Genomic DNA, 71,471 nt, shown 5'->3' on the forward strand with positions numbered 1-71,471 from the left:
TTTCAGGTTCTCGCTCGGCAGTTCAGCCAAAGCCCTGTTTAAAATCTCGAAGAGTTTTTTTTTTTTTTTTTTTCCCCAAGGCTAAGAGGCACAGTTCAAAAGAACAGTTCTTAAATGTGTTTAAAAGACCCTTGGCTACGTTCTCTGATGGTTTCATCAGCAGTTCGCGCTGATACGCTCTCCATTGTTATCACAACTGAACCGTATCACAGGGAGTTGTACCAGCAAGACCATCAAGTTTTCTCAAAAAGCTATAAAGCTTTGATGTTTTCTGGCCTATTTCTTACTGTGCTCTTAAACTGTTTAGCTTCAGCTGAGCCAAATGTGTACTTGCAAAGGCTAACACAGTGAAAAGACTCTTGAAGCATCCTGGCTACTGCTGCAATATCGAGATGTTCAGCGGGAGGATGAGTCTCTGCTAGGATGAGGCTGGGGGCGGGGGATGGTGTGGTGCAGTTCTTTGTGCTATGCACTGGGAATGACTAATATTGACCTTCAGCTGAGCGTTGGCCCATCAGTGCTAGGGTCTAGCCGTGGGCCCACATGAAGAAGCTGCTTTTCTGACCAGCGCTTCTTCCATACCCCAAAGTGATTCCATCATGGCGTCCGTGTTTGAATCAAAGAGAAATCAAAGACATCAGTTGTAGCCGTTACTCCTCCACAGATGGAGGCATTTAGAAGCATGGGGTTTTCAAGGGGTTTCTTTGACTTAAAAAAAAAAAAAACTAAATAATTTTTCCCTTTTTTGAATGACACTTGACTCTCAAGAAAAGAATATTTCTGCATGTGAAATGTCAGCTCTGTCTAATAATAACCCACTTAAAATGTGCCACCAAAAAATCACTAATGGAATTTCCCACCATTTTATGAAATGAAATTCTTCCCTCTGTGCTGCGGCCGGGCTTGTAGAGGCTTCTAGAATGACAGCTATTGCAAACACAACAGGTTTCGCAAAAATGAAATCGCACTCTCAGGTGTGAACTCGCTATCTCACCTGTTACCAACGTGTGCCCGTTTGTGCTGTGACAGGAGACTAGCCAGTGGGTAACTAGGCAGACAGGTGACTAAGGCTTTTGAGAAAAACACTCCACTGAGTTCCTCCGGGAGCCACAGACAGGAAAACCGCGTGCGAGTGGGAGCTAGGATAACAGGTATCCTCGTATTGTAAAGACATTCTTGGCTTTCAGCAGCCAGACTTAATTTTTAGCTATCAGTCTCTCAGCAAAAACAGCCACATTCTCCTCCAGTCCTGGAGGGTGGACTACTGCATGCTCTCGTTTCTTTAGATCACAGGGTGTTTTTATGTGGGTGACAAGGAGTAGTTATTATCTAAAAGTAATGTTAGTTTTGCAGTTCAACAAGGCTGTACACGTGCGTGCATGCGTACCGGGATTTCCGTGGCTCTTAGGAGCTGTGACGGGTGTTGGATGATTATGGAAGTTTCTTCTTTAGAGAGATACAGGGAGATAGATGTACATGCAGTTTCTCATCTGGGTCTTGTTCCAGAAACAAATACAGAAACCTTTTTTTTTTCCCCTGAGCTGCACAGGAATCCAGTAGGACAACTTTCTCTCTCAATTATTTTTATGTATTCCTTTTTCCTGAGACAAGAGCCTTTCTGTGTAACCTAGGCTGCCTTTAAATGAACTAAATAGCCCAGGGTGGTTTTGAACTCATGATTTCCCTGTCTCAGCCAAATTATAGGTGTGCGCCATCACAGTTACAATGTGTGAGGTCCTATATATCTTATTCTTTGTGTCTGGTTTATTTTATATATGTCCCCTCCCCTCCAGTGAAGTCGGCCTGTTAGTTGGCTATGTTGCTAAGGAAAAGCAAGAATGAATGGAACAGGGAGAGCCCTGAGCTACTGCTTGGATAGTCAGAAGGGGCTTTGTTAAGGCAGTCTCCAAGTAATCCTGGTCCCTTTGAGGACAGGGCTCTCATCGTTGTCTTTTTTTTTTTTTAAGATTTATTTCTTATTTTTATATGTAAGCACACTGTAGCTGTCTTCAGACACACCAGGAGAGGGTGTCAGATGTTATTAAGGATGGTTGTAAGCCACCATGTGGTTGCTGGGATTTGAACTCAGGACCTTCGGAAGAGCTGTCAGTGCTCTTAACCGCTGAGCCATCTCTCCAGCCCCCTCTCGTCGTTGTCTTACACTGCTACTTAATCATTAATATTTTACACTCATAGCTTTTTTCCTTAGGCAAAGACAGAGGGCAAAGGTGGATTTGACTTCCTGTTCCTGTCACGTGGTGCGGGACATAGGGGGCGGTTTGTTAATTCATAGATTCTACGAGAGTGTGGTGGGAGGGGGAAAAAAAATCTCAGCAGATCATTTATGTGGACTGGAGCAAGCCCAGCAGTCTTCCAGGGCCAGTATTTCCTCATCTGTAAAAGAAGGGGCTGGACTCGATGATTGCCAAGGTCACTTCCAGCTCTGTAAATTCTAGGCCTTTAAAACATGCTTTGCTTCTGAACGGGGAACACGGTCGGTTTCCAGACAATGGAGCCCAGGGTGTATTTATGTTTGACCTCCTACCACATTCTGACTTTCTCCTCTAATGAATCTGGGTTTATTCTTCACTGAAATGGCTCAGCTCCAGGAGCCGTTGGTGTGATTCTAACACTGTGTAGATATTGATTTTTCTCGCAGGATAGTGGTTACTGTAACCACCAAACTATTAAATTTCACTCCTTTTCGTGGGGATGATCCCACAAGTGCCTTGCCACTGCCTTAGGTTGATATTTAACTCTCCAATCCAGGGCTCATTTGAAGACAGAGTTCTGGGATGATAGGTTCTTAAAAAGCTTCGCGGCTGACAGCTTTTCGCCTCTCCATCTTCTTAGGGTTGTCTATCAGACACTGTAGCAGTCAGAGGTGACCACACACAGGACCTGGCCTTTGCTGGCTCCTGTGTCAAAGCATAGCGCCTCTTAACCATAAATAGGATAAGCAGTTATTCAAATAGGACAGACTCCCTTTATTATTTTGTTCATGTATTCTCTCTCTCTCTCTCTCTCTCTCTCTCTCACACACACACACACACACACACACACACACACACACACACATACACGTTACCTATTGTTGTCAGGGCAGGATCACAAATGTCCCTCTCAACACACACCTCTATGGGGCGTTTATGACACTCAAAATATTGATTTGACTCCTGCTTTTTTATTTGGGACATTTACCCCCAGTGAGTTCTCTCCAGTGACTTAAGGAAAGGCACAGTGTGGCGAGAGGCGACCCTGGCCATTAACTTCTAAATACAATTTAACAGGGCTTTCATCTACAACAGTTTTTAGGCCCCTCCCTTTTGTTATTCCAGCTAAAACACACACCACTCACCTCGGCCTGTGGTGAGTGCCCTGTCCATAAGGAATTTTACATCCAGGACTCTAACACCTTGGCTATGACCCCTCAGGCGCTTCCATGGTGACCCCAGAGTAGAGGTTGTGTTTAATGATATCGTTACTATTTCTATAAAACCAGCCATCTGATCAATTCTCTTCAGGTAGGCACTTCCACAGACCTGGCATACGTGACTGTTCCATCATCTTGTCTTGTACAGCACTGAGAGCTTACATGCTGCTTGACAAACCCGAATTTTAAAAAGTGGAATGATTGACACTTGGGTAACTGACGCAGAAGTAGAAAGTGCTACGAGAAAATTGCCCGTTTCTTTCAGATTTACATTCTATGTATTTTTTTTCCCCTTTTAAGAAGTGATAAGACATGTAATTTCCATCAGCTTCAACTGGTTGTGTATGAAAGAGGCTACAAGTTCAAGTCTGCGGAGGAAAAGCAAGCCACAGGCAGAATCAGCGCAACCCAAGAAGGCAGACAACTGTCACTGCCTCCTTCAGTGCTGGGTACAAAGAGACAGTTTGGGGCCAAGAGCAAAACTTTGGAGTTGGATTTTTTTTTGGTCCTGAAAACAATTCTGTTTCCCCTTTGTTGCTTGACCCACTAGCCCAAGGTCTCACCCCCTGAATGAATGCCCCTCCAGATGCCAAACTGTTTAAACTCAGAAAAAGGAGGCAGAGAGAGGGGAATGATGAAGGCTTGCAAAGTTTTCTGTCATGTGTTGGGAACTACAAATGATTTGGCATAAAGCAATTCTTTTCTACTGGTTTATCTAGTCAGCCAATATTTAATGATGATACCTTTACAGATACACACACACACACACACACACACACACACATACACACGAAGGCAGACGCCTAAAACCTTGTAAATAGAAGCCCCTTTAAATTGTATTTAGAAGCTAATGGCTAGGGTCGCCTGTTGCCACATTGTGCCTTTCTTTAACTTACTAGAGACTTTTCACTAGGGTATATCATGTCCCATATGTGTGTGTATGTGCATATGCATATGTCTATATGTATATACATACATATATATATTGTCTTAGTTGGGGTTTTACTACTATGAATAGACACCATGACCAAGGCAACTCTTATAAGGACATTTAATTGGGGCTGGTTTACAGGTTCAGAGGTTCAATCCATTATCATCAAGGCAGGAGCATAGCAGTTCTATGTCTTCATCTGAAGGCTGTTAGCAGCAGACTAGCTTCCAGGCAGTTAGGATGAGGGTCTTATAGCCCATACCCACAATGACACACCTACCCCAACAGGGCCACACCTTCTAATAGTGCCACTCCCTGGGCCAAGCATATATAAACCATCACATTCCACTCCCTGGACCCCATAGGCTTATCCAAACATATGAGTCTATGGGGGCCATACCTAAACATAGCATAATGCAAAATACATTTAGTCCAACTTCAAAAATCCCCATAGTCTATAGCAGTCTCAACAATGTTAAAAGTCCAAAGTTCAAAGTCTCTTGAGATTCATCCAATCACTCAATTATAATTTCCAAATCAAGACAGGAAATGAGCTAGGCAAACTCCAAATTCTCCATCTCCATATCTGATGTCAAAGCGGTCTTCAGATCTCCAACTCCTTTTTTATCTTTGTTGACTGCAACAAACTTCTTTTTCCTGGACTGGTTCCACTCCCTGCCAGCAGCTTTCCTCAGCAGATAGCCCATGGTTCTGGCATCTCTAACATCTTGGGGTCTCAAAGGCAACTTCAATGATTTTTTTTTCTGTTTTTATCTGGGATCCACACATGATCTTCTGGACTCCTCTAAAGGGCTGGTGTGACTTCACCAGCTCTGCCCTCTGTAGCACTCTACGCTTAGGTTGATCCACTCCACTGATGCTGCTGTTCTGGGTGATCATCTTTAATACACTGGGATCTTCTGCTATAACTAGGCTTTACCAATAGCCTCTCATAGGCTCTCTTCATGATGCCAAGCCCCAACTCCTTTGCATAACCCCTTCAGTCCTGGGTTGTCAACTACAACTGAGACTGCATCTTCACCAATGGCCTTCCATGGACTCTCACAGTGACAAGCTTCAGCTGCTCGTCATAACCCCTTCATGCCTTCAAAACCAGTACCATCTGGATGACTCCTACACATTACCAAGTACAGCTGCAGCCCAAGGTACAACCTTGGCTATCTCTGTAACACAGCTTCTTTGTGCCCTCAGAAAACACTTCCCAGAAGATTTCACATCAGTGATGCTGGTCTCTTCTTAATCACCACTAATTTCTTACCTCCAGCATCAATTGTCCCAGTAATCCCTTCTATTCTGGACTCTAAAGCCACAGCCACATAGCCAAAGCTGCTGAGTTCTGCTGCTTGCTGGGGCTGGAACAGGCCCCCCTTGTTCTATTACTTTATTACCAGCTTTTGTAGAATCCAAAATAAATTCAAGACCACTTAGCCCCTTCCTCTCTGAAGGGACTTTCAGAAACATAGTGGTCAAAATGACTAGGTCTGCAGCTGCCAAAACAAAATGAGCTGTTCTCAGAAAAATAACCATAACAAGATAGCAGTTCCCAGAGAAATTCCCCTACCCTGCCCCACACTGAATTCTGACAAAAACCACAAACTGCCCTGACCTTGTTGATAGCTGTGACGTTAATAGTTGACCCATAAGTTCAAAATGTACTGCTGCTTTGCTGACCAAATCATAATAACCCACCATGGGGGCAGGCAAAGTGAGTCACTAGGCCAAAGGTTTACTTAGTCACTATGCAAACCAACCAATGCCTGAAAAGGTTACTTGCTACACCAATTAGAATAAGCCAGCTACCCTGTTGCCTAAATATATCCCTTACAGGTATAAAAGGTGTGTTCTTTGTTTGTTCTGGGTCTCTTCTCTAGCCTGCATGCTGAAAGGAGGGTCTCCAACATGTTGGATCAATTAAAAAAAAAATCCTTTTGCGGTTTGCAGCAATGGTGGTCTCTGTGGTCTTTGTGAGTAGGGGTCTTTTGACTAACTCCAACACTTTCTGCTTTCCAACTCCTTCACTGCTTAAGCTTGGCTGTCCTGGAACTTGCTCTGCAGACTGACTTTGAACTCAGAGATCTGCATGTCTGTCTCCTAAACACTGGGATTAAAGGTGTGGTCCACCAAGCCTGGATTTAAGTTTTTCTTCATCTAAGACTTGCTCTGTTCTAGGCTGGACTTGAACTCTTGTTCTGCTTGTCTTTGTCTCCTGGGATTAAAGGTGTGTGCCACTGCGCCTGGATCTAAATTTTGCTGGGTAGGATCTTGCCCCTTAAATCTGCTATTTCCTAGAACATGGGATTTGGTTCCCTTTACACTTCCTGATGCCTCTTTAATATTCAAACCATATATTTTATATTTTTCCTTTCTCAGCTTGCTACACTTGTTTAAAATGCTCTTCATGAGACTTAACCAGAAAACAATGTCTATGATGGGCGTTTCTGAGACTTTCTTTGTCAGTGCAATTTATCTGAATCTCTTCACCTTAGCTTGAGGTAGACTTTTCAGACAAGGGCAAAATGTAACCACATTCTTCACCAAAATATCACAAAATCAGTTTCTAGGTCACATATTGGAATTCTCCACTGAAACCTCTTGGACCAGGTCTACATAGTTCAAATTACACTCAGCGGTTAAATCTTCCATATTCCTACTAGGATAGCCCATTAAGCCCCATTCCACTGCTTTCCAAGTCCAAAGTCCCCAAATCCACATTCTTCCAAATAAGAGCATGGTCAGGCCTGTCACAGCAATACCCTAGACCCTGGTATTGAAAGAACCTAGTGGGCAAACCCCCACTCAACTCCCGATTCAGTGTGCACCCAAGAATCACGAACAGAACAGAACAGAACGCCTTGATGTAAAAACATGAGGTAGTTTAATGGCGGAGCTCCTGGTCGAAATGTATCTCACGCAGGAGACAGTGGATTCCACCACAAGGCTTGGAAGCTAGGGGTTTTTCTAGAAAGGGAGCTGGAACTGGGGGAGGAATTGGCGCAGTTTCACATGATTGGTTCATTTAAACATCAGCAGCCTGTTTAACATTTAACTTAGGTCAGAAGGGCAGGAGGTAGGGAGGCGTGGGGCTAGTCCGGACATGTCATTCTCTTTATCTTTATGGCCAAGCAGCCTCAGGAATGTCTTAATGACGGGCCTACTCAGGCGTGTCCTGGCCTGTTGTGCTATGTTCTCAGCCCCAGGTTTCAAAGCTCACAAGCAACTCTTTGGGCTATTTGACATAAATTACATGAATCACAGGCCTCAAGTTTTATTTTCTTTCAGTATCAACTTCTGTCTTAGGGTTTTACTGCTGTGAACAGACACCATGACCAAGGCATGTTGCAGTAAACCTCCAACCCAAATATGCCTCGGCAATGACAACACAACTCAGTTAATATGAATACATGCTGTGCACCTAGATTGGGCAGATCTACCGCTACACTACCATCTTTCCCATCTTATGAGACCCCTTAGAACTTGGGGCTTCTCCAGGCCAGGTGCTTCTGCTCAGATTTTCATCTTCCTCCTCCTCTGTGTCCTCTCTTTCATTTTCTCCCTCTACTCTCCCCTCACCTTCCACCTTCCTTTTTATCTGCCCAATCATCAGCTTTCCTTTATTTTACAAATTAAGGTGGGAAGCAGGTTTACAGGAAATCACCTGAGTGCTGACTCATTCCTAGATTTCGACCACTCACAGGAGAATGAAATTAACATCAAATATAATTAGCCCCAGGGCTATGCACAACAAAGGTAGCTCTTCTAAGGACAACATTTCATTGGGGCTGGCTTACAGGTTCAAAGGCTCCATTATCATCAAGGCGGGAGCTTGGCAGCATCCAGGCAGGCATGGTACAGGCAGAGCTGAGAGTTCTACATCTTCATCTGAAGGCTGCTAGCAGAATACTGACTTCCTGGCAGCTAGGATGAGGGTCTTGAAGCCCATGCCCACAGTGATACACCTACTCCAACCGGGCCACAGCTTCTAATAGTGCCACCCCCTTGGCCAAGCATATACAAACCAGCACATGTATGTATGTATAGGGACAAAGAGCAAAGAATCTGCACTTGACATAAACCAAGATAACCTTCTCTACTGGCTGTCACTATAATTATGAAATAACAAAGGTTACTGACAACTTTTGAATTCATAACAATCTATTTAAGAGTCCTGATTTTTATTTCTGACAGAAATATTCTGTGTGTCAGTTTGTGTTTTGTATAACTCTCATTGAACACATACATACAACAGATCTCATGCTTGAAAACACACACACACACACACACACACACACACACACAAGATCACATACTGAATTTCTTTTCTACATTACTATCAACCTTTTTGTCACGCCTTTTTGTCACACCTTTTTGTCACGAAGGAGATAATACAGTCTTCCCTTGTTTAAACGAGCTATTCTAGTTTGGAGTTGCAGCATGGAGACATAAAATAACCAATCCCTTAAAAATAGTAACGCTGGTATTTCTAGCCACAACTGTTGAGTTATAAGAATGAACATGGGCTGGAGAGATGGCTCAGTGGTTAAGAGCACTGACTGCTCTTCCAGAAGTCCTGAGTTCAATTCCCAGCAACCACATGGTGGCTCACAACCATTTGTAATGGAATCCAGTACCCTCTTCTGGTGTGTCTGAAGACAGCAACAATGTACTCACATATGTATAAATCAATTAATTAATCTCAAAAAGTGAATGAATGCTGCTGTGGTGCGAATGTAATTCAGTTGGTGGAGTGCTTACATGATTGCACACTTGTACTCCCAGAACTGGGAAGGGTAGAGGCAGGGAGATCAGAGTTCAAAGTCATCTCAGCTATAGCCTGGATACCCAAGACCCTAACCCTAATCCTCTGAATAAATATATAAGAGCTAGATGCTTGGATAGAGAGTTTAGATAGGTAGGTAAGTAGATGGACAGACAGACTCTAGTACAATCAAGGATATTTCAACAGGCTACTTAGAAACAGCATTTATACATTAAATGGGCCAGCAGTAAAGTTCATTTATTCTTCATGTACTGGGTAGGAAGAAGAACTGGTTTGTTTATTATGACTTTTTGTTTGTTTGTTTGTTTGTTTGTTTTGGTTTTTCGAGACAGGGTTTTTCTGTGTAGTCCTGGCTGTCCTGGAACTCACTTTGTATACCAGGCTGGCCTCGAACTCAGAAATCTGCCTGCCTCTGCCTCCCAAGTGCTGGGATTAAAGGTGTGCCTGGCTAAACACACCTTCTTGAGGTATGAAGACACACTTTTAATCGGAGCCACACCTTCTGCTATAGAAGCCTATACAAGGACATGGAAGGAAGGTATTCCTCCTTACCTGATTGTCCTCACCTTGCTAGCAAGTCCAATCCTTCAACTGGCGTCGGAGCCTACTTCTTTGGGAGAAGACCAGTGGAGACACCCAGCCGTGTGGAATTGAGCAACTCCTCTAGACTCTTAGACTTTCTGTTCACAGTTAGCCATTGTTGAATTAGCTGAACTGCAGACTGAGTCATTTTAGTAAGTTCTCTTTTATATGTGTGTGTGTGTATGTATGGGTATAATATATATTTATATTGTGTATTATATATGTACACACACAATGTACATATACACTGTATATGATATATTTATATTATATATTTATATATTATATATTTATATACATATATGTGTATATACATATATACATTATATATATTATATAGGAATTTTACATCGACTGGCCTCTTTAATCTGCCCCCCTCTCTGAGCTACTGAAATACATTCTAATAATGTAATACACATAGATAAGCCTAAGTTCTGTAAGCAGGGGAGTGAGCCCAAGCCTGAGTAGAACCTTTGCAAACACGTTAATGCTGTCTACTCCTTGAGACGGCCCCTCCCTCACCTTGCCTAGGGTGGTAAAATCTAGATATGTCTGTAAGTTCAGCAAGCCCCGTCTGTGTTGTAGGTGAAGCAGGAGCCTCCATTGTGAGCCAAAAGGAAAGGTATTAGCGGGAGATTTAACACGTACTCTCACACTTGGGCTTACAAGGTGGGAATGAGCAGGACATGGGAAGGCCTGCATCTTTTTCTCACTTGGCTGTCTCATTTTACTGTTGGTGCAGAATCTGAAACCTCTGGCTGTGAAACCATGAATCAGGAGAGTTTCCTGTCTTGTGAACAATGCCATCCTTACCTAGAGGAGCTTTCAGTGAAATTCAGGGACAGGGAGGGCAACTGTGTGCAGCAGGCAGGGTCCTGGATTTACTGCAGAGGGGAGTGTGTGAGCTGACCAGAATGGAGAACGATGAGAAGTAACTAAATTATGTTCGACACTCTTTCCACAGCAAAGGAAGAAAGCTTAATGATGTTGTGGCTGAAGGACCAGCAGCAACCGGTGATATATTAGCTGTAGGTTAGTGAGCAGAGAAATGAATCCAACAAGACCCAAGGACTATAGATGAGGGTGACAAAGACCAAGCAGAGGGTGGGGGAGAGAAACTACTTGCTCAGGACATAATGAATTTTAGTGGCGACAAGATAGTCAACTAAAGTGACTAACTTGACATTGAAAATCATCACTTTGATCTATGTGGCTCTTTGAAGCCTGGGTCTTATCAAGGCAAAGAAAAAAAAATCTATAGTTAACAATGAAATATTTTCATCCTTTGCGTTCCTGGCATCCACTAAGAGCAGCACATAATTTAATTACGGAATCCACAGGCTGGACCACGGACATGAAGAATGGTGTGTCTTTGCTAGTGAGAAATTAGCTAGAACCAACTGTTTATTTTCATCCTTCTTCCTCGGCGGGCCTAAATTAATACAGTTAACAAGCTTTTGTTTGGATTAGCCGCTGAGACCGGGGATGTGCAGATTTGAAGTCATGATCATTACAGGAGCTTTTATTTATGGGGCAATGGGACGGAGTACGGGGGCGTAGCCACAAGTGTGGATAAAACAAACGGGATAAGACAAAACTTGTCATTTTGCGATGGAATTTCCTCCCGATTTAGGGGTCAAACATCTGAGTCTAGGAAACGATGTTGAAGAAAATCAGATGTAGTTCCTTGGGGCATATGACCGCTACAAACTTTACCAGGGGACTGTCAAGTGAGCAACTGTCCACCTTGAGTGGCTGGGGAAGGCACTGGCATGCATCTCAGGGTCTTTCACAGGTTTGGAGAGTTAACTCTAAACCAGGTCAAACAAAAAACCAATGCAGATAAAGTTTCGAAGGAGGGGGCCTCGGGGCACAAAGGCTCCACCCACACCCTTCTAGTATGAAGCCAAGAAGCAGTTGCAGGCTAGGTGATTCTAGAGATAGCTAGGACACAGTCTGCAGGCTTATTATAGAGGCCAGTACCAGGTCCCTTCATTCCCTGTTCCTTTCAGGTCCGTAGCACCTGGAATCTTTGGGTCTTTTAAATCACCTTTATGTATTTAACTTCACTCCTTAACTCCTTAAAGAAGTTGGTGATGGATTGAGAGGACTGGGAGGGTCAACTAAAATGCTCAAACTCTTAGGCCCGTGGGTGGGTGTGGCTAAGCGCTGTCCCTCCCTGAGCCCATGCCTGCACCAATGGGGGGCGGGAGGGGAGAGCCCAGGACAAACCTCACTGGGAACCGTAAAGGTCACCGCGACACTGAGGTCCCCCTGCGGGATAAGCTCTGGCTCCCCGCGCGCCGGGCAGTCTGCAGATCCTCTCTCTTTACAAGGATCCGTGGTCACGGATGCCCGCAGCTTGTGACCGCGTGGAGCTGCACGCCACGTTCCGCCCCGCCGCCCCTTCCGCCGCGCGCCGGACCCGCCTCCCTCCCGACTTCCTACCCGCGCGCACGGCGGCTGTGTGGGGTGGACGGTGCAAGCGTGGTCTGCACCTCGAAGGAGCGGACGGTGGGCGCATCCCCTCGGCCGAGGACCCTGCTCGTGGGTGCTCAGCCTGCACGTGGGCTGCACCCGGCTCGCCGCGGCGGAGGGAGGGAGGGAGGGAGGGTGCAGCCCACGTGAGCGCCGAGTCTCTTCTGGCGCCCACGTGGAGGGGAGGAGGGAGACTTAAGAACCGGGAGCACAGAGTTGGGGGGGCAGTTGTCGGAGGTGGAGCAGTTTCTCCCTGGACTGGTGACATCCCTGCCTCAGTTTCCTGGTTCTGAGGTTGCTCGTGGTGGGTACAGAGCCCCGGGGAGCTTTACAAAGCAAGCACGGGGCAGCCACCCCTTGGCGGTGGAGAAATGTGTCCTTTCTCCCTGCCTTCCCATTCCTCTCTAAAGCTTAAAGCAAGGTGGGAAGCCAGCCAAACCGGCATGACTCCCTGTTGAGCAGGGTCGCTGGGGTGAGGAGTCCTCTACCTGTTCACAAGAGATGTTGCCCTGTATGGCAGCCTCAGCCCTGTTGCAGAGACCATCATCCAAGGCCTGGCCTTGAAGCTCATTGTTACAGAACCTGGTTTTAGTATGAGCATGTTCTCTTTTCCTCCTACTTGATTCGTTCCTCAGAGTTGATTCATCCAGAGGAATGAAGGAGGAAGGAAAAGGAAAAAAAAAATCACCTGATTAGTTACCAAACTGGCCTGTTTGCAAATGTTATTTGTTTGTTTATATTACAGTATACTGGGTTTGGAGGCAAATTTCCTGAGTTTTCTGAATTTGTAAGATGTGATGCTAATGCCTACTTTAGCTAGAAATGAGACTTGAATATATGTGTGTTTATATAGATATATCTATATATATACATATATAGATATAGAGAGAATGAGATATTTAAAGTGTCTGGAATCCATTAGATATTACACATTTTTATTCCTCCCTTCCATGTTTAGAAGGGAGCAAGTAAGGGATGGGACACTTTGGAGGCAGTGTAAAGGAACTTAAATGCTTTTTTAAAAAAAGATTTATTTTATGTATATAAGTACATTGTAGCTCTGTTTTCAGACACAGCAGAAGAGGCCATTGAATCCTATTACACATGGTTGTGAGCCACCAAGTGGTTGCTGGGAATTGAACTCAGGACCTCTGGAAGAGCAGTTAGTACTCTTAACCACTGAGCCATCTCTCTAGCCCAGGAACTTAAATTCTGTAGGAAAGCAGGCAGTATATGAATTATCTGGAAACTTATTAGTGCCAAATCCAGACTTTTCAAATATTATATTTTATAATTTTCTCTTTAGACCAGGATGCTCTCTTTGAAGTCTAGGGCTCATGTTTCATGGTTTCTGCCTAATAAGTCCAGCTGAAGTTGCCCAGAGTTTAGGGCTGACTGATGCATTTCCTGGAGAGCAGATTGACAACTGTTCTTTTCAATGCTTAGTGACGTATGACTTCTACACCCAACATGAGTGACATTTCCTGCAAAAAACGGGATGACTATCTGGAATGGCCCGAGTATTTCATGGCAGTGGCCTTCTTGTCAGCACAAAGAAGCAAGGACCCAAGTTCCCAGGTAAACTTGTGGTTTTGTGGGAGGATGTTCAGATATTGCTGAGATTTACACAAAGAACAGGTGAGGAAAATGGATAGTTTGGCAACTCAGAACTCCGGATGCTTCCAAGATTCATCATCTCCTGTGTCCCCAGTGACTTCCCAGCTATTCATAGTTACAATGTTTCTCTGTTTCCAGGTGGGGGCCTGCATTGTGAACACAGAAAACAAGATTGTTGGGATCGGGTACAATGGCATGCCAAATGGGTGCAGTGATGACCTGTTGCCTTGGAGGAGAACAGCAGAAAATAAGCTGGATACTAAATATCCTTATGGTAAGGTGCCTTCAGATCCCATCCTGCTTCCTGTGGTAGCCTGTTGATTGAAAGAGTTCGTCTTTTCCTTTTAGTCAATAGATGGAAAAGAGAAAAGATTGTAGTGAACTACCCTATCTCCCTCTACAACTCTATAAATCATGTTTTAATTAGTTCTTTGATAGTTTTATCTAAGATTTATATATTTTTGTTTATGTACATGTGTGTGCCTGCATGAGTTTATCTTTTTTTGTTTTCTTTCTTTCTTTCTTTCTTTCTTTCTTTCTTTCTTTCTTTTTTTTTTTTTTTTTTTTTTTTGGTTTTTTGAGACAAGGTTTCTCTGTGTAGCCCTGGCTGTCCTGGAACTCACTTTGTAGACCAGGCTGGCCATGAACTCAGAAATCCGCCTGCCTCTGCCTCCCAAGTGCTGGGATTAAAGGCATGCGCCACCACACCCGGCTTGTGAGTTTATCTTATATGCACTAAGTGGGCACAAGTGACTCTAGATGCTAGAGGAGAGTGTCAGGTCACTTATAACTGAAGTTGGTCCTGCTGTGTGTGCTGGGAACTAAATCTGGGTCTACTTCAGGAGCAGTAAGTGCCATTTAACCACTGAGGCATCTCTCTAGCTTCCCCTCCCCCCACCCCCCAATCCCCATCTCTTTAAGGAGAACCACTGATGGAGGCATGGTAATTGTTATACAGGCTGGCCCTGATTGCCCAGGACCTTGTTCCCATTCTGAGTGTGGTGAATTTCACAGTGGCCTGATAGCCTGTAGACACCAGAGCGTCCATTGAAGGCCACAGCCCTTGCTGAGAAAACAGGGACCTGCGTGAGGGGGCTCTGGAGGTTGCTTCTGTATTTTGGGAAGGTGGAGTCAGTTTGCCAAGTGTCGCTCGTGCTAACCAAGCAGGGCTTGCCCTTGCTCTGCTGAGACACAGGATACGTTCAGCCTCTTGGCCTCACGAGGACGTGGTTCAAGTACATCTCTAGGAAGCAGATACCAGACTGAGCTGGACATCGGGAGGTGGGTGGTACAGTTACTCTTCCTAATGCTTAAGTCTTCAGTCCCACGGTGGACTGTGTTCAGAACTAAAGGTGGATGTTTAGAAGTGAAGACCTTTGACTTGGCTCGTTCACCTTTGACCTTGAGATTAGGAGAGGTGCTGGACCAGTTACTTTCGCTGTGACCAAACTGGCAAAAATGGCTTATGGGAAGAAGGGTTTATTTGGGCTCTCATTTTCAGAGGGAACTTTAGTCCATCATGGTGGAGATGGTATGACATTGGTGGTGACTCTGTCCTTGGCCTCAGAAGTGTGAAGTTGTTACTCTCTGTCACAGACTGTGGACCAGAGGCAGACCTCTGCAGAACTGTGGGGAGGTATAAAGAGGCCCACCCCCAGTGTCCCATTTGCTAGTTATACCCCATTTCTTTTCCTTTCTGTCTGTCTTTCTATTCTCGTCACCATCATCACCATCACTTTTTTGTTTGTTTTGTTTTGTTTTTCTTTTTTTCTTTTTTTTTTTTTGGCTCATGAGTTCTGGTTTTTTTAAAAAAGATTTTATTTTATGTATATGAGTACACTGTTGCTGTGACTGTCTTCAGACACACCAGAAGAAGGCCCCAGATCCCATTACAGATGGTTGTGAGCTACCATGTGGTTGCTGGGAATTGAACTCAGGACCTCTGGAAGAGCAGACAAGGCTCTTAACTACTGAGCCATCTCTCTAGTCCTTGTTTTGTTTTTCAGAACAGCATTTCTCTGTGCAGTTCTAGCTGTACTGGAACTAACTCTGTAGACCAGGGTGGCCTCGAACTCAGACATCCTCCTGCCTCTGCCTCCACTGCTCATGTGCTATGATTAAAAGTGTGAGCCAGCTGGGCGGTGGTGGCACACGCCTTTAATCCCAGCACTTGGGAGGCAGAGGCAGGCAGGTTTCTGAGTTCGAGGCCAGCCTGGTCTACGAAGTGAGTTCCAGGACAGCCAGGGCTATACAGAGAAACCCTGTCTCTAAAAACCAAAAAAAAAAAAAAAAAAAAAAAAAAAAAAAAAAAAAAAGTGTAAGCCATGCCCAGCAAAAAACCTCATTCCTTAAAAAAGCTGTACACTGTTGAAAATCGCTTCACAAGCCGTGGACCCCAAAATGCAAGCCTGTGGGGACATTCTAGATTAGAACTGTGGCAGGTGTTTCCTGCAGTCTTCTCAGCCTTAATGGGACCCCCTCCAGAGATGATATGGAAGAGACAAATTTGCTTTGTTTTGCTTTTGATCATCTCCCTACATAGGTAATTCCAGAAAAGAGTCAATTCGGGTTGCACGTGTTGGTTTCTGACTTCCTTCATAATGTCACACCTGGTATTTATGTCTTAGAATGAACAGATTGTCTCTGTTGGAAGCAAAGTAGATTAAGGTCATCTAAAAAGGGAAGAACTGTGCCTTCCGGAAACCAAGCTGCAGGTATTGATGTAAGACTCGTCTTGTTTGTTGACTCTGCCCTGCTAGGCTTTCCCTCTGAGTAGAGAGAATATCTCGTCTAGTGTATTGGATGCTTCACCTGCCTAGTGTAGAGAGAATAGATTGTGTGTCAGTAAGGATGCATCTCCTGTCAGTATTCATTCTGATGGCCTATGGCTTAGGCCGGAAATGGGAGGTGAGACATCCGGGAGGCGTTCTGGATTCTGGATTGGTGCCAGGTGTGAGAGATTTCCTCAGGAAGAGGTGGTGCAGGCGCATGGTGCTTAAGCACAGGTCACGTGGCAGGATGTAGAGTAGAATACATGGATTATTTATGTTATGAGGTAGTCAGAGAAGAGCCTAGCTATATGGCTAAGGTATTTCTAAATATATTTTGAGTCTGAGTCTTATTTCTGGGAACATGGGGCTGAGAGGGTAAACCAGAGCTAACTTCTCCACCTCTGGACGCTTCTCATGAGCCCCTCCATGTCTGTGTTCAGTCTAATGTTTGTATTTTTACTGATGTTCTTGGATCTTCATCTTCTTAAGCCCTCCCTGTAAGTTTCTTTATAAACCGCCTAAGGACATCTTGGATGCTTGAATGGAGAAGGTTCCCAAAGAAGAGACGGAATTGAGGAGTAGGAGTAGAGACAGCGACAGAGCACTTGGGTTTTCAGGATATAAAAAATGGTTCTATAATAACTAAGGGGCTTTAATAGATAGTCAATTTAATGTCACCCCTGGTACGAGCGGCAAGAACACAGACAAAATTGGGAGAGTTTAAAACTGTCTTCCGGGGCCTGGCTACAGCTCGCTGTCGTGAGTTATGTGAAGGATGTGCTAGCATATCTTAGAAACCTTGTCATCCTGCCTTTGAGTCTGTAAGCCTTTGATGGGAAGAAAGAGGGGAAATGATTAGTTGTTTTGAGGCCTATGCAAAAATAATTTTTCACAGCACCGTTCGATGTCCCATATAAAAAGCAGTGAAAGCGGAAGGGTCGATATGTTAAAGATCTGCATCGAAGTGTATAGCTTACTCCAGTCAATATTTCACTGAGTCCGGACAGTGACTTATGACTTCCTCTGAGCTCCGGGAAGGAGGGGTTCTTACAGACGACAGCCTGTGGCACTCAGGCTGGTTGCTAAAGATACCAGTGAATAGAGAAGAGGGCAGCATTGAGGGTCCCCAGTGGTCACTGGGCACTTCTCAAAGTGGGACTTGTGCCATCTTCAGGCATTGAGAGCTCCAGGTGTGTTTGTAATAGTACCTGAGAGACCAAAGACTGAATTACATACACACATACACACACACACCACATACACACACACTCATACACATAAACATACACTCACATACATACATACACACAGAGATACACATATATACACACACACACACACTACACACACACTCAAACACATACACTCACACACACATACACACATACACTCACAACACTCATACACACATACACATACATACATACACACATACCACACACACATGTACTCATACATGCATATACACACACATACAGACACACACACATATATACTTACACATGTATACACACACCAACATACAGGCACACATACATACACATACACACACATACAGACACACAGACACACTCACACATGTACACACACAGACATATACAGGCACACATACAGACACACATACACACTCATACACACACACACACACACACACACACACACACACACACCCCCCTCCATTACCTGGTGCTCTGTGACCTCCAGAGTGACTGGCTTTGTTCCTAGGCTGTCACCTTTTGCCCAGAGTGGTGAGAGTGCCTTTTAGAGTGACTTCCCAGGAGGAATTAAGCCCACACAGGCATTTGGCCAACCTCGCTGATTGTTTTTTATTGAAGAGCTGCTGAGTTTCTGAGCACTGGATGTCTGTCTCCATTATTCCTTATCATCCATACGATACCTCTAGGTTTTCAGAGCTCTTTGCCCTCGCTTATCAATTATTCATTTTATGTGTAGCTGTGTTAGAATGTAGACAATTTTCTTCCACGAGGAGAAGCTTGTAATTTGATGTACCATAAAAATTGTAGAAGGTATTAAATGGTTTTTAAAAGGCATTTAGTATTACTACTGTCATAATACACCTAACGATGGGCTTTAAGTCTAAATAATGATGGCTGTGTGTACATTGTACATTCATTCCTGCCTTTCCTGGGCTTCGCAAGCCTCTGAGAGGTGAGTATTCAGGTTGCCTGGGATCTAAGACGAGAGCTTGCTCATGCTGAGGTGGTTTTAAAACTTCTGTCTGAAGATTACAAATTTTAATTAAAAAGAGTAAAGAGATGGCCAGCTGGTATACCCTTCTTCCCTCACCCACGTTCTTAGTCACTGAGCTTCTCCACAAGGAAGGAGAGATGCATGGATCCCTTAAAGAGTTTCACGGGCTCTCATCCAGTGGTCTTAACAAGCACGTCAGTAAGGACGGATATCTGTCCTTACCTTTTTGGAGTAAGGAAGGCCTGGTACAGTGGGGAGGCACACCTTTAGGCGTGTCTCCGAGAGCAGGTCTAGACAGGACTGACTGAAAGGGGAAAGCCTGGCCTGGTGTGTGGGTGACACATTCATGGCTGAGGCCTGGCCTGAAGGAATGAGGGAAAGAGGAGAAAGCAGACTGACCCCAGCACACACACACAGGGCCTCTTCTGGCGTGATGAAACCTTCCTGTAGATACTCAGCCAGGTATTTTGTCAAGGTGATGGGGAAAAATATCTAATACAGAGACCCTCACAGAAATGAGAAAACCTCAAATCTTTGACAACAAAATACTGTATGTCATCAGTGTTTACGTTAATAGCTTTTGTTGGTTCGTTTGTTCGTTTTCGTTTTTCAAGACAGGGTTTCTCTGTGTAGCCCTGGCTCTCTGAAACTTATTTATAGACCACGCTGGCCTAGAATTCACAGAGATCCTCTGGCCTCTGCCTCCCAAGTTCTGGGATTAAAGGTATGTGACACCACTGCCTGTCTTACCTTAATATCTTACTTATCAGATGGCATCCCTATGTGCTTAGGAAGAGTTCTTGGACCATCCTAGGTCCTTGGCAATACCTCCTGAGTATCCCAGACACACTTTGTATCTACAGCACTATCTCTACCCCTTTCACAGTAACTTCTCTTTGTCACACCTGTAGGGTGCCATCTGACTCCTGTGCAGGGTCTCTCTTTTTGTTGTTTTTTTAAAATCCATCTGCCTGTCTGTCTGTATCTGTCTCTCTGTATCTGTCTGTCTGTCTGTGTCTAGCTAGCACATCGATCAGATGTTTAATGGAGTATCTTTTATTTGGTCTTGGACAGTTTCATACATGTAAACAATGAATCTTAATCGTATGCACCTCAGCTCTTGCCCCCTTCCCCCCACCCCAGATACCCCAAAATGTCTGCCTCCCTCCTTCATTTCCTCTGTCTTTTACTCTTTTGGTAACCCACTGAGTATAGCTAGTGCTGTTGGAATGCTGATATTGGCTTGGTCCTGCGTAGGAAATCACAGCTGGAGCGAGTTCATGAGCACAGCAGTCATGCCATGTTCAGAAGACATTTCACAGCACACCTGCTTCTTACAGGAATTCTGTCCCCTCTTCTGAGACATTTGCTGAATATTAGAGGGGGCAAGTATAAGTATTGATGTAGATGCCCCATTTAGGGCTGAGCACCTCTGTCACCTACTGCCAGTTCTTTGATTTGGCTGTGAGTTCTGTATTTGGCTACCACAGAGAGAATTTTTCTGCAGCCAAGGTTAAGGGTAGCACTAATCTATATGTATAAACAGGGATATTTAAAAGATGATAATAATATGGTAATAGTAGCGGGTCCCCTCTAGGGCCATCACCTCTCTCACCTTGGGCTTCTTACACTGACAGTATCAGGCATGAATTCCCTCCAGTAGAGCTGGCCTCAAATCTGATCCAAGAATGATTGGTGCCCACATAACTTCATGCCACTATCTTACCAGTGGCCATTTGGCCTGGTAGGTTGGTTCTAACATGAGGGTTTGCTGTTCGGTAATACTGCTAAGGACTTTTTTCCCTCCGGGACAGAGTGACATGGTTCCTGCCCCTGGAACAGGCAACAGGGTGTGGGCCTCCACACATGTTGATTGTTGCTGGGTTGTGAGACTTGTTTGTATAATATATATATTTACTTCATGTTCCTCCTTTGGGAAATGTTCTCCTTCCAAGGTTAATGACTCCTTGATAATCAGAGACTGTACAAGGCTAGGGTGTTTCTATGTCCTTAGCAAAAGTGGTAAACACTGTGACCTTAAGGCTGTGGGAAATAACTCTGAAAACATGAGTTTAAAAAAAAATATATATATATATATGTATGTATGTGTGTGTGTGTATACACATATTCATTTTCTACTGTGCAACATATAAGGATGCAATATAAATTATATGAGGGGCTTTATAGACATAAAAGAAATGTTAACCTAAGTCACATTCAAGTGGCTTTCAGTTTTACACTAGGCCAGTCACCACTATGAACAAAGAACCACACTGTGAGTCAACTTGTCAAGAAGATATAAAGGAAGGAGATAGAGAGATTTGGAGAGTGGTTATCCCAAGGCAGGATCCTATCCAGCTAAATTTATTGTCTGCTTACAAAGGCAAGCAGATTCCTGAGTTCAAGGTCAGCCTGGCACAGAGGGAGTTTAGGTCCAGGTCCAGACTTGGTAGAAATGATAATCTCAGGGCTGGATCCCACCCAGCTAAACTTACTTTCTATGTTTACGCAGGCAGGCAGGCAGATCTCTGAATTCACATGCAGTGTTAAGAAAGATTAAAGACTTGCTGTCCTTTTCTAAAAATCCAGGGCTGAGGTTGGTGGGGAATGCTGATTCATAGGATAATCAAAAGGGAACCTGGGGTAAATGATTGAATTGATATGTAAATAAAAGCCTGGGCTTTTGGTGTGCATGAGATGAGCTATCCAGAGAGTTTTTAGAAATTATTTTTTTTTCCTAGCAAGAGTGAGCTGTCTCGAGCAGAGGGATGTCTGGAGAGCTGTCTTGAGCAGAACACAGACTGTTGTTAGCTTGAACACATAATTGACTTCTCAAACTTATCTCAACCCCCCCACCCCCCAAGCCGAGGGTGGTCCTTGGCGGGTCCTTCATAGAACCTTCTGGTACCGTGGAAGCTAGTCAGCAGGGAGGAAGATTTTAGGTCAGCTCCAGTTTGATTTCTCTGTAACCGAAGTGCGTTGGCTCTTCATCAATAGGGTTTTTAATCGCCTTAATTCTTTCTGGTGGACACCTAAAAGCAGTGGCAATAAGGTACAGTTGTTTCTTGGAGATCAAGTACCTGGTGTCTGGCCTAGTGTAGAACTGAAAGCCACTTGCATATGACTTAGGTCAACATTTCTTTAAACAGTAGATGGCTTGTCTCTTCTAGAATTCACGAGTTGACAGCCTAATTCCAAAGTGATGGTATTTGGAGGCAGGGCTCTCGGAAAGTGGTTAGACCTTGAAGATTGAGCTCTCAAAACTGTCACCAGGGACAATTGGACCCTTATGAAGGGACCACAAGGGGGCCTTCTGTGCTGGCTGGGTGACACAAGCTAGAATCATCAGAGACTCAGGAGAGTAGGAGCCTCAGTTGAGGAAATGCGTCCATGAGATCCAGCTGTAGGGCATTTTCTCAGTTTGTAATCTATGAGGGAGGGCTCACCTCATGGTGGGTGGTTCCATCCCTGGACTGGTGGCCCTGGGTTGTGTAAGAAAGCAGACTGAGCAAGCCAGCGGAAGCAAGAGAATAATAGCATCCTTCTGTGACCGCTTCATCAGCTCCTGCCTCCAGGTTCCTGCCCAGCTTTGAGTTCTTGTCCTGACTTTTTTGGTGATGAACAGCAATGTGGAAGTGTAAGCTGAATAAATCCTTTTCTCTCCAACTTGCTTTTTGACACCCCCCCCCCAAATGTTTTGTGGCAATCCTAACTAAGACAGCTTGCTTTCCACCATTTAAGAAGATAGTTTACAAACCTGGACTAGGGCCCTCCTGGGAAGTCAACCTGTTAACTGATCTTAGACTTCCCATCATCAGAACAATTAAAAATGGTATTTTATCATAGCAACCCAAAGTGACGAAGCCAGGGAGCCTAAAACTCTGAGTTTACATGATTTATTAATTAGTAATTTATTAATTAGTAATGCACCAGAATCTTCCTTTATTCATTCCGTAAGCTTGCAGTCATTAGCCTTGATTGACAGTTTGTGGGGAGAAAAGAACCTCAGAATGCTTGTAGCGGGATAGAATGGCAGCCTTCCCTGAGTTGCCTCCCTCTCAAGAGACTTTTTTTAAAGGGTGTTTTTGTTCTTCCAGCCTTAGGATCAAAACTTTATGAAACTGTTTGATTATAATGAAATTTTAATATGGAAAATGAAAATCCCCCTGCTAAAGAAACTGTTCTTCAACTCATTCTCCCCCCGTCCCGTCCCCGTCCCCGTCCCCCCGTCCCCCAAAATCTCCAAAAGCTAGTGTGATGTTTCCACCCATCTGTGGCAGGGAGAGGGCGGGATTGTTCAAGTGAGCGCGTTCCAGGCGAGCAACAATTTAAAAACCGGGAAGCAACAAATTTATCTAATTTGCCGTATGAAAAGACCTGGGAAGATTTTTTTTTTTTTTTTTTTTTGAGGAAGAGGTGGGTTGCTAAACTCATGATGAAGTTATTTAGCTGATGTTTTCAAGTGTGTTTCATCAAAATACCAATTTTATAAAATGGAGGTTAAAATGTAAAGTGCTTTTGGTAAATCAGATATTGCTCATTCCTTGTCTTTTTGGTTTTTGGGTTTTTGTTGTTGTTGTTGTTTTGTTTTGTTTTTTTAAGAACAGTTTGGATGATACATACAGTGACTTCATGGCTGTAGTGGAGTCAAGTTCTTTGCCTGATTAAGTAAGCTTCAGGGAGTTTTATGCAGTATTTTTTGACTCCCGTGAAGCCCCGAGTTTGCAGCCTCACTGTTTATCATTGGTAAAGGACTTGGTGTGTGAGCACACCTCTTGGCTCCACTTTCTTCCATCCCATCCCAGTCAGGAAATAGGATCACTATTCCGACCATAGGATGTGTTGTCCTATTAGGGACCCCAGTCCTGATGTCCCAAGGAAAGGGTGGCACCTTTCCTCTAACTGCATCGGGTAGAAATGGAGTTGTGGACTCATGCCAGATTAGTTCCTTGTTCCACAGGAGCACTCTAAAAAGGTGATGCTGAGGCTAGGGCGGCCATAGCAGGCGAGGGTGCTTAATGCACAGGCATGCACACCCACATAGACATGTGCGCAGGTGTGCTCCCACACACGGGGCAAAAGGTGGCGCTGGGAAGGAAATGTTGAAAAACCAGGAATTAATTAAGGTGACAGAGCCACATGGCAGCCTCCACCGCTTTTGCCAGCGTGTAGCAAAGCCTCTTTAAATTCTGTATTTAAATCTAATCTTTATTTTTTTTCTTGCTTAGCATATTGTTAGGCATGCAGAGGTGTCATTTTAGTGACGACGTAGCCGCTTGCCTTACCCCTTGAACACTGACATTTCCCCGACTGCCGAGCTTGTGATAGATTTCTTTGGCATCCAAAAGGTTAGTCTTGAGAAACTAATTTATCAAGAAGTTAGGAGGCTGATCCTTCTTAAGCCATGACTTCCTCATCACTTGTAAAAGTGTCTTAGTAATTAAGATCAAATTTGTTCTCGGAGGGGGAAGCTGAATGCCCTCTGGTTTTGTTAGGCAGATCCGTGGATTTGATGATTCGCTGTTTCTCTTGGTGCAGAATTTAATTTTGTGTGTAGCTTCCTGCCATTTCCTCCCCGCCTGGCTGTCCCAGAGTTGCAGCGTGACAACAAGTCTAATTGGAGACTGTCGTGCAGAGTTTTGAGCCCTTGTGAAGGGAGGAAAATCAGGTAGATTCTTTTCATGATCAACAGGCAGGTCACTGGGGTGTGGGAACTCGGGTATGTTGGAGTCTTTTCCTAGTTGCCTACATTACCCAGAATCATTAATTGTTTGTAAGATGTCTTCAGAAAGGAGCAGATACTTTTTATCGATGTATATCATTGCCGTCAAATCAAGCCTGTTCATTTTATTTAAAGCATCAGTGGTCATTTCACTGTGAATATCTAGAAAAGATGGACAGAAACAAAACAGTCCCAGTCCTAAAGGACAGATGTAGGAAAAGCTGAAACGCTCGTTGGTGGTGATTAAACCCTGCCATACAAACACATATGACACATATGACAGCGATCGTGAAGCCCACTCGCCTCAGAGAAGCAGGAAATAGTAGTGGCCAGGAGAGTGTTAAGGCAGGGCTTTGTAGTCTACCTCCTAATCAGAGGTTTAAACACAGAAGAGTGTTATCCGGCTAACGTTCATGCTGCTGTTAAGCAAACCAGTGGGCATGTCTCCTAGCCCTTGAGGTTCATAGCTGGGTGTTGACCTGACAACCCCTCCCTCCCAACCCTCCACCACACCCCCAGCCCCTGTCTCCAGTGGCCTTAAAAGCACCTCCCAGAGTTATAAAAGCTAACCAGCAGGAAGTACCTACTTGGTTTCTCCATGCCCTGTGACAGAGTGTGGTGGTTTCAGCAGTTGTCATTACCACCAAGTTCTGGTGGTTAACCAAGAGTGGTAGCAGTAGCCTCTGTTTTTTCCGGTGTGTAGGACACTCTGGTGGAATGAAAGGAGAGTTCTAAACCTGGCCCTGGGTTTTGTGTTTAATAATCTATGGTGTCTGGAGGAAGTATTACCCCCCTCCCTCTTCCCCTCTCCTGAGTAGGGTAAAATATTCAATTCAAATCTCCTCCAATGTCCCCTCCCCACTATAGGTGTCTCTGTGTGTGAGTCTTATAAAAAAGGTTTCCATATGGGTTTTTCTTTTTTAAATAAAAACTTATTTTTTATATATATATATATATATATATATATATATATATATATATATGTATATGAGTACACTGCAGCTGTCTTCAGACACACCAGAAGAGGGCATCAGAACCCATTATAGATGGTTGTAAACCACCATGTGGTTTCTGGGAATTGAACTCAGGACCTCTGGAAGAGCAGTCAGTGCTCTTAACCGCTGAGCCATCTCTCCAGCCCCCCATATGGGTTTTTCAAACATTTGGTGTTATCCCTTCCCCAACTGTCTCCTCTGCCCTCCCCCTCCCCCATTCTTTTCCTTTTTCTCCTTTATACCACCTGTGTTCTGTCCCCTCTTTGACACCCCTCCCTCAGTAACCACTCTTGTGTCCCAGCTTCTACGGGTATTCCTTGTAGAAAGAGACATGTGTAATGTGTAGAAAGGGCATGTGGCGTTTGTCTCTTGGTTCTGTATTACCTTGCTCAGTGTAATTTTTTTCCAGTTCCGTCATAAATAGATATTTCTGAAGATAATAATCATAGCTCCCCTGGAGGGAGGGTCTTGCTAGGTAGCCCGTGTTAGCCTAGAACTTCTGGCAACTCTCCCTTCTCAGCCTGAGTGTTGCGATTACAGCTTGCTCAGCTGGCTCTCTTATAGAACCCAGGACCACCAGCCCAGGAATGCCCCCCCCCTCCCCCCGTGGGCTGGACCCTCCCCCATCAGTCACTAATTAAGTAAATGCCCTACAGGCTTGCCTGCAGCCTGATCTTGTATCAAGTTGACATAAAACCAGTCAGCACTGATTCTCAGGAGGGTTTTGTCTTTTTATTGTCCTTTTCTCTCACTGGATGTATGGAGCTGTGCAGGTCTGTAGTATCAGCTCAGTAAACCCTGCTGTGCTGAAAACTGCCTCGAGCACACGTTCTCCTGCTAAGGTCCTGGACTAGTCATCAGGGGCCCTGAGTTCCTCATCGGTGTTGTTTATTCTCAGTGGTCGTGGGGTGCTTAGACACAGCACTTGGCATGTACGTCTTAGTCTCTGTCTGCTTAACCTTGGGTGTGCTGTCTCTGTGCGTACTGTATGCTTTTGTGGTACAGTGTGCTTACAGAGATCAGAGAACACTTTTTGGGGGCGTGGTTCACTTCTTGCAGTTTGTCGATGCAGGCTCTCTCCTGTTTTGCAGCAGTGCATGGTCCAGGCTAGCTGGCTGGAGAGCTGCTCTGTGATTATCTCTCCGCCTCCTGTAAAGCAGTTGCCATAAGTTGTGGATTTGCAGGCGTCTGCGGCTGCATCTGGGCTTTTGCATCTTCTTCGTGTCTTCTGTGTGGACTCTGGCTGGGGTGGAACGCAGGCTGCCAGCGTGGCAGCTGCTTTTATCTGCTGGATTCTTTTATTCCTTTATTCTTTTATTTTTTATTATTACTATTATTTTACTTCACCTTCCCAACCTCCCAGTCTCTTTATGAAATAGATCATTGCTGGGGACCCTAGCAGTTCAGTAACTTCAAGGAAAAAACTACTGACAATGTAACCGAACTCATTACGTGTGATTAGCGTTGCTCTGTTGACTGAGTTCTGAAGGCATTCTCAGTCAAGGCTACAAGCTATGAAAGGCTGCTTGTGAGTGACAAATGACGTAAGGGTGGATTAGTGGGAGACATAAATGGGAGACATCAAATGACGTAAGGGTGGATTAGTAGATGGAAGCAGGCTTCTTTCCCTCCCTCCGTTTTTTATTGTAGTTTTTATTCTGTATTGCAATACAGGGCCGGGGATCGAACCCATGGCCCTGTGCATTGTAGGTAAGTTCTCTGTCTTTGAGCCCCATCTTCACCTCCATAGTTCTGAGGTAAGTATAAACTGGTTAGCGATGGCATTCTTGAGTAGGAGGGAGGAGCTAAGGAGTAGGGCTACCCCCTAATTGTGAAGATTAAAAGGCACAGAGTAAGAAAAGGAAGGGGAAACAGCAGAGGTAAAGGAAACATTTGTATAAAAGCCAGAGGACATATTTGTCTCTCTGAAACCTGCTTAGAATTCTGTGGAGAAGAGAAGTTAGTCCTTGAAGACCTTTTGTGAATCCATCAGCGATGCCTCATTGGAACAGATGCCTGCTGGGTACTGGCACACGCCAGCAGTGAATGCCGAGTGGTGGTGAGAGCACAGGCTAACCCATTGCCACCCTGCCTTCTTAAGGGCTGGCGCCAGCTACTTAACAGAGATGCACATTTTATCTCTGTGCCTCTCTCCGATGATAGATGCCATAGTAAATTTAAAATATTGAGTATGATAACGGAGTATGAATTTTTAAATTCCGCAATTAAAACGCATTGTTGGAACGCCATTAATTTTGAGTTTAGGTGAGCCGTGGGAAGCAGAACTCTCTGCCGAGTCTCCCTCTGCGGATGAGTACCACTTTTTAGGAATTAAAGTAAATACAAAGGAGTCATCTGTTCTTCAGCCAGCTTGAGTTTGTCAGCTAATGATGAGGTTGTCCCCTCTTGCGTCATGCTGATTCCCTTTTAGAAATATAATGTATCTTATCAGTCGCTGGCTTCCTTCCGGCAGAGTACGTTTCCCTGTGTGTTCATTTACGCGTGTGTTCCAGGAACCCTGTCCAGATACTATGTCTGGATTTCCCAGCGAACAGATCTGTCATATGTATCTGTTATTTAGGATTTAGCAGTTTGTTAGAGCAGCCCAGATAGACCCCAGATAGACGGGACCGTGAGGCAGTTACAGGAGGAGGGAGCTCGGAGGTGCCGGTGTTGGAGCAAGAGGAGCAGGTGAGAGACAGCGTCAGTCAAGATGTACCCCATCTGGGTCGGTACAGAGCTGGAGAGGGAGACTCACTCCACCCAAACCAGTCCAAGCTGTAGCATACTGGAGTGGAGCTGACAAAGGAGGAACAAGGTCTGGGGGAGAGAAGGAAAGGCTGGGGCTCACAGCGAAACTGCATGCACGAAACTGCATGCACGCTGGGGATGGGTGCAAGAGATCCAGTTGGTGATGCCCTCGCTACTGGGTTGGGCTTTTGCATGTCTGCATGGGTGTGGTAAGAAATAAGTGCCTGTACAGAGATAGGAGGCAGTTCTGACCAGGAGAACTCTAGCACCCGGAGGTAGAGTACATGAGGCACAGGCTGTGTAAGAGTGTGACTTCAGGGAGGGCCACAGAGCTGTGTTTAAGAAAGAAAACAGGTGTCTTCCACACTGCCAGGTCTGCCAGGAACCCTGTAGGTTAAGTGTCTGTGGGCTTATCAAGGTGTCGGTGTCGCCCACAGCACTTTGAACAGGGGTGGGCTTCAGAGTGGAGCAAGTGGAAGGAAAGATGGAAGGTGAGGAAGGAGGGGTGTTACGTAGACGGGGTTCTGACGTGAGCACAGCCTTATAGGACAGTGGGGCGGAGGCAGGGCTGTGTAGTTTGTGAAGTGTAGGAGATTTTATTATCGGGCGTTTGTTGATAAAAAATCATTCACTAGATCGAGAGAAACCGAGAAAAGGAAAAAAAGGGGAAGTGTTTTGGGACAGGGAAGGTAGGGATGGCTTCCCAAATAAGCTGGTTAGCAAGAGGAAACAGCGAGCGCCTAAGGCAGAGAGGGACCAGGTGACAGTGGCCACAGCAGCTGCAGAGCTGGAACAGGAGCCAGCTTGAGGGGCGGGCGGAGGGTGCTGAGGCCTGGGAGGACCTGCTGAGGACCGGACCGAGGAATGTAGGGCAGTGCCCTCAGGAACTGCGTGCATTGCAGACTCCCGAGTTAGGTCAGCTCATCCCACGCTTCCCCCACGCTGAGGTAGGCTTTACGAGCTGCCTGGAGCAGGCCTTGTGGAACTGGAGTTAATGAAGCCCCAGAGCGTGGATCCCTACTCTTGGTCCAGTGCTCAGTGCAACTCTCAGCTTAGCCTTTAAAAGCCGGGAACCCAAGAGAGAAGTTTGGAAGCCTTTGTCCTGTGTATTTGCGTGACAGCTTGTCAGAGGGTGACGGTGGCAGTGGTGGCGGCACTTTGTCCCTCCTGGTACCTTTTCAGTACCTTCTAGGCATTGTGCGTCCGTGTGTTTTGTGTGAACAGTAGGAAGGGAGTTGGTCTGGCTTAGCCATGGATGAAATGCAGTCATTTCTACAAGCCTCCTCCTTCTGACCTGATTGTGTGCCCTTAGCACATAGGGAAGCAATGTAATTAGAGTTCTGGGGGCTTTATTATCAATAATGGAAACACCACAGTCAGAAATGTCTTTAGCCCTAAGCACTACCATTGGGGCTAAGTGGCTCCCCTGGGTGCCCTGAGTTGTTACCAGCAGCTCTGTTGAGAGGCGGAAGAAAGAAGGGGGCAGAGGATGGAGCGGGAACCGAGAGAGGGAAAAAGGAACATGGATTCCTGTGGTCCATTTGAAGTGTACCACGCAGGGCCACCCGCTTACTCCTGCCCCCCACCCCCACCCCAGGTCGCCCCCATCAGCCTAGGAAGTATTAATCTTACTTACGAGGTAGATCTTGTGCTCTGTGCCCGTACCGGAGTCTCAGGGGCCAGGAGAGGCTTTTTCTCTCCGTCTCCCTCCCTGGCCAGGAGGCTGAAGCTCAGACCTCACTGAAGGTCCATTAAAGTCCTGAACCAACAAGATGGTGGGTGATAGACAAGCGAAGTGGGCACCGTCAGGAGGAAAGGCAAAGCCAACAACAGCTCTGAGAACTGGGGTATGGTGTTCCAGGAGTGGCTTCAGGGGCAGCGGCCACTACGTGCTTGGGCCAGTAGTTCATGGATGTTAGAGAAGTTTGTGCTCGGAGCCGGGGAGCCCTGGCTGGGTTTTATTTTATTTTATTTATTTATTTATTTATTTATTTATTTATTTATTTAAGATTTATTTGTTTCATGTATGTGAGTATACTGTTGCTGTTTTCAGACACACCAGAAGAGGGCATCAGAATACATTACAGATGGTTGTGAGCCACCGTGTATGTGGTTGCTGGGATTTGAACTCAGGACCTCTGGAAGAGCAGTCAATGCTCTTAACTGCTGAGCCATCTCTCCAGGCCAACCTTGGCTGCTTTTGAGTGAGTAGCTTGTGCCTTCTGTTGCAAACCTGGACTCCTTTCCATTGTCATTTCTAGCAGAGACCTCGTCTACGGGTGCAGGGTGGAAATAGAAAATTATAGACATTTTTCAGGCCTGTGGTGATTTTTATGAATTGTCTTAGTTTCATGTTTTCATTTTTACATGCAAACTATGCCGCTGTGTCCCAAGCAGAACTGCGTGGCAGAAGGCAAGGAGAGTGTATTCCTTGATCACCTGAGGTCACTGGCTTAGTGTGAGGCTGGGCATTGATGTGCACACATAGTCCCTTAGCTGGCGGGGCAAAAAGTGCTGCCCTCAGGAAGCCCCTGATACCCGTCTTCTAAGAGTCATTATCTTGGGGACCTCCTACAGTTGAAACCATCCTTTATCTGGAAAGTCCTAACTCATGGAAACCAAGGCTTCATTAGCTTAATTCTTTTTCTTTGCAAGTCTTTTCCTCCACATTCCTTAGGTGCCCAGTTCCTTAGGTACCCTTCGTGTAACTGCACAAAAAAGACACTATTATCATTCTGAGAGGCTAGGGGCTCGATGAAGACTTTACCTTCCTGTAGTCAAACCCTAGGGTCCGTATAGTCTCTGTTCAAAAGGCATTTACAATCTAGATACGTCTGCAGAAACAACATGCCTCGAAAGATCCGTGCGTGTAACCCCGTGTTCTGCGTGTTCTCAGTACCACACACACGTAGTCCTTTCCCTGAAAGAAAACACTACAAAGTGTGTGCTCCACTCTGGTGGGTTCCAAGCACTTGGGGACAGGACTCACTTATTCCTGAAGCCATGGTTTCCAGTTCAGACCTGATCGGATTGGACAGCTATTGCAGCCAGAGTGTAACAGGGGTGTGGGGTGTGGGTGAGAGTTTTAAAGTTTCCTTTCTGAGCTGGGCGAGGGAGGGTCACACCTTTAATCCCAGCACTGAGGAGGCTAACAGGAAGTTCGCTGACAGGAAGTTTGGTACAGCCCAGCACTCAGGGATTGCATCTCACAAGCCGTGACTGAAGAGACTAAGGAGGCAGAAAGGGCCGGAACCGAGGCTGCACAGGACAGAGGAATATGAGTATGCAGTGAGCCTCCCAGCGAGCCCGTGGGCTGGGATTGTCTCTTAGAACTGATGTAACCCCTAGCTTCCCATTGATCTCTTCCTCTCTATTGCCCATCTGTTCTTCAGACCCTTGGGAAACCCTGCCAATGAATCAGCCTGCTTCTTTACAGTTGTAAAACCCCGCGATAGGAGAAGACCAGATACAGGTGTGCGGAGGGTCCCTGCAAGTGTCACAGCTGGCAAGGAGACGATCCCGGCGAGGTAAAAATGAACTCAGATCAGCAGGAAGGACTTAGCTGGTGCTGGGTCAGAAATTTCCGGGATCTGATACCGGGCAGTTCATTGCAGGGTTCATGTTAACGTCGCTACGGTTCAGAAGAACAGTTTCCTGGTGTAATACAGTCCCCCGTGCCAGGGAGGATTAGGGTGTATCGAAACTCGTTTGCAGAACAGATGTGACTATGAAGATGGCGTCTCTAGCTCCCTGGCCTAGACTCTGGTGTGGTCTCTGACCAAGATAGCGTAGAGATCAGAAAGCTCTCAAGTGCATATGACATCTCCCCTGTTGACTGAGAAACAGTAGCAAGGTTAAAAGCTACTGTTTCTCAAGGTCTAGAGAGGGGGTGTCTGGAGCAAACATTCTGGGGGACTTGGGTGAGGTCTCACTCTGCAGAGAGCACAGGTTACCAGGCTGTGAGCAGCAGCCAATCCCAGACTTCTGTGTGGACACAGGTATTCATTTCTTCTTTGAGGAGGTGGCCCTGCTGTGATTGACGTTCCTGGAGTCCCTACTGATCTCAAGAGTACTCTGGTAGTGCCAGTGTTTGGGAGCACGTTCTAGAAATGTTGGCTTCTGATTTGGGGGTAAGCCATAAAAAGTGGACCTTTGGGGTCAGGAGGTGTCTTGTAGTGTTGGATTCAGAGGCGAGGCTGTTGTTAATTATTGACTTGGAGAGAGGGACTTGAAAGGCTGGCAGTGACATACGAGGCCTTGTCAGGGTATCTTTCAATAATTAAGGAATAAGTAGTTGAAACTCCATTTTCATTCTCGACACCGAAGCAGTTCCTTAAATGGATCTCAGAGGTGTGCGTGCCTGTCCTCTTGGTGGAAGTTTCCGTCAGGCATCTGGATGCTAATGAGAGGAGAGAGAGGGTGACCGTGCTCCCGGACATATTCCCAGATTTAGTGACTCTGATTCCCTGGTATGCCAGGAGTAAGCTCGCTTAGATTCTGATTTGGAGAATAATCGCAAAAAGTGTTGTTATCAGAACAGCTGGAAGAACAGTTTGTTCGTTGTAAGTATAAATCAGCCTTAAACTGAGGTCCCCCATTTCATGTTGGTTATTAATTGCAAGGTCAAATCTAAGAAAGGAGAAGTCATTCCTGGATTAGAAACAGGCTGGTTTTCCCCTGAGTCTGGATTTTATGGGACTCCTCATGGCTCAGCAGGAGACTAAGATCAACTGGGGTAGGGGTGGGGGTGAGGGTGGGGGGTGACACCAACTACCAGGTTGTATGTGCAACCCTTAGAATTTGTTTAGCATTATTTGAATGCGCTTTTTTTTTCTCTCTTTATTTTCTTTTCTTTCTCGTTGAGTAACTGTAATATTACCGATGTCTAAAATAGATGTGAGTCTTACATCGGATGAGATGGAAGTCAGATCTATAAAATGTGGAATCTCTTAAATCTAACAAGGATGGCGAACATCCTGTTAATTTGTCAAACTTCCTGAGAACCGCCTACACGAGACAGCGAGGATTAATCAAGCCCCAGTGAGCGAGAATTTGAAAAATACAGTTTTCTAATTATACAATCTTTACAGTGGGCCAAGGTTAATGTGGTTCTGAATTCTGACAGTTAGTAATAAAAAGAAAGGAAGACAAGACCAAAGTGTGTGAATCGCTTTATAATCACCTGAAACAGGCACTATGCTGATCGCGGCACTTCATACACATTAATCTGGTGTTTTAAGCAGTTATTCTTTTTATATGATGTTGGGGATAATTAAAGGGTTTGTGTCGCTCTGGGTGCTTATCGGACATCTGCACTATTTGGGGATGTCTTTTTTTTTTTTTTTTTGCTTAGCCTTAGACATGGATGTGTAGTTAATAGTGGAAAAATTCATCCTTTTTTTTTTTGACACTATGAACCGCCCTATGAATATTTCTTCAGCATTGTGCATCTTAAGCTCTTCGTCCTGTTCTTGTGTGCATCTAAAAATCTCGTGAGAAGCTGTCAGACAGAACCAGTCATGGCTGGTTTTAAGACAAAGGCTCGCTGTGGCCTTTGCTTCAGGTTTTAGGTATCCTCGTACCTCCGATCAAGCAAGCAAATCCCGGCTATAATTCAGTTAACTGATTTTGTGGCTTGCTGGGTTTGGTGGTGCATGCTTGTAATCCTTAGGCTGAAGAAAGGATGGAGTTGAAGACCAGCTCGGGCTGTGTGCTGAGTGCCAGTCCAGCTAGCGCTGTAGAGCAAGACAGTGTTTGAAAACCCAAAATACCACAGACAGACACACAAACACACAGAGACAGCTGAACACACACACACACACACACACACACACACACACACACGGATGGGGTGGGGGGAGGGGGAGACTGGGACTCAGATCAGGTAGAGAGGGGAGGGGGGAAGGGCCAGGAAGGGTAATAGAAGGATTGGGTATGGCTGAGGAATGTTCTATGCATGTATGAAAAGGGCAGAGTGAAACCTATTATTCTGTATAATTAATATGCCCTAACCCCCCAAAAAAATTGGATAGAAGAAAACCAGAGGTTATATCTGCATTACAATGAGACAGCTATTTTTAAAATTAGAGTAGCAGTTATTGAAATGATTTCTTCTTGAGAAGAAACTTAACTCGCGGCGTGTCTGACCTCTGCTGCGTGCATGAGGGTTGGGTACGTGTTTAAGGGAGAAGGGACTGGAGTTAAGGGAAGCCACCACTCGGGCACCGAGAGAGAGTGAGAGCGTGGCAGCCGTGTGCTTGGGTGGTCAGAATGGGAGGAAAGAGCGGGAGGTGGTGGTGACCTTGATACTTTAGAGTTTACTTTTTGCATCTGTCTGTCTGTCTCTCTTTCTCTGTGTGTATGCTCACAGATGTGGGTTATGGCTCGTGTGGAGGTCAGAGGATACAGGTATTTATGGATATAAAGGCACCTTCTACCTCAGCTGTGTAGGCCAGTCCAGCTGGCCAGGGGGCTTCTAGAGATCCACTTGCCTCCTGTGCCAGTGACCCTGAGATGACAAGCATGTACCACTGTGTCCAGCTTTTCTGTGGGTCCAGTTGAGCTCACACCTTCCTTTGATCAACTGAACTGTCTCCCAACCTGTGTTTATTTTATTAAGTTCAAAATACACTTTCCCAGAGCTGGTATTAATTCTGCAAACAGAACAGTCGCCTCATCGGAAGCTCATAGGCCTCTAATGGCAAGCTGCACCTTGAGCACTGGTGCTGACCCCTGTTGAAGGTCCCTTCTCCATCCTTTCTGCTCTAGGGAGACTTCAGAGGCTCGAGGAGAGATCTCCAAGGCCAGGACAAGATAGGCAAGGCCCGGCATGTGGTTCTGAGCAAGCTTTACGGCTTGAAGCAGCTTTGGGGGTTACCTGCTCGTGATGTGTGCAGACAGCTAAGCAGTAAGCCTCAAGCAGTCCACTCGGGCGCACACTAAGCAGGTTAGATACGTGGTTATCTGGTTGGTCTGTTGTCCCTCTTTAAGGACAGTGCCTTAGTTAGGGTTTTATTGCTGTGAAGAGACACCATGACCCTGGCAGTTCTTTTAAAAGGAAATACCTAATTGGGGCTGGCTTACTGGTCAGAGGTTTAATCCATTCACCCAGGCAGGCATGGTGCTGCCGAGGTAGCTGAGAATTCTACACGCAGGTCATGAGGCAGCAGGAAGAGGCTGAGACATATTGGGTCTGGCTTGAGCTTCTGAAACCTCAAAGCTCACCCCTGGTGACCTATTTCCTCCCACAAAACCACACCTACTCCAACAACAAAGCCACACCTCTTAATAGTGCAGTCCCTGTGAGTTTGCGGCCACATTCATTCAAACTGTCATTGACAGTGTGGGGCTTCAGGCCCGAGGCCCAAGTGAGTGGTTCTCCACAGATGTACGAAGCTTGAAGGAGTGTCAGTGATACAGAGGCTGTGGAGAGCTCCCCTCTCCCCCCAACCTGAGAGTCAGACATTAGGCTGGAAAGGCAAAAGGGCAGATTAGAGACCCTGGACAGAGGAAGTGTGGGAGCTTCAAGGTGAGACTGAGATGGGGAGTCCCAGGGTGAGGGATCCCCCCAGGTTGGGGAGTGCCTGAACCTGCAAGTGTCTGTCCAGGAGGCTCCTAGTATTCAGACAGGCCTTGTTAGGGAGGGGTTCTGGGGGAATAGTGTGTTGTGGTTTCTCAAGTTAAAGGGGCGCAGGACTGGGCAGGAGCACCTGGAGTCAGGTCTTTGTCCCCTCTTCAGATCACATGGTCTCATCTGTTGTCATGTCACTGAGTGTGTAGGCTTCTGGGTGGTAAACTGTCCTGTCTGACAGCCACTCCTGTCACCCTGCAGACTTCATTCTCTCCATCCACAGGATTGCATTGCTTGTCCGGTGACTTGATGAGATTGAGAACGTCTGTTTAGAACTCCTGTGTCTTAGTTCTATAAACCCCTCGTTGCCTGCCATGTCAGATGTTACCCAAGATGATGATATTGCTTAGGGTGGTTTCCACTAACGAGCCTCATCTTCGAATGATAACTTTTGTCCCAAACTAGTCAAAGGTAGTCATAGTCGCTGTGACAGTTTCTACAGAGGAGGATCCCGTCCCGTAAAGCTGAGTAGTAACAAATTGGAGCCTTCACAGTTCCAAATGTTAACTCTGGCCCCATCACAGAACACATCTTAATTGAGAGAGCCCATCTCTGATATCTGAGTGAAGAGATTTTTTTTTTTTGATATCCGAATGGAAGAGAACTTTTGCACTTTCCAACTGTCAACCATCAATAATTGGGATCTGCACTTTCTCCTTTATTTATTCAATAAATACTCGACACCATTATGTCCCTGGCATGCCATTAGCCTCTGGGGGAAGTTACAAAGAACTTAGAGGGTTCGGCTCTGCCCCCAAGGGGGACATAAAGGAAACGATTATATCTAATTGTTTTTAACACTGAGCAGTGTTAATGCTAGCATCCTGTCATCTTGTCACGGGGGGGGGGGGGGCGGGGGGGCGGGGGGGGCGGGGGCTGTGGACACCTCTTGAAGGCCACGTGGCCATTCCAACCCTTTCCTTGTTCCTTGCCTTCCCGTGGCTCTATCTGGCACTGAGAGTTGGGGAACAGGTTGTCCCTGTCCCATGTGACACCAAGAAGCTGGTACTTCATCCTTCTGACCCTGAAGAGCTTCTAAGTAAATGCACCTGACTATATGAGCAAGTGTGGTTAGAATATGCATGGCTCTTACCTTAGCCGATCAGTGTTGAATGTGGAAGCTGGTGGTTGGAGATGGAGGGTAGGTAGAGGACATTCTTGGGGGGGGGGGGGTACCCATATTTGTTTTCTAGGCATATGGTTTGGACCATGGCCAGAGACTCGATTCTCTCTCCAGTTGCTTGTGTTAAGCGTTTGTGTGTCTAGTGTGTATTGAGGATCTCAGAGCTTTCCAATTTGTTTGCACACTTGCCTCATCCGAGGATTCTTGTTGAATTTAATATTTAATAAATCCCTCTGGTGGGTTTACTATCCGTCTCAACAGTTTGTGTTCCCAAATGAAAGACACACTCCCTGGGCTGGCCTGTGTGTGTCCTAGCCTTAAGCCATGAACCCCAGAATCATGTGTGTCAAACTAGCACGAACTTCTATCCTAGTTCCGAACCTGCGCAGCTTGGGGAGGAGGAGGAACCACGTGGCCCGACTCAGCTTACCTGAGAAACCAATTCTCCCCCCCCAACCCCCTCTTAATCTTAAAGGGAAGGTATGCGTATTCCATTCAGAAATCTCCAGTTAATTTTTAAAAGTGAGTTCTTGCCGGACATGCGGGCGCCATCTATAGAATTAAATACATCTAAGTTCCGGTAAACAGTCTTGCTACCCGCCTCAATGATCGGTGTTCTCGAATGAAAGACACGCACACAGCCTGTGTATTTCGATATGCCTTAAACAGCACAGTAGTTGGGCCACTTCCTAACCTCCGAGAGGTTTATCCAGCTCCTGCCAATAACCCTGAGTTATGAATTACTAAACTCTTTACCTTGGCTGCCCTGGACCGAGTTGGGCAGCTCTTGTGGGCCTCACTCGCTCTGCTTCTTCACGCGGTGGCCATGCCTCCCTGTCCTCCACTCTTCTCAGAGGTGGAGTCTCTCCCAGCATGGCAGATCTTCCTCCTCCTGCTCACCCCCCCCCCCCCAATTCCAAAAACCCACCTTTGTCCTTCCCAGCTATTGGCTGTTGGCATTTTTATTTACTAACCAGAACCAACTGGGGGGCAGGTTCCCTGAAGCTACAAGCAGGGTTTTTTTGGGGGGTGGGGGTGGGGGGGCAAATTAACATTTGAATACAAGCAGCATTAGCATTAATCTAAACCCACTTAGATTCTCTTAAAAATCGCAAGTCTCTCTGACCATCACTCTGCGGAACAGCGGACGCTCCTCTGGGATAAATGTCCAGGTGCTTGTTTTAAGGAGTGTGCAAGAGAGTTACAGATAACACACGCAAGCCTTCAGTAGTGATACGTGATGGCCGTGTCGAAGGCCTGCGGGACAGGCTGAGGGGTTCAGAACTAGTTCTGTCCTGGCGTTTTCTTTATTTCACTCCTGTGGCTAGCGGGTAGCCGGGTAGCCTTACCCGCTAGCTAACTAAAGGAACTGGGAACTGGGTCAGCTTTGGTAGGTGTGGGAGAGAAAGGAGGGCTCTTCCTTTGACCTTGAATTCAAGCTAGGAAGCCTGCATAATCCTCTGGAATCAGGGGATGGGGGGTGGGTTTGTGTTTAAAGAACTTGCTATTAAGTGGATATGTGTGTGTGTGGTTTTGTTTTTGTTTTTGTTTTGTTTTTGTTTTTTTCCTTTTTTTTATTAGGTATTTTCTTCATTTGCATTTCCAATGCTATCCCCAAAGTCCTCCATGCCCCCCCCACTCCCCTCCCCCCCCACTCCCACTTCTTGGCCCTTTGGGTTTTTGTTTTGTTCTCGTTTTTTGTTTTTCTGAGGCAGGGTTTCAAAATAGAGAAGTATTATCGAGCTGGTTATCCTCGAACTGTTTTTCTTGTGGACGGAGCAGGACGAGGAGAAGCAGGTCCCTCAGGATAGCATCTCTCAGCTTCACTTGTTCTTATGCCCGGTGCCCTCCTAACAGCCATGCTGAATATCCCTGTGTGTGCAGATCAAGACACAAATGAGCCATTTTATGTGGGCAATTTAATACCCCAGGGTCTTGTGGAGCAGTGAGGTATTGCTCCGCCTAGGGTGGGTGAAGGTACTTGACCTCAGCCCTTCCTGGCTGCTCTAGGTGCTAACAAACCAAGGCCAGCTGCTCAGACAGCTCCCCTTCCCTGGCAGTCACCACCCAGACAAACCACGTGGTGGCCCTCACTCGGGAGTTAGCCGCTGTTTCTGATCGATTTGTTTTTATGGAGTCTGTTCTATGCTATTTCCAAGGTGGTGACAGAAATACTTAGTAGACTTTTCATGAGCTACAGTCCAAGTCCTTCTTCTCTTGCCCAGTGTGCCATGCCGAGCTGAACGCCATCATGAACAAGAACTCGGCTGATGTGAAGGGCTGCAGCATGTACGTCGCCTTGTTCCCGTGTAACGAATGTGCTAAACTCATCATCCAGGCAGGTAGGAAGCGGCCCTCCCCTGGATTTGTCACGTCTGCATCGGAGCCCGCTCGCTCGCTCGCTCGCTCGGCAGCAGCTCCCTGCATGCATGCAGGCGGGTTTGATCTTCCCATTGTTATTGTTTAGATCGAAATTAATTGCCCTATCAACTTTGCAAGGTATTTCTCGTGTTTTGCGTCTGCGTGGTGCCAGGTATTCCGAGACTTAATTGCATCCTCTGTGATTCTTAGCATGTTTTTAATTTAGTTTGCAACTTCTTAAACTGCAAGCTGCCAAAAAACAACACAGGCATTGAATATAATTACTGTCAATTTACCGTCCTCTGACATATTGTGCATAGATTAGGGGGGAGGGAGGGGGATGCACTTCTGTCAGAAACAAGGTCAGCTGGGAGTCTGTATATCAAATTTTAATTTGTATCTAATACATGGTGGATACGTGAGGATCTAAGCATATCTTTGCATATAAATATCACGAGGCTCAGACATGATCCTGAGTTTTTCCTTATATGTTGCATCTCCCATAACCTGCCATGCTGCAGTCTGTCTGCTGCACCTGTTTTTGAACTGTCACATCTAAGAATGAGCTATGCTTTATCTCCATAAAGCTCTCGGTTTGAGATTTAAAGACTTAGCATGTTGAGCCAGATATATGGGTTAAAGGGACTGTTTATCACGAGCCCCTGGTGTGTCGGATCAGAAGTCGGCTGCTAGCGGAGCACAGCCGCTGTTAAGGACTCTCTGGGTGTCCGTGCAGCTGCTGCCGTTAACCTGTCCTTTCGGGGTGCTTCCTTTGCTGGTTATAGATGAAGAGGTCGGCAGTGGGAGCGTGCAGCGAGCAGTGTGTGGGCTCTGTGGTCAGCCGGCTCATCCCCTCTGAAGGGAGTACAGAGCCCACACAGAGCAGCCCTCGGGACAAGGCCTGGGGACTCCTCACTCTCAGGTTCATGCTGCCTCGGGAGACCACGAAGCAGATCTACCCTTCTTGGAACTGGGCTAAGGTGATGGCAGAGCCTTTCTCGAGTAGGCCTGGTGCTGCAGATCTCTGGATTAGCCAGCACCCTCCGCTCCCACATTAGCCTCTTGAGTTAAGTAGTTGCTTTGTGAGTGAAAATACTTCCTTACCCGAAGTAAAAAAAACTTGTTAATTGGACCAAGGCTCGACTGTTTGACATGTTTTCCATTTGCATTTGTAATAAAAAACATGAAAAAAAAATCCATAAAGACTGGAAGGTGGCTTAAATACAGCCCCCTCTGCTGTCCTGGGAAATGGCAGATGAGCATTTTAGTGACTGGACATCGACTGTAAGCTCACTGGAAAAGGGTAATTAATCACAGGCATGGGGCTTCGTCTCTGCCTGTCTTCCATGGTTTCTGTCTGTGCTCATCTCCCACGGTTACCTGTTCAGGTATAAAAGAGGTTATCTTCATGTCGGATAAATACCACGACAGCGAGGAGACGACAGCTGCCAGGCTCCTGTTTAAGTTGGCTGGGGTTACGTTCAGGTAGGTCGGGGGAACTGGTGTGGACACGCATGTGGCCTAGCCTGAAGTTTAGTGTCTCCCATGGGGTTTTGCCTTCCACGAGTGGCAACGTCTTTGGAAGTGTGATGGCACGAGCCTCTGAAGATTATTTTAGGGTATGGAGTTAACTCCAGAAGTATCTGGAGACAGCCTGTTTAATGATTATATTTTAATATTAGTGACTTTCCAAGGCTTAGACTAATTATGCAAGTAGCAAGAAATTTAAAAATTTACAACTTTTGGGCTGGTACCGCTGAGCCTTTATGAATTTTTGAATATGTAAGGGCTCTAGCAGGGATAGTTTAGGATGAAAGCGGCCCGCCAGGGTGAGACACCAGGAATTCTTTCCTGAGCATCATTTTGAATTAAGAGCAGAGGCCCTTCCGATCTCGGCGATTGTCTTTGCAGAGTGGAGGTTGTGTTTTACTGGGAAGCTTTGCCATCTTTTATGAGTGGCCAGAAATCGTTTTTAGAATGGAAAGCCTTGCGGATTGTCACTCTTTCTGGCCAGCAGTGATACGACGCGTACAATGGGCAACCCTGTTCCTTGTGCTCTTAGAGACAGGGGATGTTTTAGTTTTTTGTTTTCTGAGGCAGGGTCTCTGAATGATCAGGCTTTTCCCAAGCTGCTATGTAGCCTCCTGCCCTGGTCTCCCAAATGACAAAACCCACCATGCGCAGCTAGAACCAGGCTTTTTGCATGCTGCATGTCCTGTGTGCCCTAGTTTTGCCTTGATAAAACACTGACTGAAACCAACTGAGGCAGGAGGCTTTCTTTGACTTTCGGGGTACAGTCTCACACCATGGGAGCCAGGGCAGGAAGTCAAGGCAAAGCCCGCAGGCAGGAACGGAAGCGGGGGCCACAGAGAATGCTGCAGACGTGTTCTGTGATCTCCTTGTTTTAAAAAGTCCCCACGTGCCTTCAATTATTGTAGCATGTTGAAGACAGACATTTAGAGGACTCATTATTTGCATTTGTAGAACTTGATTTTAAAAAAAATCTGCCCTCACTCCAACGGGTTGTCTTTCAGTGTGTCTGACGCAGAAGAAAATCTACTGTGTTTGCTTTAGAGCTGCACAAATTGGCTGCAGAAATTTCCTAGAAAATAAGATAAATACAATGGGGAAACTGTAATCGGATATCATGTTGTGCTGGTAACTTGTTAGAAATCCTTTGACTCTCGGATAATTCATGAACTCCGATAGTTGAAGCACGCGCAAGCCAAGCCACCCCATGCCTCGTTCCTGTCACAGTCTCTTCTGCTCCGTGTTCCGCTCAGTATGGCACACTATAATTGGCTCCTATAAAGATAAAATATCAAGAGAATCTCAGGGCATTTTTTTTCCTTCTGCACTAGAAATACAGTTTAAACTGAAATAAACAAATTGCTCTAACTACTCATTGGATAATTCAGTTCCTTTACATATTTTGTTCTTCACTTTTAGAAAATTCACACCGAAGTACAGCAAGATTGTCATTGACTTTGATTCGATCAATAGCCGACCGAGTCAGAAGCCTCAGTGAGTTTCGTCTCGTTAAAGCCCCAGAAGAAGATGACACCCCACCACGTGCGTGCACACACACACACACACACACACATACACACACACACAAGGGGCTCCCCAAGCCTTTCATCTTGAAGTCCCACGGAACTTTTTAATAACACAACACTAAACATCTAAAGAATATAAAACTTGGAATCTTCTCACCCGTCACGTGGAGCTCCATCTGTTTCAGCTGTTGATGTAGTTTGGTTTGGAAACTAAGGGACCTGCCCACAGGAGCTGGAGTGAAGGTCTCTCCCCTTCCGCCGAGCCCGTCTGCCAGAGAGTGTCAGCTCTGTCATCCACCATATTTCGACAGCCGCTCCTTGCTGCTACACGGGGTAGGAGGACATACAAATAATTGCTTCTCGTTCTTAGCAGGGATGAACAGGCACACTGAGGTGAACATCTGGCCCAAATGAAGCATACCCTGTCACGCCCTTGGGAAAACAAATAGGACCGAACAAAGCTACATGAACACACCTGCTGTAGAGTTGAGGGGACCTCTCACCTGGTCACATGAGGTTGAGGAGGGCCCAGTGTCCTGGCAGATGATCAGTACAGTGTCCCCCTCAAGTCACACTTTCCTGCCTTACACAGAGCAGTAGCATACCATCCCTCTGGAGGGTAGGGGACCCCTGCGGTTCCAGCCTCTTAGCCTTGGTTTGTTGGTCACATAGCACTGTTAAATTTATCCGAGGCATAAGTAGTTCCTAGAGGAGACAGTCTATCACTCCCCCTAGACCAGGCGCTTTGCGGTGACAGCTGGAGCTATATGGATGGGTGATGAGAGACGTTCCCCCATCCTGTGTCTCCTGCTGTGTGGACACATGTCACTCCTGCTCCACATGCCAACATGGTTCATTTCCAAGGGCACCCTATAACCAGAGAGCACATTAATTCCTGTCCTATAAGAGGGCTGTGGGAAACTGTGTACCTGGAGGTGGTCCATGCCAGATCCTCATTTGTGCCTTCAGCTTCATAGGCAGCATACGCCTGCTGCCCCATTGTGGGTGGGGGTGCCCCACTGCGTACTGTGTTTTTAATTTCATTTAACTTCTAGCAGACACGCTCAGTGTCTTTGATAAAATAGTGTCTTTTTTTCATGTGTTTTTATTTCATTTCTAAGATTTTTTTTTTAACACTCCGTATTCTGGAGCATTTTTTTACAATTTGGATCTCTGCCAGTATTGTTAAAATTTTATTAAAATCATCCAGCACCAAGACGTGTTTGCTTTTATATTTATTCTATATGCCCAGCTCTGCTTGTGTAGTTTCTGTGTTGTCTGCAAAGCACATTACACGGGTTTGTGCTCAGAGAATACCTGAAGTGTCAATACCATTCTCTCCAGGGGGTGGGGGGGGTTACATTGTGGTCTCTTAAAAATGGTGTTTGGGGTGAGGGGACACATGTAGAGGTCAGAGAAGAACTTCCTAGTTGTGGGGTCTCTCTGTCCCCCTTGTTCTGAAGCAGGCTGCCCCGCAGACATGTGCTGTTACATCTGGCTTTTGGGTGAATTTCAGGGATTGAATTCAGGCTTGAGCCTGAAGCCCCAGAAGAAGTGTTTTTACCAACGGAGCATTTTCCTGTCCGTGTTCCTCCTTTGAGGCCAGATTTCAGTGGTGGGAAAAGGCCCTGTCGCCCCCCAGACTCCTGTTTCTAGTTTGCCCGTAGGATTGATTGGTCTCTCTGGTTAGTCTGAGAGGTAGGTCTCGGACATTCTTTTTTTCCTCCTCAATTTATTTCTCTTCTCCAAACCTCTTCCTCAAAAATAGGACAGAAAGAAATAGAAAAAAGAAATCAGAAAAGACACAAAGATTGTAACTGTCTGTTATTACGCGTTAGAAGTTAGTTGTGAGCCTCCTTAGCCCAGGGTAATTTTTGTGTCATGTTTGCAGATAGGTCTAAGGGCTAGTAAGTCATTTTAGTACAGTTACTTAATTTTGATACTTTGTTGCATTGTTATCTCAGCTTGTTAGGTTGAATAGTAGTGAAAGACCACACGTTTTTCCTCGTTTGAAGAGAAGATAGTGACAGGCCACGGGTGTTTCTGAGGTGCTGATACCGTGGATGTGGGGGCCTTGAGCCTCCATCTCTGAACCCTCGCTGAGCCCAGATTCCCGGTGACTGGATTGTGGGTAATTATGTCGTCCTTTCTGCCGTGGCTCCAAGAGGAGCGGAAATGTCCTGTCCAGAGGAGTCTGCGGATGTCAAAGCTCCAGCTAATAGAGGGTTGCTTTGAACCGTCGCCTTCAGGAGAAGCCTCCCAGAAGGAGGGTGTTCTGAGCACTCTCTCTGCCTCGCAGGCATTTCTGGATAATTGTGGTGAGGGTGGTCTGTATCTGAGAGCCGCTGTGGCCGCCTGTCATGGCTAATCAAGGGCAGTGAGGAAACCATCTCTCCCTGAACTGCTGGCAGAACTCCATTAAATGGCAAAAGGTAGAGCAGAGCGGTAGGAGCTGTTTGCCCGGCATTTTATACATCCCCTCCCCGCTCTCGCACATGTCCTAGCAACAAAAATGATCTAACTTATTACCCACCTTTCCTAATTGCACACAAAGCAATATAAGACAAGCAGAAACACAGAAAAAAAATCTCATTCATAATAATTAATAATAATACCTCTAGAGGCCAGTGATCTGAAGTTCTTATGTGCCAGAGATAACTGTCTCCCAATGTCTATATCTACCAGAGGATTAAAAATATTTCGGATGAAGCCAAATGCAGAGGCAGATACATAATCCTAACACGTGGGAGGTGGAAACAGGCACATGACAAGTTCAGGTCCACCCTCAGCTACACTGGGAGACGTAAAAGCTTTCTGGTGGCACATGCATGCCTTTAATCCCCCAAACTGAGAGGGAAGTGGAGATAGGCACATCCCTGGTCTGCGGAGTGAGTTCTAATAGAGCCAAGACTGCACAGAGAAGCCCCATCTAAGGGGAGTGGAGTTGGGGGTGTGGGGGATGATAAATCCTTATAACAGAATCCAGGGGATTCGAGGAAAGATTTTCTTGCTTTTAGAACTAGACAAGTTTTATCATTTGAAGTCGACGTTTTTAAAAACAGTAAGGCCACTCTAAAAATGGTAGTTTTCTAAGTAATTAGCAGGACAGCTGAGGAAGAACAGAACTCAAGTGAGGAGTTCTGTGCAGACTCATGGAGTCTGGCGGCTGCGGTGATTGGCTGTTTGGCTGACTAGCTGCAGAGGTGCGGGCAAAAACATCCCCAGGCCCAGGACTTGGGGCCCGATGCCATTTACAGGAAAAGATAGCACATTGGCCTACACAAGAGCTCTAGGGTTCTAGCCAACACTCTTTCAGGTAGCTGAATCTCAGTGTTTACCATGTGTTGACCATGCATTGGAATCTCCGCTTCAAACAGATACTGTTGGCCAGACACCAGACTGAGACTGAGGAAGCCCTCTTCAACCAGCCTCAAACTGAATGATGGGCTTCGGGCACCTGAGCCATGTACACGTGACCTACACTTGCTAGTGCCTGCTGTTGATATTGCTATCCCTTAGAGCCAGAGTTACTTTAATGTAGAAGCCTGGTCCTTATGGAGGTCAAAGAATTAAAAGTTCTTGTCTTTGACCAAGTTGAGTTAAATATTTCCATTGAAAATTGGGAAGGAGGTCCTTTGTTGGTCAAAGAGAAAGACATTATCTGCTCATGACTAAGGGAGTGTCTTAGGGTTTCATTGCTGTGAATAGACACCATGACCATGGCAACTCTTATAAAGGAAAACATTTAATTGGGGCTGGCTTACAGTTTAGAGGTTTAGTCCATCATGGTGGGAAGCATGGCAGTATGCAGGCAGACATGGTGCTGAAGAAGGAGCTGAGTTCTCCATCTTGATATAAAGGCAGCGGAAGGAGACTTTCACACTGGCCATAGCTTGATCATAGGAGACCCCTAGGCCCGCCCCCATAGTGACACACTTCCTCCATCAAGGCCACACTTCCTAATAGTGCCACTTGATATGGGCCAAGTATTCAAACACATGAGTCTATGGGGGCCACTGCTATTCAGACCCCAATAGGGAGGGAATTACTTTGTGAAACCCAAGGAGCTCTGGCCCTAGAGACTTACTTTGTTGCTCATCAGCTGCCAGGTCTCCACTCTCAAGCACTGTGTTCCTTCTTAAGCCAGGTCCACATCTTGCTCGCTGTTGTTCCTTCTACTTGCAAAACAACTACAACAAAACCTCTCTGGAATGTGAGTAGCCCCGAGCTTGTCATCCTCCCGTCTTTCCACTCAGTGGTGCCGACCAGCCTCTCTTCTCCTGTGCACCCAGTGTTTCGTCCACTTCCAGCGTGAAATGGATGAAACCGAGCTACTACCCCACATCCCTTAGCCACTCCCTCGAACTCCTCCCAGGTAAGGACCACGGTAATTCCTGTATGCCCTGACTACTCCAGACACCACCCATGATGTCGATGGGCAGTTTTACTTAGCATCGTCTGTAGTGTAGCCTGTGTTGGAGTGTTCCCTCTTCTCCAGGCTGAAGAGCATCCTGTTGCAAACGTGACACATGCTGTTTCTGGAGTCACCCACTAAAATAGACACTTGGGGTTGTTGCTTTTTTGGCTGCTGTTCTCTTGTGTTCCCTTCTATCTCCCTAAACCCCGAGCACCTGTGTGCATCCTCCCTTCGCCTGTCCTTTATTCCCCCCACCTCCGTCATCTTTGCTAAAGTTTATCTTTTTTTGTTGTTGTTATTGTTGTTGTTTCGAGACAGGGTTTCTCTGTATAGCCCTGGCTGTCCTGGAACTCACTCTGTAGATCAGGCTGGCTTCGAACTCAGAAACCCGCCTGCCTCTGCCTCCCAAATACTGGGATTAAAGGCGTGAGCCACCTCTGCCCAACCGCTACAGTCTATCTTTAAGCCAGCAGTTTTCCCTTATGTTTTGAGACAGGATTTCATGTGGAACTTGCTCTGTAGCTCAGGCTGGCCTCCAACTCTAAACCCTGCTGCCACAGATTCTCAATTACTAGGATTATAGGGAATGAACCAGCACACCTGGCTCTTTGTATCTGTGTGCGCTGTGTGGGCGTATGTATACCATCAGGGTTGCCTGTGTGTGTGTGTGTGTGTGTGTGTGTGTGTGTGTGTGTGTGTGTGTAAGTGGAAGACAATGTTAGATGTCTTCCATTCTGCACCTTGTTCTTTGTGTGAGGAGCTCAGCCATCTCAGCTAGATTGGCTGGCCAGTGAGCCTCCTAGATGTCTCTGCCCCTGCCCCGCCAGGGGTTACAGGCATGTTCCAGCATACCTAGATTTATAGAGTAGGTTTCAGACCCAGGTCCCCATGCTCACACGGCAAGTATGTCTTCACTAGCCATCTCCCTGAACCACACCTGGCCCTTAGCCTCAGTGCTGGGCCTTTGAGCATCCGCACATTTCTACACAACTTTCCAGACTGACCTGGGGGTCCTGCCTGCTCCACCCATTCCTCCAGCCTCCCCTGCTAGCTGATCTTTTCCTCTGAAACCCTGCCGCAGCAAGTGCCACCAGCTGTCTTCCTGGCAAAGTGCTCCACTCTGGTGGATGTCATCTCTTCCACTGCCTGGGCATGTACCTGAGACCTTTCATTTCCTGTGCCTTTTCCTGCGCTAACCTAATGACAAGGCCACGAGAAGCCTCACCATACCCAACTGCCTCTCCTTAACACATACTGTGCAGTTTAATCGATGTTTTTAATATTTCTACTTAAAAGTTACGGACCCAATTGCACTTCTGTTCAGCAAAGCAGCTGTTTAGGAGCCAACCTCCTGAATTTTTTTTAAATGTGTTTTGTGTGTGTGTGTGTGTGTGTGTGTGTGTGTGTGTGTGTGTGTGTGTGTGTGTGTGTAATCATCTGGGGGGGGGAAACAATTGTCATTTAGAATATAAGAGAAAAAAATCTCCCTGTTAGCATCTGGGGTTAATAGGCACATTTATCTTTGAGAGAGAAGGAAGATTACCATTTAAATGTCTTATTTTTTAACTTCTGTGTTTGAGTTAAAGTGTTCTTATATATATGGTTTTGAATTAGGAATTTGGCAATAACGGATGCTCTTGGCAAAGCACCCAGAATGATGTCTGTGCTGAAACCCATCTGATTGGAAGCTGCGGTAACCGTTTAGTCTTAAATCACCGCAGAATCTGTACTGCCGAGTGGTTCTTTATTTTAACTTTTGTTAATGAAAGTGATTGCATCTTGGCATGGCCTCAGAATTTAAGGGTGCCATTTGGTCCAGGTTTTAAGTAGGCATTTTGTTTTGGAGTCACTTCCTCCGCACAGTGCTGTGTGGCCTGATTCTTGCTGTATTTCTTCTGCCTTTTCCTGAATGAGCAGGCCATCGGTGCTGGTTACACAGCAGACACCCGACTCGGTGCCTTGCCCAGCGGGATACTCATACTTCACATGATATGAAGCAGTTTGGCTTTTTGTGTTTACCAAGAAGTGGATTGGCTGCCCAAAGATATTAGCAAAGATTCAGACCTTTCTCCTTCATTTTGTCTTCACTGGCGTTTACTTGATGTCAGGCTTGGTTTCCAGACTCTAGGTATCCCAATTACGTTAAATTTATTGAAATTATATAAGGTGTGTGTGTGTGTGAGTGAGAGAGAGAGACAGACAGACAGACAGAGACACAGAGACAGAGAGGAGAGAGAACAGAGATGGAGGAGAGAGAGGGGGAGATAAAGAGAGAGAGAAAGAGAGAGGAGAGAGAGAGAGACAGAGAGAGGAGGCCATAGTTAGGACCTCCATCTCTTGGCTATCCCTTTGATCAGGAGAGCAAAAGCTTCGCAGAACCCTTGAGCAAATACTCCCTTCCTTCTCGTTGGTCACAGCTAGCTTCCATGACCACTTATAGATGCAAGGCAAGCTAAGAGGCTGCTGGGTTCTACCATGGAGGTGGTGGAGAAGGTGAACAGGAGCTGTAGGGCATGGTAGTAGCCACTTCATGTCCTTTCACAGGACGTTGTGTCGTGGTTAATTGTATACTGTCAACTCAGATTCTCTTCACATCTCCTTAAAGTATTTGTTGAGATGAAAAGTGATACCCATTCCGTAAGGATTTTGTGTATTTTACATTAACTTTCAAGCTCCTTTGTGGACTACCTCATAATTTTAGATTATCATAAGAATTTTATACATACAGAGACACAGCATTTTTTTTTAACTTACACCACAGCCTTTGGTCTCCAGAAATTTGGTGTATATTTCCTAAGAACAAGGGTATTTTTACATATCATCTGAATATATTTATTGACTTTATAAATTTGATCAAATGATTTTCTTTGAAGTGTTTCCAAAGTACAGTCTCATTTAGAGCTTGGTGCTGCCTTTATTATCGTGTCTCTTTAGCCTCTTTAATATAGGACATTCCCACGGGGGGTGTTGATTCTTCAGAGAACTGCATCTCCCGTTCCTTTCTGTTCAAATCCCTTGGAATCAGCAGTTTTCAAAGTTTTAGTCTCCTGGTCCCTTTACAGTCTTAAAAATTATTGAAAATACCAGGGGACTTTTGTTTACATAGATTAGAGATATTGGTGTGCGGTACATTAAAAATTTAAATTTTAAGTGTTTTAATTCATTTCAGATAACAATGGCAACCCTTTTTCCTGCTAACACAAATAGTATGTCTTTATGAAAAAGGACTTTTGAATCCTTCAGAAGAACCAAAGATGTTTGGGAAAAAGAGTAGCATTGCCTTACATTTCTGTAGCTTAAAAAAAAAAAAGTGTCTGTTTTGTATGGCAGTTTCCTCTGGATTGAAATAGTCCTTCTTGGAGGGGGGAGAAAAGCTCACACACCTTACAAGAGGGAGGAAGTTCAGGAAATTACAAGACTCACATCACCACACTCCCTTGCCCTAGTGCTACATAAGCAATAACAACTGCTAGGGAGAGAGTCTCTCCAGCCTTTGGAGTTGCCTATAAGTTGTATGGGGAGCTCCAGGGACACACCCTCATGAATTGGGGTAGGCTTTACAGTGATGACTCTGCCTTTGAGTCACCCATACTCTTGTGACTTACTCCTCTCCTATAAGCCTGTAAGTAATACATGGGGTCACCAAAGTAGATTTAGATAAATTCTTTTCTATGATCTTCCGTTGGTGCCTTATCTGAGGTGAACAGATATTTGTTTACATCTTATCAGGAAAAGTCACCTGACAGTCTGGCTTAATAGACACCAGTTGGATTTCTAACATTTCATACTGCCTTACATTGAAATCTACTACATGTGCACACACACACACACATTGCTATGGTACATGTGTGGCAGTCAGAGCACAACTTGTCAGAGTTAGTTCTCTTCTGCAATGTGGATCCTGGAGATTGAACTCAGGTCATCAGGCTTGAATATAAGTAGCTTTGTCTACTGAGCTATTTCACCAGTCCTGTATTTTTTAACTAGTGTTTTTCATATGAATGGCATTATAAAGTGTGTTGATGGTTTATACTAGTTCTCTCTCCCCTTTGAATAAACTGGTTCAAATGACATGGATTACTCAAGTATTAACACATCCCATTGTTTGATGTTTTAAAACAAATCACTTTTGCAAATATCACCGGTTGAACTCATCAGAGCAGAGTGGCTAGTTTAGCTTGTAACTCAACCCCACAATGCTTTTCTTGAAAACAGCTTTTGTACTTGGCATCCAGCAGAAGGGCTTTATGCATGTTTCCCATTTCATCCCAGAAAGTAATCAAAAGCTAATGACACCACAACCGAAATTTAGCACCTTAGGGATATTCTTTCCTTCCCTGATGGCAGCAATTAAGAATCCATACCACGGGGGCTGGAGAGATGGCTCAGCGGTTAAGAGCATTGACTGCTCTTTCAGAGGTCCTGAGTTCAATTCCTAGCAGCCATATGGTGGCTCACAACCATCTGTAATGGGATCTGATACCTTCTTCTGGTGTCTCTGAAGACACCTACAGTGTACTCATCATATAATAAATAATAAATAAATAAATAAATAAATAAATAAATAAAATCTTAAAAAAAAAAGATTCCATACCACGTGGGGAACTAGGAGTAGCCACCAGAAAGTCCCAGATGCCAGGAAAGCAAGAGGCTCCCTTGACCCAATGGGGATGACATTAGCTGAAATACCCATCAAAGGGGAGAGAGAACCAGTAAAGACATATAGAGGTTAGGCATGGCACCCAGTTGAGGGATGGGCCCACCCACCCATCTCAAAAATATTAACCCAGAATTGCTCCTATCTAAAGGAAATACAAAGAATGGAGCAGAGACTGAAGGAAAGGCTATCCAGAGACTGCCCCACCTGGGGCTCTATCATATGCAGCCACCAAACCCAGACAGTATTGCAGATGCCAAGAAGCACTTGCTGACAGGAGCCTGATATAGATGTCCCCTAAGAGGCTCTGCCAGAGCCTGACCAATACAGATGCAGTTGCTTGTAGCCAGCCATTGGACTGAGCACAGGGACCCCAATGGAGGAGTTAGGGGAAGGACTGAAGGATCTGAAAGGGTTTGCAACCCCATAGGAAGAACAACAATATCAACTAACCAGACCCCCTAGAGCTCCCAAGGACTAAACCACCAACCAAAGAGTACACATGGAGGGACCCATGCTCCAGCTGCATATGTAGCAGAGGATGGTCTTATCTGGCAACAATGGGAAGAGAGGCCTTTGGTCATGTGGAGGCTTTATGCCCTAGTGTAGGGGATGTTTTAAAACAAATCACTTTTGCAAATATCACCGGTTGAACTCATCAGAGCAGAGTGGCTAGTTTAGCTTGTAACTCAACCCCACAATGCTTTTCTTGAAAACAGCTTTTGTACTTGGTTGGCATCCAGCAGAAGGGCTTTATGCATGGGTGGTGAGGCAGGAGTGGATAGATGGGTGGGGGAGCACCCTCATAGAAGCAGGGGGGAAGAGGGATGGAATGGGAAGGATAACATTTGAAATGTAAATGAACAAAATAACCAAAAAAAAAAAAAAAAGTCCATACCACAGCTTTTGATTTTGTGTGTTGATTTGTAGTGCCTGTTCAGGAGTGCCCCAAAAGTCTACCAAGGAGCCAATTCCGATGCAATCACACTAGGGTCTTTTTATTTAAGTTTGAGCTTGGGCTCCCGCTGACAGGAGCCCAGTTTCAAGCAAGCATTTATAGAGGTAAGTAAATAAGCAAGGGGGTTTGTAGCCTGGCACACATCTGATTGGGTGGGTGGGGAGGGCTATTCATGGAATTTTGTTGTTTTTTAAAATCATTGGCTGGTGCTGGGAGCCAAGCCATAAACTTCTGCTTTCCTCCTGATTGGTGCTTGTTAGGAAGTGAAGTGCAAGGGTCAGGCTTGTTAGAGAGAGTAACCTCGAGGCACAGGTTTGTTTGGGAGTAACCTGAAAACTGGTGCTAGGTGCTGGCCTGTTGAGGAGATGTTGACTTGTTTAACTTGAGTTGAAGTTTAAGTCAGGTCCTCTAAGATGGAGTCTGAACCTAAGATCTGGTCTCTCAGTTGCATTCGGCACTGTTTCCTTTCACCTCTGATTGGTTGCATCCGTGTCAATGACAGCATAGTGAAGAAGGCCAACACATGATACTGGAAATTAGTTCTGTAATGTAGTTGCCCATAAGAGTCTGTAGACCCGTGCACTGCAGGGCCCCTTGGAAGTGTTTCCAACCCAAAAGGTATTCATTGTTGACATCATCCCCTTTCTATTTGGGCATATCTGTAGTTAGGATAGAGTTCTTCATCCTCAAGGCTGTTAGGAGGTAGAGGTGGGGCCTCATGGGAGGAAGTCAGGGCGGTAGCCCTTTCTTCCTCTCCTTGCTACTGCTTCCTCTCCCACCAGGAAGTCCTGCTTTGCCTTGGGACCAGCTAACCATAGACTAAAAACTAAGGAGTGAGCAAAATAAATATTTTCTCTTAAAAAAAAAAAAATCTGCCAGGTGATGGTGGCACACTCCTTTAATCCCAGCACTCTCAGGAGGCAGAGGCAGGTGAATCTTTTGAGTTTGAGGGCAGCCCGGTCTACAAGAGTGCGTTCCAGGAAAGCCAGGTCTTGAAAAAAAATCTGTGAGTGTGTAAGTGTGTGAGTGAGCGTGTGTGTGTGTGTGTGTGTGTGTGTGTGTATGAATGTGCAGGGGTCTCTGTGTGTGTAGTGTGTATATGAATGTGCAGGGGGGTGTGTTTGTGTGTATGAATGTGCAAGGATGTGTGTGTGTGTGTGTGTGTGTATGAGTGTAAAGGTATACATGTGGCACCATGACCTGCTGTGGAGGTCAGAGAACAACCTAGATTAGTCAGAGCCTTTTTCTCTAGAAACAGAACTTCTTGTTATTCCACACTGTAAACTCCAGGCTAGCTGGTTCACAGGCTGCCAGGGCTTCTCCTGTCTCCACCTCCCATCTCCCTGGGCTTTCAGAGGGAGGCTACTTCATCCTGCCTCAGATGGGTTTCGTGGATCTGAGCCCAGGTCCTCACATCTGCTGGGCAAGCTGCAGGACTTTTCCCCAAGCCACCTTTGTCTCTTTAGGTTGGCTCTTACACTAGCAGTGATGCTGTTACAGTGGTGGAAATCTGACCAGCATAGTCTATCCTCCCCTGTAGTTCTAGCTCCCGTATTATGGTCCATACACAGAGTGTGATTAATATCGCCGCTTTAGAAAAGGGAAAGAAAATTAGAGCAACTTGAAATATACCGGGCCATCTCGGTTTGCTGCAGCTGAATAAATGAAACAGTCTATTACTGATTCCCACATTAGAGCAGCATAGGCCCTTCTTGTCAGTGCTCCTGGGTTCCCGTGTGTGTGAGAAGCAGTGCCATATGTCGAGTTACAAACTGTATCTCGAGAGCATGAAATATTCAGCAGCCCCAGGCAAACGGCTGCAATGCTGGGCTCTGAGTTCGAGTTAAAGCTGGACCACATGTCTCCTTCCCCTTGAAAAGAGACAACAGTTGTTCTTTCTGAGCCCCGTCGTGGTGGAGCTTTTAATTACCAGTGGCAGTCCTGGAAGAGGGTGGAAGAAACAGGGCGATTAACACTTGAGCAGCGCATGTCTGTGCTGATTTGCTCAGCTGGTTAGAGTGAGGACCAAGGAGTCTGAGGTCAGAGGCTGCAGGCCGACCAGGCATCCGTGCCTTCCTCCAGACTGCAGCCCCTGCCCTGTCAGCTGCTCCGCAGATGCTTTCTGCCTGCTGGAAAGGAGCCAGGGAGGCGCTAGCCAGGAGTCAGCACGGGCTCTTTGTGTTTAAAACCAAACAAAATAAAAACAGGTTCTCTAATGTACCACCCCCTGCGATCCCTCTCTAGGAGTATCAGACTTAATGATTTAAATTTAATTTGTTAGCCATTTGGTGGTTAGTTTAAAGAGAAAAAAAAGAGCTAACAACAAAAAAAGTAATGATTTATTAGGATTTTTATAACAAGCAACATTTAATATCTATTAATGAGAGTTCAAATGGATCAGCGATTTAATTTCTTAATAAAATGAATCAGAAAAGTGTTACTTAGAGGAAACTCCATACTGTGAGTGTGGTGCCTGCGTGTTTTGTGACCTTGATTCCCTGTGTGTTATTAAAAGAGACAGAAATGGAGGAGGAACAGTTCAGGGAGTTCCGACCAAGTGACACCTTCCAAGAGGGAGGGTTGGGCGGTGCTCTTGAGTTTTCGTTTGCTCCTACAGATAGCAGGACTAATAACCACTAGCTCTTCCATCTTCTTCCCACTCTATCTTCGCATCCAGGACAAGCAAGACTGGGGAGATGCAATGTGGCATTAAAAAGTTGTCACCTGTGATCCCAGCATTCCGGATCCTGAGTTCCAGGCCACTCTGAACGACATAGTGAGACCCTTTCTCAAAAAACACCCGATCCAACCAATCAACGTCGAAGGCAATCCAGCCCCTGCACTGCCCATCGGAACACCCCTTATTTGATTAAGTAACTACTTCTATTTCAAACAGCGGAGGGGAGAGCAGGAGGTAGAGAATTCACCAAGAGTCTCTGAGACTCTTGATGAATGGTGCGTGCATGCAGAAAGGATTAATGTGGAATTAGCATTTCCTGTCATCAGACTCCCTGGTTAGGCATCAACCGTCAAGGTCTAAGGGAAGAGGGGCAAAATGGACTGTGAGCAGAAGCTGCCAGGTTTTTAGTAAGAGGACAGGCAGGCTCTGAGCTACCTGGGGTTACGGCCTGGAATGTGGGTCTCAAAGCGACTACTGATCACAAGAGTAAGTCCCGTGGCTTGAGGGAAGAATGGCAACACGGTTTAATTGATTCAAGGATTAGTGCTTTTGCCACTGGTGCTGATGCCAGTGGACTCCAGAACACTGGAGGAGCTTTGGCCCAATTAGGAAGTCAGCTGGAGCCTCCTCCCTGTGCAGGCAGCCGTGTTACCTGCTGTCTGATGTTTTGCCAATGCGCTTCAATGCAATCACTCCGCGGCGCTGGGATGATGTTTCAATTTAGCCTGCTGCTCAGTCAGGACTCTTAAGAGCCTCATTGTCCCGGAGTGGGCTTCCTGCCTGTTCCCTCGCTCTTCCTGCCTCTCCTCTCTTGGACACAGCTGTGACGTTGCTCACTGGCCAAGTGAGTTGTCAGTGTCCCTGGGCTGTGGGTTGGCAGGGTTCCACTTTCAGAGGAGCACTGGCCAGCTAGCAGGGGGAGGATTGCAGGCTCTAGAAATGCAAGTCTTGTTATGTGGACTTCCAGAGTTCTCTGCATTGAGGGTGGCCGGCGTTCCACAGTTGTTATCAGAGAACGTTACAGCTTAGAATCTTGTCTTGGACATGTGGACAGGCAGAAAATTCAGCCAGGGTTAGTGCTGAAGGATGGGAGTTGGTGAGAGAGAATTTAGGAGTTGTGTTATGGTTTGTATATACTTGGCTCAGAAACTGGTACTTGGCTCAGAAGGTGTGGCTCTGTTGCAGTAGGTGTGTCACTGTAGGCGTGAGCTTTAAGACCCTCATCCTAGCTGCTTGGAAGTGAGTCTTCCACCAGCAGCCTTCAGATGAAGATGTAGAACTCTCAGCTCCTCCTGCACCATGCCTGCCTGGATGCTGCCATGCTCCCGCTTTGATGATAATGAACTGAACCTCTGAACCTGTAAGCCAGCCCCAATTAAATATTGACCTTCATAAGACTTGCCTTGGTCATGGTGTCTTTCACAGCAGTAAAACCCTCACTAAGACAAGATACTAAATGGACTGCGGACAGAGATAATAGATTTGCAGAATGTTATGATGCCTGGCATTTATAAACCGGCCACTTCACGCCCATGCGCGTGACAGTATCGTTCACGATAATGAAGAGTCAGAAGTCACCCAGGGGTTCCTGCCTGGAGATGAACCCTGAGAACATCGGGCTGAGTGAGAGTTACATAATGGGCTGAGTTTGTGATTTACAGGATGAAAGAGATGGGCCGGTTCCACACCAATGTATAGCGGAGTTATACTCCACTCAACTGAAGGCTTGGTGAATTACATGTTATGCATCTTGCCACAGCTGGAAACTAAACACTAAACAGCTGCCTTGCCCTGTAGAGTGGCTGAGAACCAGCAGTCTCAGTTCTGGACTTCCTCACCCATGCTAACCTCGGGACTTGCTCTTTGTCTACCTATCTTAGTCAGCTTGAGCTATTCTAACAGAACACCACTATAGCAGGCTTTGCCCACTGGCATCTGTTCACAGTTCTGAAGGGTGGAAAGTCTCAGGTCAGGGGCTAGCATAGCCAGGTCCTGCGGAGGACCCTCTGGCCAACTCATAGGTGGCCAATTTCTTGCTGCTGTGCTTGCATGACAGGAAGAGAGATGTGACAAACTCTCTGGTCTATAAGGGTAATGCATAAGTCACTTTTGCATGGCTGTGACTATATATAGTATCGGACAAACAAAATAGTAAGAAGAAAGGTTTATTTGGGCTCACAGTTTCAGGGGGTTTTGAGTCATCGGTGGGAAAGACCACAGCAGAGCAACACAGCTGTCAGTGGCAGAGGTAGAGGAAGCAGTGGCCCAGAAGCTGGGCCCATGTCAGTGGGTCCGGGAGCAGAGAGCATAGCAGGAAGCAGGGTCCGGACGTGTCAGCGGACCGTCATTGTTCGCTTAATGGGATCTGGGATTGACTAAGTGGAGGCTGAGGAGAGAGCAGTGCTGCTCTGCCTGTTTGTCTTCACTTCTTGCTGGTAAGCCTATCTACTCTGCTGCCATCCCTGCTGCTATGTTCTCCTCCAACATTGGTGTTGGCATCAGGACCTCCCAAACCTATGACATCACATAGGCAGCAGTGCGACCTGCAGACCAGTTGTCAAGACAACAGGCACCATATTCCCAGAATCCACTTGGCTCACCTCCCAACTTTACCTGCATCTTTTTCTTTACGTGTTTTCCCATATAAAAAAGGGGAATGCCTCTCCTTCTCTCTCTCTTCTCTTTCCCCCCTTCTCTTTTCTGCTGCCACCTCCCCGACTCCCCCCAATAAACCTCTTACATCTTACATGTGGAACTGTTTTGGCCCAGTGTGCTGTGTTCAGATGCAAGCTGCTATTTTAACATATCAATTGGTAACCAGCTCCTTTAGCCCTTCCATATGGACTGAGGCCCACTGCTTTTGTAGGCGTCCTCCAGGCCTTCAGTGCCAGCATGGGACTGTTGAAGCATCCAGCCTTCTGAACAGAGAAGCTACACATTCCTACTCTCTGTAGCATGCCAATAGCTCTTGTTGGAGTTCCCCACCTATTGGTTAGCTGACCAGATAAAACCAATGTCAATTCATTCTCTCTGGCCTATTCCTCTGCAGATACCTGACTAGGACACACGTCAAAGGCCCAGCCCTAGCAATCTACTTTCACCAACCAGACACAATGTCCTGAAGATTCCTTAGTGTCTTAGTCAGGGTTTCTATTCCTGCACAAACATCGTGACCAAGAAGCAAGTTGGGGAGGAAAGGGTTTATTCAGCTTACACTTCCATACTGCTGTTCATCACCAAAGGAAGTCAGGACTGGAACTCAAGCAGGGCAGGAAGCAGAAGCTGATGCAGAGGCCATGGAAGGATGTTCTTTACTGGCTTGCTTCCACTGGCTTGCTCAGCCTGCTTTCTTATAGAACCCAGGACCACCAGCCCAGGGATGGCACCACCCACAATGGGTCCTTCCGGCTTGATCACTAATAGAGAAAATGCCTTATAGCTGGGTCTCATGGAGGCATTTCCTCAAGGGAGGCTCCTTTTTCTGTGATAACTCCAGCTTGTGTCAAGCTGACACACAAAACCAGCCAGCACACCCAGCCTCCCAGAACAGCACCGTGGGCTGAGCCATAAGTATTCAAAGCATGAGCCTTATGAGGGGCATTTCAGATTCAAACATAATTGTCAGTAATCTTGTTATGATGACAATTCCCTTACGACTTCATTTAACCCCAACAACCTTCTGTAAGATGTATCTCCAAATACCATCACATTGGGGCTTCACCTGAATTGGTGGCGGGGGTAGGGGTGGGGGGTTCAGTTCAGTTTATGGCATGTCCTTCCCCCAACCAAATATCCAACGGACATATACCAGGCTTCCTGCACTCTAACCCTAAAGTCTTTCGCTCTCTCTCTCTCTTTCTCTTTCTCTCTCTCTCTCTCTCTCTCTCACTCTCTCTCTCTCTCTCTCTCTCTCTCTCTCTCTCTCTCTCTCTCTCTCTCTCTCTCTCTTCCCCCCCCCAAGACTCTCAGGAACATCTTTCTCAGGAACTAGTTTCTACCACTCCCTTGGACCCTGCAATGCAGACCTGCTGTGAGGATGCCTCCTGCTCCCCTGGCCCTCGTGGGTAAACATGAATGCTCACGGCTATGCATAGGGCCCAACCCGTTTTGGACCCTATATCCCCAAGAATCTGTGGCAGAGCAGTCTTTCTATTATCATTTAGTGATTGGAGTTTTCAGGCTTTGGGATTACTGCTAATGGGAAGCAAATGAGCTAAGAATCAAGAAGGAATCACTGGAGCAGCCGGCACCACTCCGGGAGCAAAGAGGCTATTATACCACTTTCTGTGGATAGAGATCATCATTTGTAGAAAGATGTGCAAAAAGCTCACCAGCCTATGGGAACACCACCTCTCCAGGACTTCATACTGCCCTGCTTGCCCAGTACAGCTTCCAGGTGAGAAGCCCTTCTGTAGGATCGTTGTCACCTGGGACCAGCCTTGCACACGGGGTGGGAGGGAACCCCTCTTTTGCCCTTGCTGCCTGCTTCTCTGCTGTGTAAAGCTCAGATGCTTCTAGACCCCAAAGCAGAATTTCTGCATTCCCTTCTCACACCTCCTTAGGATTCTCACTAACCAAAGCCCAGAGACCAAGTGGTGACAGATCTGGGATGGGACAGCTGTAGGCGAAGAGCCCCGAAAGGTGGCTCTTGCCTCAAGGAGAGGGAAGTGGCTGCACAGAGTGACGTTTCCTGGGGTTTGCTGACCCCTGGTCTCTCAGTTAATCTTGCCCTTTCTTCTCAGTGGGGTCATGTCAGCCGTCATGCATTTACATAAGGGGCCCTTCCTCCGCACATCACGCCACCCCCTTCCCAGTTGCTAAAAGGCGATTTAATATGCAGGAGCTCTGCGACACCGCATTAGGTTATGACCTGAGAAGCTGGAAAAAAAAGAAAAAAAAAAGAAAAAAATCCAAGCCCCAACTCTGCCCTTCGGTTGTCCTCCTGAGAGAATGTGTCACGACTGGCCAAGGGCAGAGTAGGCAGGCCGGGGTGATGGGAGTTAGAAAGCACTCGGGAAACTGAGGCTACGTCAGTTGTTCTCAGAGGATTGTCAGGATTGTGAGTTCCCATGTTCAAGTTGATCCAAAGACTCTGCAGCAGGTACAGGGACAGGGAGTGGAACAAGAAGGGACATGAACTCTTTACAGCTTAGCCCCTCGGAAGGACGCCTTCACTCGCTGGTGACTACCTCACTTAGCCATTAAATGTCACCGCACTCACACGGGGGTGGGCGGGGGGGGGGGAGAATCTATATCGCTCGGTTTAAAAAAAAAGTGATGAAATGAAAGAAGTTGTGAAATGACATTTTTTTTTCCAGTAGGTTTGTCATATCTCCTGCATGGAGGGAAATTGTATTCTGTAAATCTCGGCCCAACAGAACAAAACACCTATTTCTTTCCAGTTGGGGAGACAGCCATTCTGCTCAGCATAATGAAGGTATTGTAAGCTGTGACTTTTACAAAGTCGGAGGGAAAGCAATCTGCAATCTTGACAGATATGATCTTTCCGGAATGCACTGTTCGTTTACATCGGCGAGAGACCTCAATTAATTTATGAGCGAGGACAGCAGGATGTGACCCCATGTACGGAGTCTAGGTGGAGCTGTCCCTGTCTGAATTTATGTTCTGGTAATTTAAAGAGATTTATATTAAGCTTTTCTTTCATTTGGAGAGTAGATTAAAATTCTAATGGAAACCATTTGTATGCGTTTGTTGAATTGAATAGTATTTATGGCTGTGTGGAAAAAAAAATGCGGCAAAACTCTGCCGATAATAAAGTCAGCGAAGCAAGAATAAGTGTAAAAACAGGAAGGAAACACTCAATAGAAACCATACTGTATTATACAAGCATAATGAGGGGGAGAAGCCGGGCAGAACGGGCAGGGATTGGGGCCCCCCGGATGGGGTCCCTTTCCTTATTTAGTGGAAGGTTTTATTGCCCCTTTATGACTTAAAACCAAATTTAAATTTCAGAGTAGGCCAGAGTAGGCCAGACCAGTCGTTACAGACACCATGGCCACACTGTCCTTTCTCATCATTCCTGAACTCTTACTGATATCCAGGACAAACAGGCAAGAAAGAAAACTCAAGCTGCATCTCCAAGAAAATGTGCTGGTGGGGTGGGGTGGGGGAGCAGTGTGGGGCAGGAGATGTCAGGTCAGAGGTCAGTGAGGAAAGCAAAAGTCAGTTCCAGGATCAGGCACCTATTCAAAACTGGGGAAATTATTGTATCTGGCCCCCATATTCGTTGCTATGGCCACCTGATTGCTGGCTCTACTGGAGCTGCCTCCCTCACCTCCAAAGGGCAAACGGCAGCCCTAATAGTGGCCTCTCACTAGACCAGGGAGGAATGAGAACAGCACCAGACACGACTATACATGCCAACAGTATGTATGCTGTAGCAACCAGAAAAGGCTCTCTCATTGTTGAGGGACTGGCAGGAGTTGACACTGATGGGGGAGGAGGTTGTGGAACCTTTAAGATGAAGAGCCTCTCTGGAGGAAGGATGCGAGGGTGGGCTTTGAGACTTTGTAGCTGAGCCCCACTGCTGTTCACACTCTGCTGAGTGTGGATACAGAGTAACCACCACCTTCCCTGCCTGTTACCATTTCTTCCCTACAATGAAGAATGATATCCCTCCAAAACCATGAGCTGAAATAAACCCTTTCTCCCTTCAGTCACATCCATCAGAATATTTTATCACAGCCACAGAGCAATAAATAAGACACAGAGTTTTCCTGGGGCTTTCACATTTTTCTCAGTGACAACGGAGAGAATGGCATCCCCCAGTCTGCAGACACCAAACAGGAGGGTTGAACAGGAATAAGTGGGTAAGGAATGGAAACTTCCCCAGAGATCACTGCTGTTCCTGTGATGTCCTGTCTCTCTGCACACGTGTGCATGTGTGTCCCTGGCCAGAGCTGCACAGATGTCACAGAATGCAAGCAGAATTAGATGTGTCAGAAGAGTTCACAGACATCAAGGGATACTGCTGCCCACGGAGCCTGCATGGAGAATAGGGGACATCTCAGGAAAGTACTATGTATGTCCTTCAAGTCCTGAAATGCACTCGTAGTGGCCAAGGAGTTATCTGAAGCAAATGTCTTCTTCCTGTTACCTAGGGTCTACACCCCTCCCAGCCTTGAGTTGGGATCTTTACTTTTCTTCTGTTTTTCTCTTGAAATGAGCCTGTCTGGAGATCTGTGGCCCCTGGTACCTGGTGAGTCCTTGAGGTACAGTGAACATCCCCTACAATGTGTTGTATGAAACAAGTATGCTCTGGGCCTCTGTACTGGGTGGTTTTGTGAGTCAACTTGACACAAGTTGGAGTTATCACAGAGAAAGGAGCCTCCCTTGAGGAAATGTTTCCATGAGATCCAACTGTAAGGCATTCTCTCAATTAGTGATCAAGCGGGGAGGGCCCATTGTGGGTGGTGCCATCCCTGGGCTGTTAGTCTTGGGTTCTATAAGAAAGCAAGCTGAGCAAGCCAGGGAAGGTAATCCAGTAAAGAACATCCCTGCATGGCCTCTGCATCAGCTCCTGCTCCCTGACCTGCTTGAGTTCCAGTCCTGACTTCCTTTGGTGATGAACAGCAATGTGGGAAGTGTAAGCTGAATAAATCCTTTCCTCCCCAACTTGTCATGATGTTTTGTGCAGGAATAGAAACCCTGATTAAGACAGCTCCAGAGGGACACAGGACAAGTAAGAGAAAGAACTCTGCCAATATGAGTCAAAGGCCTAAACCGGGACAGTCGCACTTGCGTTGAGTATGTACTCTGCTCTAGACTTCCACAGGGTTTTAAGTGACTAGGGACAAATTTTCAGTAACATCTCTTCTGTGAACTGTTCTTCACCCCCAATATTATACAACACTGCTTTATGTGATTTAATGAAATTCCCACCATAAGCCAAGCACTAGACATTTTACATATTCTTATCCTTATTAGATTCCCAAATTAATCCTAGCAGGCAAGCGACATCACTGTCATCCCGTTCAGAGATGAGAGAAGAGGCCGTGGAGGGATTTGAAACCTTGCCAATTACTCTATAACTGCTGAATGGGAGACACAAAGTTTGAATTCATACTTGGTTCTAAGACCAGGTCTCTTGCTATGATCGAGTGTTTATCAGCTACTCATTGGATGCTTGCTATGTCTGGCAGAGTACAGGGTCGAGGTGAGGGATAACTCATTGCCTCTCTCCTGAAGAAACTCACATGCTATAGGGAAAATCCATACATAACTCAAAACTTATCACTGGATAAGAGTAGGATATAGAGTCACACTTTGGGCTACAATAATTCACCACAGGATAGAGTGGGCATAGCGGGGATTTTCAGGGATGAGACACTTATACTAGCTGTAGTGAATTATTTTGCCTGGACAACTTCATGAGTACTAAGGGTATCAAAAGCAATACATGACACCTGAGTGTCACTCTGTCACTGTGGCCTTCTCTGACTTTCGTGAATTTCACTGCCAAAATGTCCCCATGTTCCAATCCCAGGAACCTTTGAATATATGTATATATTTCACCTTCTGTGGTAAAATAAATACTGCTGACATGACTAAGGACACTGAAATTTGGGAGGAACTCATTCTGACTATTTAGGTGAGCCTGACATAGTCACAAGAGACAAAGATTTCTTTCTTTCTTTCTCTCCTTTCTTTCTCTCCTTTCTTTCTTTCTTTCTTTCTTTCTTTCTTTCTTTCTTTCTTTCTTTCTTTCTTTCTTTCTTTCTTTCTTTCTAACATAAATCTCATTGCTGGGGTTGGCCATTGTTAATATTTTAGTGTGTATGTGTAACATTTCTTCCTTTTAACTGGGTTTATATATTATATCCTTCTGACACCCTTCACCCCTTACTGTAAATTTTCCAGTACCATTAAATATTCCCCTAGTACCACTAAATATTCCCCTAGTACCACTAAATATTCCTCTAAAATGTGGCATTTAACAGCAACATAGACTCATACCATGCCACCATAACTACTGATTTAATCTCTTCTCTCTAACTACACATTTATTTTGTGCCCCCAATCGTTTTGTTATTTTGAGTAGCAATCACAGTACCAGCATAGAGCAGGCATTCAGCACTTACTGAGTGAATGAATAGATGAATATGTCAGAGAACATTTTCAGATAGAAATCTCCGTGAGTCTGTTTCTTTTGTGGAAGGAAAATTCTTGCAGGCAAATGGTGTTGAGTCAAAGACGGTATTGTGTTTGTAATGGTTCTTGATGTGGGTGTTCAAGCTGCCTTTGAAAGTGCTTGGAACAGATACAGTCCACCATCAAATATGTGAACACATAATTCCACTGCACTGATGTTGCCATTATGCCTAAAACTTGTATTTGTGCTTTAGAAAAGTTTCTATGGGAACAGAGAAATAGTGTGAAGAAGATCTCTTGAAGTCCAGGCAGATAATGGCGAGAACCTGAGCTATAGCAATGGACTTATCTGAGACAGGAGACAGATCTGAAAGCTGCCCAGATTGTAGTCTATAGGACTTGAAGGTAGAAGATCAAAAGAGGCGTTAGAAGGATTCTCCGGTTCCTGCCTTAGGTGGAGTATTAGTTAGGATTCTTTGTTGCAGTACAGGAGGCCAACACCGACTTAATTAGGCAGAGCTTTTGTGTAAGGATCTGGGGCAACTCACAGAGTCAAAGCTAAGGCCCTGGGCTCCAGAAAATGGGGACGGCAGCATTTTAAGATGTCAGAGGCAGAAAGGACTGGACAATGTCTCTTCAGGACCCTGACCTCTGAGTGTGTCTATTTTTGTGTCACCTTACTTTGGGTTCAAATTCCAGGGAGAAGGGTCAATCTGATCTACTGTGGGACAAATGTCCATCCTGTGGTTAGAGGCAGGGGAGTCCTTTGATTTACAGTCCCACTGAGAAGAGGAAGGGACCTATATTGTTACTAGGGAAGACCAATTAGAGAACTTCCCAAATGCAAAGCTCCATGACTGGCCTCTCCACAGGGGCAGTAGTTATAGTGTCAGGGAATATACAGATGGGGTATTTTGGACAAGAGAGTGATCCCGAGGTCATAGATACACCCCACTTAACAGTTCCTATGTGCATGTCAGCATTCACTTGAACACACAGACAATTCCTTTGTAATCAGAAGACAGATGAAAAGATCAGAATCCCCCCTTCCCATCCACACTGGGTTCCTGGCATAGATCCTCTTTAGTCCCGTGCCACACATGAGTTTCCAGCACACAGCCTTTACTGAACCTACACATGGCAATCAACCTGCTGAGCAGGGATGTTTTCAATTTTCTTTGTCATGCCACGGAGTTGCTTCTAGGAGTGGCTGCTCATCCCGACACAGTCTGGGGGCTCCAGTCCCACTTGCATTGGAATGGGAGGAATGAGATTGCTTCTCCCTCAAGGGAAGCAGACCTATGTCTGGATGTTTGCAGAAGCAGATGGTCTGTCTCAAAATCGCCACCTGGGAGAGGCCACGTGTGAACCAGTCACATTCCCATTGGCAGGCAGGCAGGGGAGAAATAAACTTTGAACACGTTGAATCATCGAAATATTGGGACTTAATTTGCTGCCACAGCTAAGCAATGGCTTCCTAAACACTTCTTGATCTTTTAAAAAATATCTTTATTATCTAGAAGAATCTCATTAGCAATGGATAAAAATGACCCCATAAGATTTCAGACAAGCACGAGTCCCCAAAACACGAGAAATAACCTAGCAAATCCACTCGCAGGTCTCTACAAAAGGTTGCACACGAGTTCACACTGCAACATTATATCTAACAGCCCTAGTGAATGCCCAGATAGATATCAATGAGTGGCTTAGGAAAGTGGGATATAGCCACAAAATGCTATTACACAGTGAAGGAGAATAAAATGCTTCTATGTGGGACTGTGATAGGCAGCCTATTTTGGTTGAATGGGGCTTGCTACAGTGACCCAATAGAGAAATCTACAAGGGACAGAAAGGCGAGCCACGTTCCCAGAATCAGGTGCCTGTCCATAATTCTGTGACTCAGTCACACAGACAATGTCCCAAGCTTCTGACATTCTGGCTAGACTCCACCCCCACAGCTGCCTGACTATAGCCAGGTATGCTCCTCCCCACAGTTACCTGGCAATAGCAAGATAGCCCAGCCCACTATAAGAAGGGCTGCTTGTCCCTTCCTCGATCTTTAAGCCCTCTCCTTTTTATTCTCTAGCCCTCCTTTTCTCTCTCCCTTTCCCCCTCTCTCCACGTGGCCATGGCCAGCCTCTCTCTTTCTACCTTCTTTCCTTTCTCTCTGCCTTTCTACAAAAAAGCTCTAAAATCATAAACTGTCTCTGATCATGAAGGCCCACCATGCTTGAACGATGGGATAGGCTTTCTCCTAATGAGCCCCGTCTAACTTCCTGCCAGAAGGCCATCCTGTGCTCCAGTCACAGACCTGACAAAGGACTCTTGCTCCAGTGGAAACCATCCAGCACCCCCTCTCCTCCTGCCCTTTCCTTTCTTCATCCCTGGGGCCAAGGGCTGCCCAGGGGCCCCTATCTGTCTGTTCTCAGCTCCTCTGCAGTATCCAGCGTGGGATGCTGGAGGCTGAGAACCTGGTACCTGGGGCTGCCCCTTGTCCACCACCCACCATGTGGGGGTCAGTGGCTTCACATAGCCAGACGCCCACCGGGGCCACGTGGAAAGCATGCAGCAGTCCTCCTGCATCCAGCCGCCCAGAGCACCGAAACTCTGGCGGGATGCGGGTTCTCTCCCACTCCCCTCTTTTCCCCACACCCATGGCCCCACACTTACGTACTCTGCACAATGGATGAACTTTGAAAATATACCAAAGAGAAGAAATCAAAGCAAAACTCTCCGTGTTATATGTAATTGCATTTCTATAAAATATTCAAGGCAAGCGAATCTACAGGAGACGCCGGGTTGGTGGTAAGCTGGCTAAGGTGGAAAGATGACAAGGCTCATCTTGGAAGAGGGAAGCTCAGTTGAGAAAATGCCTCCATTAGCTTGGCCTGTAGGCAAGTGTAGGGGTGTTTTGATTAATGATCATATGGAAGAGCTCACCCACTGTGGGAATCGTCGTCCCTGGGTGGGTTGGTCTCCGTTACGGCTGAATAGAAGCTGGTGAGCAGCATTCCTCCATGGCCTCGGCTTCAGTTCTGCCTCTGTGTTCCCAGCCTGCTTGAGTTGCTGGCTTCCCCTTTCCTCTCCAAGTTGCATTTGTTCATGGTGTTCATCAGCAGTAGAAAGCATAGCGGGACAGGTGGCTTCCCTAGGGTTATAAGGAAGGAAATTAAGACTAACAATAACTCTAATGGGTGTGTAGTTTATCTTTGGAGTGATGACATTTTTCTAAAAATTATGGTTGCCTAACTCCGGGAATATCCTAAAGCATTGAGCGGGGTTTTATTAAGTTATAATTAATAAAGCTCCCCCCCCCCAGAGAGAGATTGAGAGAGAATCACAGAGAATAAAACCAAAATAAAACAACGGTAAGAAGAAACAACGGAGCCTGACGGATCTTCCTTGCAACCCAGCCTCTCGTAGCTTAAAGAAAATACAAGGAGACAGGTTCTAAATGAAAATGGAGATGCGTTTCAGCTCTGCATTAATACACAAGTACTTGTTTCATCAGGAGAGCGAAGACGCTGGATTCCCCGGATGCGGAAACTTAACTTCCACCTAAAGCAGGAACACGAAGATTAAGGAGCAGGTGACCCAGGGCTAATACCAAAACCGAAGCAGCCATCCATCCTGTTTGGGAAACCTTGAATAAAGCCATCAAGCCAAAGATGCCCCACAAGAAACAGAAACATCAGGAAAAACGACCTTGTCAGTCCCAACAGAGCTGACAGAGATTTGTGTCAGCTCAAAGACATCCATAACCCGGTGAGGAACGGCTGAGCTGACCGCCCTCAGAGGCTGGGGTGAAGTGCCATCCTGAAAAGCACAAACATTCTCCACGGGGAGATGGGACCAGGACCTGTGGACAAATTATTTTCATTTGCATGGAGAGAGAGAGAGAGAGAGAGAGAGACAGACAGACAGACAGACAGACAGACAGAGACAGAGAAAGACAGAGACAGAGAAAGACAGAGAGAAACAGAGAGAGACAGAGAGAGACAGAGAGAGAGGCCAAAAGGCCTTTCAAATACCTTGAATATACTGGCACTCTGCATGGGCAATAAGTACATTCATAATGACTAATTAAAATGCATCACGGGCAGGAGAGACTGCTCAGTGACTAAGGATGTGTATTGGCAATCCTTTTGTAAAAATACATTTTGTCGGTTCTTTGTGAATTTCACATCATGCACTCCGGTCCCATTCATCTCTCCCTCATACCTGTCCTTTACCCTTGCAACACCCCCCCCCCCACACACACACCAGAGGGGGAAAAATCTCCTTGTGGAAGCTGCAGTGTGTCATCGTGTGTCCCACACATCATGTGTCCCCCTCTGTCCACACTTCTTTGCTTGCAAGCTTCTTGACCATCTTGATGACCCGAGTACAACCTCTGGGAACTCTTGGTGGAAAGAGCCGTAGGTTGCTCTCTGGCATCATGTGCACATATACACAAGTAAGCAAACGGTACATAAATAAATATTTAGTACATAGATTAATAATGAAAAGATAGCCTTAGCCTGGTGAGGTGCACTTAACTGAATCCCAGCACTAGGGGAAGCTGAGGCAGGAGGATTGTTAAGTTTGAAGCCAGTGTGAGTTCCTGACCAGCTTGGACAGTCTACAAACAAAGACACAGATAAACAAATGATATACATTTTACTTGGTGGGGGTAACACTGAGAAAATGTTGACGCTTTGCTTTGGGAAAAACTCGTTTGTTTGCACATTTCTTCGTAAAGTGTGCAGACAACTGGGCTTCTCTGTCCCCTACACTCTGGTTTCTGCAGCCCAGCTAGAACCCCTGAATTCCAACTTCCCCAATACATTCTGCTGTGGTGTTGGAAATACCACCACATTCATCCAAGGGACCTATTCTGGACAGCACTGGGTGGCAGGTTTCTGTACAGAAAGAGCACCAAGTAGCCTCGTATAGAGCTTCACGTTTGACAAGAGGCAGAAAGAGACAACGGTGCCCAGCTAGCACAGGATGTTATGAGTTCTGTAGGTGTGGCTTTGCGATTTGTTTTTGTTTTTTTGTTTTTGTTTTGTTTTGTTTTTCCCTTCAGGAACTGTTTCTCACAATGCTCCTTGAAGAAGCTCTCCACTGTATCATGAAGGGACGAAAGAGTCCGACGCCAGGTGAGCTCTCTTAACCTTCTGCCCTCTGTCAGGGCAGGCATTGCTTCGTAGATGAGGACACATAGTTTATTTCCTTTCCCAAGGGCTCCTGAAGTGAATAATGTGTGCCAGGACCTGACTTCCAAGTTCACCATCTTTCCATGGCTCTCCTGAAGGGGGGAAAATGACTTCCCCATCTCCCTCCCTCCAGAAACAATGTATTTCCCTCATCTTAAGGGGCAACATGGTGGAAACAGCGTTACCAACTGTCACTGTGTCTGAGAGGGTAATTCATGCTGCCTGTCAAACTGAAGTGCTTTGTCTGGGTCAGCTTTTTTGACTTCCAGAGCCTTTAATCTAAGGGTCCTTTCTGGCACCGACTGAGGTAAAGTTGCTACTATTTGTCTCTGGTCACCTCAGGTGCTGGCGGGTCAGGAGCAAGATGGAGGCCGTCTGTACTGTACAGTAAGACTTAAGCTCATAGGTCTTCAGGGGAACACAGCACTGTGTGGGCCTTCAGTTTGTGAAGGGCTGAGGTAATGGATCTGTAGTATCTAGGACTTGAGTCTGTGTGACAAGATGGGTTCCGTGTGAGAAGATAGGACCCAACACACTCTGGTTGGAGGTCAGTCTGCTTGCTAACAGCAGGAAGGGCTGGCCACTCTCTTAGACCCAGAGCCTAGCCAGCAGGTGTCTCTGGGGATATTTTCTGTGCCTTCCTATCTCCTGGATCTGTCCAGTGTGGGCAATTTTTTTTTTCTCTTCTTAGCCACTGCAGACTGCTGTCCTCATAAACAGGAAGTTCATTAGAGTATGACTTTAAAGTGGGTATTATGAAAACTTTTAGGCTTAGGATGAGGAACCCTGTCCATGTACACACACACACACACACACACACACACACACACACACATGGTGTAGAAGAGAAAGGATGAGAATATGGATAACCTAGGCTACATACAGACTATTGGCATTCTGTCTAGGCTCCGCCCTACAGTTACCTGGCAATAGCCAGGTGTGCCTGACTCACCACTATAAAAGGGGCTGCTTGCCCCCTCCTCTCTCTTTAGCCTTCTTGCTCCTGCTCTGTCCTCTTGCCCCTTCCCCTCTTTCTCCCCATTCCTCCCTTTCTCTCTCTCTCTCTCTCTCTCTCTCTCTCTCTCTCTCTCTCTCTCTCTCTCTCCCTCTCTCTCTCTCTCTCTCTCTCTCTCCCCATGTGCTCATGGCCAGCCTCTACTCCTCCTCTTCTCTTCTCTTCTCTTCTCTTCTCTTCTCTTCTCTTCTCTTCTCTTCTCTTCTCTTCTCTTCTCTTCTCTTCTCTCCTCTCCTCTCCTCTCCTCTCCTCTCCTCTCCTCTCCTCTCCTCTCCTCTCCTCTCCCCTCCCCTCCCCTCCCCTCCCCTCCCCTCCCCTCCCCTCCCCTCCCCTCCCCTCCCCTCCCCTCCCCTCCCCTCCCCTCCCTTTCAAGATATGGAACAGACACAGGAACTAGACAATAAACATATGGATAAAGATGGTATGGTGCCTATAATTCCTAGAATATTATTCAGTTATAAACAAGACCGAAATCCTATCGTTTGAAGCAAAATGGATGAAAATAAAGGATGAAATGTCAAGGTGAAAGAAGCCAGACACTGGAAGACATTTGTTCTTGCTCAGATGTGAAGACTGAAAAGGTTAACCTGCGTTTACAGCTGTGACTGACAGAGACAGGGAAGGGCATGGGTTAGTGCAGACTGGCTAGAGGGAGCTGGGTTTTATAAGTACTTGCCCACTGCACGTATAGGCTGAAATGGCTCCCTGGGTCCCACTAATATGCATAATTTAGACATGTCATTCAAAAATAAGACGGTTTTAAAATTATTTGTGTATACACACATATGGTATGTGTATATATGCCTGAAGCATGCGGATGTACATGTGTGTGCATGTCTTTGGAAGCCAGGTGTCTTCTTGGAACACTGTCCACTTTATTGAGGCAGGGTCTCTTGTTGAACCCAGTGCTCATCAACTGGTTACAGTAGCTAGCCATCTTGCCCTGGAGATTCCCCGTTTGCCGCTCATACTCTAG

The 71,471-nt window shown here is 46.1% G+C and overlaps 1 protein-coding gene and 1 long non-coding RNA gene across 7 annotated transcripts; both read left to right on the forward strand.

Moving 5' to 3' along the window:
- The first annotated feature begins 1,101 nt into the window (after window positions 1-1,101).
- Window positions 1,102-43,677, forward strand: Dctd (dCMP deaminase). 6 transcript variants are annotated; one of them, NM_001161516.1, is made up of 6 exons: window positions 1,102-1,151; window positions 13,669-13,800; window positions 13,978-14,113; window positions 39,268-39,384; window positions 40,792-40,888; window positions 42,353-43,677. In NM_001161516.1, exons 2-6 carry the CDS (start codon window positions 13,675-13,677, stop codon window positions 42,429-42,431), a joined length of 555 nt encoding a protein of 184 aa, NP_001154988.1. In that variant the 5' UTR covers window positions 1,102-1,151; window positions 13,669-13,674; the 3' UTR covers window positions 42,432-43,677. The 6 variants fall into 6 exon arrangements, 4 of the variants coding, with proteins under 4 accessions (NP_001154988.1, XP_006509505.1, NP_848903.2 ...); XR_003947308.1 differs by lacking the exon at window positions 1,102-1,151 and adding an exon at window positions 11,940-12,526 and having other exon boundaries at window positions 40,189-40,888; XM_006509442.4 differs by lacking the exon at window positions 1,102-1,151 and adding an exon at window positions 11,945-12,526.
- Window positions 43,678-46,224: 2,547 nt separating this feature from the next.
- Gm39174 lies at window positions 46,225-56,398 on the forward strand. Its single transcript, XR_870423.1, has 3 exons — window positions 46,225-46,834; window positions 52,464-52,595; window positions 55,169-56,398. It is a non-coding gene; the product is annotated as a predicted gene, 39174 (long non-coding RNA).
- Window positions 56,399-71,471: the final 15,073 nt, after the last annotated feature.

The sequence above is a fragment of the Mus musculus genome, chromosome 8 (genome assembly GCF_000001635.26).
Source record: "Mus musculus strain C57BL/6J chromosome 8, GRCm38.p6 C57BL/6J".
Taxonomy (NCBI): domain Eukaryota; kingdom Metazoa; phylum Chordata; class Mammalia; order Rodentia; family Muridae; genus Mus; species Mus musculus.

Bases quoted from the DNA above. Each gene is read 5' to 3' on its own strand.
- Dctd (NM_001161516.1), top strand. From the start codon at position 13,675: ATGACTTCTACACCCAACATGAGTGACATTTCCTGCAAAAAACGGGAT. The intron at 13,801-13,977 runs GTAAACTTGTGG...CTCTGTTTCCAG, and splicing joins GCAAGGACCCAAGTTCCCAG to GTGGGGGCCTGCATTGTGAA. The intron at 39,385-40,791 runs GTAGGAAGCGGC...TTACCTGTTCAG, and splicing joins TAAACTCATCATCCAGGCAG to GTATAAAAGAGGTTATCTTC.